The 63,492-nt window shown below is 43.4% G+C and overlaps 3 protein-coding genes across 5 annotated transcripts; 1 reads left to right on the top strand and 2 right to left on the bottom strand.

Moving 5' to 3' along the window:
• Positions 1–17,804: 17,804 nt before the first annotated feature.
• On the bottom strand, positions 17,805–23,989 carry LOC124014158 (ras-related protein Rab-38-like). Its single transcript, XM_046328908.1, has 4 exons — positions 21,074–23,989; positions 18,922–19,052; positions 18,448–18,597; positions 17,805–18,017 (listed from the first exon to the last, which is right to left on the bottom strand). The coding sequence occupies exons 1-4, from the start codon at positions 21,264–21,266 to the stop codon at positions 17,805–17,807; spliced, it is 687 nt and encodes a 228-aa protein (XP_046184864.1). The 5' UTR covers positions 21,267–23,989.
• Positions 21,915–29,128, top strand: LOC124014159 (ras-related protein Rab-39B-like). 3 transcript variants are annotated; one of them, XM_046328912.1, is made up of 5 exons: positions 21,915–22,056; positions 24,452–24,685; positions 25,781–25,961; positions 26,154–26,279; positions 26,589–29,128. In XM_046328912.1, exons 2-5 carry the CDS (start codon positions 24,471–24,473, stop codon positions 26,706–26,708), a joined length of 642 nt encoding a protein of 213 aa, XP_046184868.1. In that variant the 5' UTR covers positions 21,915–22,056; positions 24,452–24,470; the 3' UTR covers positions 26,709–29,128. The 3 variants fall into 3 exon arrangements, with proteins under 3 accessions (XP_046184868.1, XP_046184866.1, XP_046184865.1); XM_046328910.1 differs by lacking the exon at positions 21,915–22,056 and adding an exon at positions 22,375–22,927; XM_046328909.1 differs by lacking the exon at positions 21,915–22,056 and having other exon boundaries at positions 22,974–24,685.
• An 11,085-nt stretch (positions 29,129–40,213) lies between these two features.
• Positions 40,214–60,379, bottom strand: vbp1 (von Hippel-Lindau binding protein 1). The gene is made up of 6 exons (XM_046328631.1): positions 60,218–60,379; positions 59,762–59,886; positions 59,373–59,439; positions 58,487–58,585; positions 41,820–41,958; positions 40,214–41,236 (listed from the first exon to the last, which is right to left on the bottom strand). The coding sequence occupies exons 1-6, from the start codon at positions 60,296–60,298 to the stop codon at positions 41,160–41,162; spliced, it is 588 nt and encodes a 195-aa protein (XP_046184587.1). The 5' UTR covers positions 60,299–60,379; the 3' UTR covers positions 40,214–41,159.
• Positions 60,380–63,492: the final 3,113 nt, after the last annotated feature.

A 63,492-nucleotide genomic window follows, 5' to 3' on the forward strand; every position in this document is an offset into this window, starting at 1 on the left:
GCAAATCACTCTCTGTCCACAAGGAGGCACCCCGCCCCCATAGGTGGCTCATTTCTGGGATGCATTACGGATTCCTGCCTGTAGCTCACTAGTCCCAATGAGGTGCCTAGTGATACAGGTTATGGACTTTATAGGTGATTGGTTGTTGGTCGCAGAGTCAAGGGAACAAGCAGGATTGGAGACGACCATGCTATTATCCCACACACACTTTCTGTGGTTCGTAATGAGCTATCGCTCTCCAGCTCAATGCTTTTGATGCCTGGGAATTGGATTACAATTACAAATCGCCCATCTGTTAAAACAGAAGGGGTCTGTTTTTCAGAGCTGTCTGTCCCATTTCCAGCTAGATACTAAGAAGCTTTGTGGCCAGTACCTATGACTGGTGGGTATGATAACCTACATGATAACGTTTTTTCCCCCCCTGGGTCTATTTATTTATGCGTGCGGGCGGTTACCTGCCGCTTACCTGGACGTATCTTACTGCCAAAACCGAGTAAGGCTTGTGGTAACAAGAGTGCCCCCAAGTGGCACTGCCAATCGGGGTATGTCACTGATTTCCGGAGCCCTTGTACCTAGAGTGAGGCCGGGCTTCAGGCAAAACTTGGCGCATAAACCCCTTGTTTCAACCCCTAGTTTTCACAGTGTTCACAAGTGTCAAAAAGTGTTGTCTCCCACATGTGAGTTCATTGAAAAGAATACCTTCCCCACATTCAGACACACGGTTGTCAAGAGTGGTGGAAATGGAAAGATAAACCATCTCTCCCAGTCCACAAGTTGGCATCCCTCCCTTTCAGATGGCACTTCACAGGAGGCTCGCTGTCTGCAGTGTCACCCTGGATCATGTAACAGTGACATCGGGGTACAAGATACAATTTGTTATGTGTCCCCCACGCTTCAGCAGCATCATCACGTCGACTCTGCCCAAGGCCTCAGCGCCTGTTTTGAAAGAGGAAATATCTTCCCGTCCCCAGAAGCAGGGAATCCGAGTGGTTCCTATGTCGAAGATCCAGGATGGATGATACAGCCGGTATTTCTTGGTTCCGAAAGGGGATGGGACTTTGCGTCCTATTCTAAACCTACCTGCTCTCACCAAGCACCTCAGAGTCTACAAATTCAGAATGCTCACGAACCGCCGGCTATTACAGTCGATTGGCTGGTGGCAGCAGAGTAGAGGGAGCAAGCAGTGTTACACACATCCATGCAACTGTCCCATATTCAGTCTCGAGGCTTCATAGGAAACCAGAGAAAGAGGTGTCTAACTCCATCTCAGCTTATTCCATTTCTGGGGCTCGAGGTAGTCTTGATTCGGGGGTATAGAGGCAACTTGATTCGGGGGTATAGACAGTGGTGCGGAGTGCACTGCATATCATTTACCTGGAGCTCCTAATGGTGTATCTGGCTCTCATACCCTCCTAACCTTGGCTTGCTCCGCATTGCTGGGGAGCAGTGCGCACATGCTCTCGCTTCGGGGTCCTATGTCCCCAATTGCATCAACTCCGGTGCAGATAAATCTATCCAGGGGGGTCCTCTCTCCCAGGAGTGAAGGCTACACCCCTGGGTGGTCTCACTGTGATGGCAAATGTTTTCAGGGCTGACATAGATCTTTATGAATAGCAAGTAAACACACATTATCGTCTGTTTTTTTCAAAGAGGGACCTGAGTGCTCCATTGTGAATGGACACAATGTCACTCCAGTGGCCACAGACCCTCCTTTACACATTTCTCGTGTGGAGTTGATTCAGCCGTTTGGAGAGGGTGCGCGTGGAAAGCTTGCCGTTGATTCTTGTGGCTCCTCTTGGCCCTATGCGCCCTGGTCAAAAGTAATGGAAACCAGAGAAAGAGGTGTCTAACTCTCTGTTTAAGTTTAGAGTGTGTAGTCTTAGAGTGATTATCTTAATTTACCGAGGTTAGCTAGCCAGCTATTTGTCGTCCTTAACGTAGGTGACTCTGCTAGCTAGCCAACAGCTAGCCAACGCTAGCCAACGTCTTCTGTATAGAACTCAACTACCCGGTCGCATTCACAGGTTGTATCACATTTTCACTTCATTCTCATTACAGTACAACGGTTTGATTTGTTTGATCGTAGCTAGCTACTTAGCTAGCTACATAGCCGTCTTTGTATCAAAGATAATTGTGTAGTCTAGAGCGATTTTCTAGGTTCGCTAGCCATCTATTGTCGTTCTTTTAACGCAACGTAACGTAAACAACACTGCTAGCTAGCCTGCTAGCCCCCGAATAGCAACACTGCAGAAACTATTACACTCAACGGAACGACTTGATTAGTGTAGTGTCAACAACGCACCCACTGCCAGCTGGCCTACTTCAGCAGTACTGTATCATTTTAATCATTTTAGTCAATAAGATTCTTGCTACGTAGCTTAACTTTCTGAACATTCGAGACGTGTAGTCCACTTGTCATTCCAATCTCCTTTGCATTAGCGTAGCCTCTTCTGTAGCCTGTCAACTATGTGTCGGTTTATCCCTGTTCTCTCCTCTCTGCACAGACCATACAAACGCTCCTCACCGCGTGGCCGCGGCCACCCTACTCTGGTGGTCCCAGCGCGCACGACCCACGTGGAGTTCCAGGTCTCCGGTAGCCTCTGGAACTGCCGATCTGCGGCCAACAAGGCAGAGTTCATCTCAGCCTATGCCTCCCTCCAGTCCCTCGACTTCTTGGCACTGACAGAAACATGGATCACCACAGATAACACTGCTACTCCTACTGCTCTCTCTTCGTCCGCCCACGTGTTCTCGCACACCCCGAGAGCTTCTGGTCAGCGGGGTGGTGGCATCGGGATCCTTATCTCTCCCAAGTGGTCATTCTCTCTTTCTCCCCTTACCCATCTGTCTATCGCCTCCTTTGAATTTCATGCTGTCACAGTTACCAGCCCTTTCAAGCTTAACATCCTTATCATTTATCGCCCTCCAGGTCCCCTCTGAGAGTTCATCAATGAGCTTGATGCATTGATAAGCTCCTTTCCTGAGGACGGCTCACCTCTCACAGTTCTGGGCGACTTTAACCTCCCCACGTCTACCTTTGACTCATTCCTCTCTGCCTCCTTCTTTCCACTCCTCTCCTCTTTTGACCTCACCCTCTCACCTTCCCCCTACTCACAAGGCAGGAAATACGCTCTACCTCATCTTTACTAGATGCTGTTCTTCCACTAACCTCATTGCAACTCCCCTCCAAGTCTCCGACCACTACCTTGTATCCTTTTCCCTCTCGCTCTCATCCAACACTTCCCACACTGCCCCTACTCGGATGGTATCGCGCCGTCCCAACCTTCGCTCTCTCTCCCCCGCTACTCTCTCCTCTTCCATCCTATCATCTCTTCCCTCCGCTCAAACCTTCTCCCACCTATCTCCTGATTCTGCCTCCTCAACCCTCCTCTCCTCCCTCTCTGCATCCCTTGACTCTCTATGTCCCCTATCCTCCAGGCCGGCTCGGTCCTCCCCTCCCGCTCCGTGGCTCGATGACTCATTGCGAGCTCACAGAACAGGGCTCCGGGCAGCCGAGCGGAAATGGAGGAAAACTCGCCTCCCTGCGGACCTGGCATCCTTTCACTCCCTCCTCTCTACATTTTCCTCCTCTGTCTCTGCTGCTAAAGCCACTTTCTACCACGCTAAATTCCAAGCTTCTGCCTCCAACCCTAGGAAGCTCTTTGCCACCTTCTCCTCCCTCCTGAATCCTCCGCCCCCTCCCCCCTCCTCCCTCTCTGCAGATGACTTCGTCAACCATTTTGAAAAGAAGGTCGACGACATCCGATCCTCGTTTGCTAAGTCAAACGACACCGCTGGTTCTGCTCACACTGCCCTACCCTGTGCTCTGACCTCTTTCTCCCCTCTCTCTCCAGATGAAATCTCGCGTCTTGTGACGGCCGGCCGCCCAACAACCTGCCCGCTTGACCCTATCCCCTCCTCTCTTCTCCAGACCATTTCCGGAGACCTTCTCCCTTACCTCACCTCGCTCATCAACTCATCCCTGACCGTTGGCTACGTCCCTTCCGTCTTCAAGAGAGCGAGAGTTGCACCCCTTCTGAAAAAACCTACACTCGATCCCTCCGATGTCAACAATTACAGACCAGTATCCCTTCTTTCTTTTCTCTCCAAAACTCTTGAACGTGCCGTCCTTGGCCAGCTCTCCCGCTATCTCTCTCTGAATGACCTTCTTGATCCAAATCAGTCAGGTTTCAAGACTAGTCATTCAACTGAGACTGCTCTCCTCTGTATCACGGAGGCGCTCCGCACTGCTAAAGCTAACTCTCTCTCCTCTGCTCTCATCCTTCTAGATCTATCGGCTGCCTTCGATACTGTGAACCATCAGATCCTCCTCTCCACCCTCTCCGAGTTGGGCATCTCCGGCGCGGCCCACGCTTGGATTGCGTCCTACCTGACAGGTCGCTCCTACCAGGTGGCGTGGCGAGAATCTGTCTCCTCACCACGCGCTCTCACCACTGGTGTCCCCCAGGGCTCTGTTCTTGGCCCTCTCCTATTCTCGCTATACACCAAGTCACTTGGCTCTGTCATAACCTCACATGGTCTCTCTTATCATTGCTATGCAGACGACACACAATTAATCTTCTCCTTTCCCCCTTCTGATGACCAGGTGGCGAATCGCATCTCTGCATGTCTGGCAGACATATCAGTGTGGATGACGGATCACCACCTCAAGCTGAACCTCGGCAAGACGGAGCTGCTCTTCCTCCCGGGGAAGGACTGCCCGTTCCATGATCTCGCCATCACGGTTGACAACTCCATTGTGTCCTCCTCCCAGAGCGCCAAGAACCTTGGCGTGATCCTGGACAACACCCTGTCGTTCTCAACTAACATCAAGGCGGTGGCCCGTTCCTGTAGGTTCATGCTCTACAACATCCGCAGAGTACGACCCTGCCTCACACAGGAAGCGGCGCAGGTCCTAATCCAGGCACTTGTCATCTCCCGTCTGGATTACTGCAACTCGCTGTTGGCTGGGCTCCCTGCCTGTGCCATTAAACCCCTTCAACTCATCCAGAACGCCGCAGCCCGTCTGGTGTTCAACCTTCCCAAGTTCTCTCACGTCACCCCGCTCCTCCGTTCTCTCCACTGGCTTCCAGTTGAAGCTCGCATCCGCTACAAGACCATGGTGCTTGCCTACGGAGCTGTGAGGGGAACGGCACCTCAGTACCTCCAGGCTCTGATCAGGCCCTACACCCAAACAAGGGCACTGCGTTCATCCACCTCTGGCCTGCTCGCCTCCCTACCACTGAGGAAGTACAGCTCCCGCTCAGCCCAGTCAAAACTGTTCGCTGCCCTGGCCCCCCAATGGTGGAACAAACTCCCTCACGACGCCAGGACAGCGGAGTCAATCACCACCTTCCGGAGACACCTGAAACCCCACCTCTTTAAGGAATACCTAGGATAGGTTAAGTAATCCCTCTCACCCCACCCCCCCTAAGTTTTAGATGCACTATTGTTAAGTGACTGTCCCACTGGATGTCATAAGGTGATTGCACCAATTTGTAAGTCGCTCTGGATAAGAGCGTCTGCTAAATGACTTAAATGTAAATGTAAATGTAATGGGAACAGGGTACCATTTTGGAATTAAGGGAATAGTGTGCCATCTTGGATGCAGGCAAAGTAGAATAATGCCAAAACAATCAGAAAATGAGTCAACAACATGTATTTATGATTGAACGACTTGTGGTATTATGTACATCCATCCCTGGATTTGCAGATTTGTTTTGTTAATCATACTTTTGAATGCAATATGACTCGTCCATGTGCAGTCGCTGTGTGTGTGTGTTGTAGAATCATTGGAAACATGAATCCCAATTAATTATATTAGTGGAGCTGTGGTTATTTTCACACCTCTATAGTTGTGAGGGTATAGATTATGAGTATTCATTTTTTTATTGTTAATTTCACTTCTGTTTATTACCTATTCCGCTTGCTTTGGCAATGTAAACATGTTCCCCATGCCAATATAAGCCTTTTGAATTGATTTGAATTGAATTGAGTGGAAGGGGAGAAAGGGGGAAGAGAGGGGGAGACGGGGAGTCTGAGTGAGAGGTACAGCGAGGGGAAAGAGGCAGGGTAAGTTGAAGTGAGAGAGTGGAAGAGAAAAAGGAGAAACTAGCACAGCAGGAGTGAGTTTGTAATTGTAAAGAGAGAGAATGTAAGAGAAAGATAGAGGATAAAAGCAGGAGAGAGAAACCAGAAAGAAGCAGACAGAGGAAGAGAGAAAGAGAAAGTAGGGAGAGAGAGGGAGGGAGGGAAGAAGTATAGAAAGAGAGACAAACAATGAGAAAAATAGCAGACGAAGAGAGAGAGATGGTATCATTTACATTTACATTTAAGTCATTTAGCAGACGCTCTTATCCAGAGCGACTTACAAATTGGTGCATTCACCTTATGACATCCAGTGGAACAGCCACTTTACAATAGTGCATCTAAATATTTTAAGGGGGGAGGGGGTGAGAAGGATTACTTTATCCTATCCTAAGTATTCCTTAAAGAGGTGGGGTTTCAGGTGTCTCCGGAAGGTGGTGATTGACTCCGCTGTCCTGGCGTCGTGAGGGAGTTTGTTCCACCATTGGGGAGCCAGAGCAGCGAACAGTTTTGACTGGGCTGAGCGGGAACTGTACTTCCTCAGTGGTAGGGAGACGAGCAGGCCAGAGGTGGATGAACGCAGTGCCCTTATTTGGGTGTAGGGCCTGATCAGAGCCTGGAGGTACTGAGGTGCCGTTCCCCTCACAGCTCCGTAGGCAAGCACCATGGTCTTGTAGCGGATGCGAGCTTCAACTGGAAGCCAGTGGAGAGAGCGGAGGAGCGGGGTGACGTGAGAGAACTTGGGAAGGTTGAACACTAGACGGGCTGCGGCGTTCTGGATGAGTTGTAGGGGTTTAATGGCACAGGCAGGGAGCCCAGCCAACAGCGAGTTGCAGTAATCCAGACGGGAGATGACAAGTGCCTGGATTAGGACCTGCGCCGCTTCCTGTGTGAGGCAGGGTCGTAATCTGCGGATGTTGTAGAGCATGAACCTACAGGAACGGGCCACCGCCTTGATGTTAGTTGAGAACGACAGGGTGTTGTCCAGGATCACGCCAAGGTTCTTAGCGCTCTGGGAGGAGGACACAATGGAGTTGTCAACCGTGATGGCGAGATCATGGAACGGGCAGTCCTTCCCCGGGAGGAAGAGCAGCTCCGTCTTGCCGAAGTTCAGCTTGAGGTGGTGATCAGTCATCCACACTGATATGTCTGCCAGACATGCAGAGATGCGATTCGCCACCTGGTCATCAGAAGGGGGAAAGGAGAAGATTAGTTGTGTGTCGTCTGCATAGCAATGATAGGAGAGACCATGTGAGGTTATGACAGAGCCAAGTGACTTGGTGTATAGCGAGAATAGGAGAGGGCCTAGAACAGAGCCCTGGGGGACACCAGTGGTGAGAGCGCGTGGTGAGGAGACAGATTCTCGCCACGCCACCTGGTAGGAGCGACCTGTCAGGTAGGACGCAATCCAAGCGTGGGCCGCGCCAGAGATGCCCAACTCGGAGAGAGTGGAGAGGAGGATCTGATGGTTCACAGTATCGAAGGCAGCCGATAGGTCTAGAAGGATGAGCGCAGAGGAGAGAGAGTTAGCTTTAGCGGTGCGGAGCGCCTCCGTGATACAGAGAAGAGCAGTCTCAGTTGAATGACTAGTCTTGAAACCTGACTGATTTGGATCAAGAAGGTCATTCTGAGAGAGATAGCGGGAGAGCTGACCAAGGACGGCACGTTCAAGAGTTTTGGAGAGAAAAGAAAGAAGGGATACTGGTCTGTAGTTGTTGACATCGGAGGGATCCTCAATGAAACGATCAATTATACAGACAACAAATTCCAATTGGCTATACTAAAACTCTTTAACATCATACTTAGCTCTGGCATCTTCCCCAATATTTGGAACCAAGGACTGATCACCCCAATCCACAAAAGTGGAGACAAATTTGACCCCAATAACTACCGTGGAATATGTGTCAACAGTAACCTTGGGAAAATCCTCTGCATTATTATTAACAGCAGACTCGTACATTTCCTCAATGAAAACAATGTACTGAGCAAATGTCAAATTGGCTTTTTACCAAATTACCGTACAACAGACCATGTATTCACCCTGCACACCCTAATTGACAACCAAACAAACCAAAACAAAGGCAAAGTCTTCTCATGCTTTGTTGATTTCAAAAAAGCCTTCGACTCAATCTGGCATGAGGGTCTGCTATACAAACTGATGGAAAGTGGTGTTGGGGGTAAAACATACGACATTATAAAATCCATGTACACAAACAACAAGTGTGCGGTTAAAATTGGCAAAAAACACACACATTTCTTCACACAGGGTCGTGGGGTTAGACAGGGATGCAGCTTAAGCCCCACCCTCTTCAACATATATATCAACGAATTGGCGCGGGCACTAGAAAAGTCTGCAGCACCCAGCCTCCCCCTGCTAGAATCCGAAGTCAAATGTCTGCTGTTTGCTGATGATCTGGTGCTTCTGTCACCAACCAAGGAGGGCCTACAGCAGCACCTAGATCTTATGCACAGATTCTGTCAGACCTGGGCCCTGACAGTAAATCTCAGTAAGACCAAAATAATGGTGTTCCAAAAAAGGTCCAGTCACCAGGACCACAAATACAAATTCCATCTAGACACTGTTGCCCTAGAGCACACACAAAACTATACATACCTTGGCCTAAACATCAGCGCCACAGGTAACTTCCACAAAGCTGTGAACGATCTGAGAGACAAGGCAAGAAGGGCATTCTATGCCATCAAAAGAAACATAAATTTCAACATACCAACTAGGATTTGGCTAAAAATACTTGAATCAGTTATAGAGCCCATTGCCCTTTATGGTTGTGAGGTCTGGGGTCCGCTCACCAACCAAGACTTCACAAAATGGGACAAACACCAAATTGAGACTCTGCACGCAGAATTCTGCAAAAATATCCTCCGTGTACAACGTAAAACACCAAATAATGCATGCAGAGCAGAATTAGGCCGATACCCACTAATTATCAAAATCCAGAAAAGAGACGTTAAATTCTACAACCACCTAAAAGGAAGCGATTCACAAACCTTCCATAACAAAGCCATCACCTACAGAGAGATGAACCTGGAGAAGAGTCCCCTAAGCAAGCTCGTCCTGGGGCTCTGTTCACAAACACAAACACACCCTATAGAGCCCCAGGACAACAGCACAATTAGACCCAACCAAATCATGAGAAAACAAAAAGATAATTACTTAACACATTGGAAAGAATTAACAAAAAAACAGAGCAAACTAGAATGCTATTTGGCCCTACACAGAGAGTACACAGCGGCAGAATACCTGACCACTGTGACTGACCCAAAATTAAGGAAAGCTTTGACTATGTACAGACTCAGTGAGCATAGCCTTGCTATTGAGAAAGGCCGCCGTAGGCAGACATGGCTCTCAAGAGAAGACAGGCTATGTGCTCACTGCCCACAAAATGAGGTGGAAACTGAGCTGCACTTCCTAATCTCCTGCCCAATGTATGACCATATTAGAGAGACATATTTCCCCCAGATTACACAGATCCACAAAGAATTTGAAAACAAATCCAATTTTGAAAAACTCCCATATCTTTTGGGTGAAATTCCACAGTGTGCAATCACAGCAGCAAGATTTGTGACCTGTTGCCACGAGAAAAGGGCAACCAGTGAAGAACAAACACCATTGTAAATACAACCCTTATTTATGCTTATTCATTTTATCTTGTGTCCTTTAACTATTTGTACATTGTATATATATATATAATATGACATTTGTAATGTCTTTACTGTTTTTAAACTTCTGTATGTGTAATGTTTACTGTTAATTTTTGTTGTTTTTCACTTTATATATTCACTTTGTATGTTGTCTACCTCACTTGCTTTGGCAATGTTAACACGTTTCCCATGCCAATAAAGCCCTTGAATTGAATTGAATTGAGAGAGAGAGAGAGAGAGAGAGAGAGAGAGAGAGAGAGAGAGAGAGAGAGAGAGAGAGAGAGAGAGAGAGAGAGAGAGAGAGAGAGAGAAAGGGTGAGAGAATGAAAGAAAGAAATAGGGAAAGCAGAGGGAGGACTCGGCACAGCAGGAGAGTGACTACGTGATTAGCCATGTAAATCCCTCAGCCCAACTGGAGCATAAATTAATACCTAAAGAGATGTCAGACCACACACACACACATGATGATGCATATACAAAGAGACACAAAGAGACCGACTCGTTATTACCTAGATAATTAGTGAACACTCAGTGACCAATTTACATGCTAAGCATACTCGTACTGACACACACACACACACACACACACACACACACACACACACACACACACACACACACACACACACACACACACACACACACACACACACACACACACACACACACACACACACACACACACACACACACACACACACACAGACACAAATATAACAGTATACACATACGTGTTAGTCATGTGACAATAAAGAACCCTTACAATACACAACAAAAGCCACTGCACTTGATCTGTACCACACATTCACACACACACTCACACAAGAGCGTACATAATTACACAACTTCACACAGTGGCCAATTTATTAGGTACACCCATCTAGTACCGGGTCTGACCCCCCCCCTTTCCCTCCAGAGCAGCCTGAATTATTTGAGGCATGGAAACGTTGTTCAGTTGGATTCAACGGACCTAACGTGCGTCAGGAAAACATTCCCTGAAACCATTACACCACCGCCACCAGCCTGTACCGTTGACACCAGGAAGGATGGGGCCATGGACACCAAATACTGACTCTACCATCAGCATGTTGCAACGGGAACAGGGATTCGTCAGACGAGGTCATGTTTTTCCACTCCTCATTTGTCCAGTGTTGGTGATGGCGTGCCCACTGGAGCTGCTTCTTCTTGCTTTTAGCTGATAGGAGTGGAGCCCGGTGTGTTCGTCTGCTGCAATAGCCCATCCGAGACAAGGGCAGACAAGTTGTGCTTTCTGCACACCACTGTTGTACTGTGAAGTTATTTGCCTGTTTGTGAACCGCATGTTAGCTTGCACAATTCTTGCCATTCCCCTTCGACCTCTCTCATCAACGAGCTGTTTTCGCCCACTGAACTGCCGCTGACTGGATGTTTTTTGTTTGTCGCACCATTCTTGGTAAAACCTAGACACTGTTGTGCATGATAAGCCCAGGAGGCTGGACGTTTCTGAGATACTGAATCCAGCGTGCCTGGAACCGACGATCATAGCTATCCAGAAGCTGTGTGCCAGAAGAAAAAATAACTTATCCTGGCCATGAAAGCTGCCAGAGCGCATAGGGATATTGCTTAAATCCGCTGTGACAGGGTCATTGTCCACCCTCGCTTCCAAAAGCCTGGAAAGAATGAGAGAGCCAAGCCTATTGGTTCGTAGCTTCAACCCCGCAGCACACACACACACTTACACACACCAACTGATTAATGGACTGCTGAATGTTTTTGTTTTCTCTTGCTTTGTTTGATATTTTCCATGTTATGTCAATCTCTGAGAAGCTACCCAGGAAAGGCCTGAAAATTGCCCATATGTAGCCTTAGAAATAAGGTTAATGAAATCAATAACTTGCTAACATCCGATATCATTCAGATGCAATATTAGACATTTATGAGACTCATGTAGATAATTCCTTTGATGATACAGTAGTAGCAATACAAGGATATAGCATCAATAGAAGAGACAGAAATGCTTATAGGAGAGGTCTTGCTATATGCTGTATATTCAGAGCCATATCCCTGTAATGCTTAGAGAAGATCTCATGTCAAGTGTTATTGAAGTGCTGTGGTTGCAGTTCACCTGCCTCATTTAAAGCCATTTTTGGGGGGTTGTGGCTATAGGCCATCAAGTGCTGACAATCCGTATCTCAATGATGTGTGTGAAATGATTGATAGTATATGTGTTGTAAACAGAGAGGTCTACTTTCTTGGTGACCTGAATATTGACTGGTTTCCTTCAAGCTGTCTGCTGAAGAGGAAGCTTCTCACTGTAACCAGTGCCTATAATCTGGTTCAGGTTATTAATCAAGCTACCATTACCATAAAAAAAATTGTGTTTGACCAAATAGAATGCTATTTCTCTGTAAACTAACTGTCAACAGACTTTCAGCATGCTTATAGAGAAGGGCACTCAACATGTACTGCACAGACACAAATGACTTGGTTGAACTTGGTTGACTTGGTTGAAATAAATAGATAAGAACAAGATTGTGGGAGCTGTACTGTTAGATATTATTGACCATAACCTCTTGTTGAGAAAACATATATTTTATAGCTTTTCAAACTCTGCCATATCATGGATTTATAGCTATCTATCTAATATAAACGTTTTATTTAATGGAAGCTTCTCTATTGTCAAACATGTAGGGTGTGGTGTGCCACAGGGCAGCTTTCTATGCCCTCTACTCTTTTCTATTTCTTTACCATAATCTACCATAATCTGCCACATGTGTGTCCATGTATGCTGATGATTTAACCATATACGTGTCAGCAACTAAAGCTAGTGAAGTCACTGAAACCCTTAACAAGGAGTTGCAGTCAGGTTTGGAAAGGGTGGACAGTAATAAACTGGTCCTGGACATCTCTAAAACTAAGATCATTGTATTTGGGACAAATCATTCCCAAGCTCTAGACCTCAGCTGAATCTGATAATGAATGATGTGGCTGTTGAACAAGTTGAGGAGACTAAATTACTTGGTGTTATCTTAGATTGTAAACAGTCATGGTCAAAACATATACAATGCAATTTGAAAGTATTCAGACCCCTTAAATTTTTCCACATTTTGTTACGTTACAGCCTTATTCTAAAATGTATTAAATATTTTTTCCCCTGTAGTGGAAATTTCCTGTATTTACCAAATCATGAGAGCAAACCACACACAAGTCAAAGTTATCATAAAGTCCATCTTTAATTATATGAGCTCCATCACAATCCTGTGACTCTCAAGATTAATTCAGTGTCTATAAATGAATTCTCTGAGAGTGCTTACACATTGCAACTGAGATCCTTTATAGCAAAGACACACATAGCCAGACAGCATTGGCTATAAATTATCGTTCAGCTTTTTCTCCTAAACTATGTTCTTATTTCGCTCTTGGTACCACTCAGGACCAAAAACTAGCATATATCAAATACACCCCTCCTGGACAAGATCACAGAGACACAGTGACTGGCACACAGACATTGTGGAGCCAAGAGATAATTGGTTCCCCCTCAATCATCCCTTCACATGGTTTAAAAGATATGTTTACATATGAAGACAAGCTTGACCTCTCCCCTCTCTGCGGCCCAAGTAACTGAACCCAGGACAGAGAAAGGATAACTGCAAATGGCCCCCACTATAGTACAACAAGATACATTCTAAATGAGAAGTAACTCACAAGCATATAATGAAAATAAAACATCTTATCTATGTTACCCAACTATTCTGATTAATCCCCAACACCCCTCATCAAGCTATACACAATACCCCATAATGACAGAGCAAAAACAGGTTTTTATTATCTCCTGCTAATTTATTAAAAATAAAAAACGGAAATATCACATTTACATAAGTATTCAGACCCTTTACTCAGTACTTTGTTGAAGCACCTTTGGCAGTGATTACAGCCTTGAGTCTTCTTGGGTATGACGCTACACACCTATATTTGGGGAGTTTCTCTCATTCTTCTCTGCAGAGCCTCTCAAGCTCTGTCAGGTTATTTCTTGGGCTCCTGAGAGGCGCAATGGTCTAAGGCACTGCATCTCGGTGCTAGAGGCATTACTAGAGACACCCTGGTTCGAATCTAGGCTGTATCACAACCAGCCGTGATTGGGAGTCCCACAGGGTGGCGCACAATTGGCCCAGATTCGTCCGGGTTTGGCTGGTTAGGCCGTCATTGTAAATAAGAATATATGCTTAACTGACTTGCCTAGTTAAATAAATGTTACATAAAAATAAATAAATAAAAGGTTGGATGGGGATTGTTGATGCACAGCTATTTTCAGGTCTATCCAAAGATGTTCGATCGGGCTCTGGCTGGGCAACTCAAGGACATTCAGAGACTTGTCCCGAAGCCACTCCTGCATTGTCTTGGCTGTGTGCTTGGGGTCATTGTCCTGTTGGAAGGTGAACCTTCACCCCAGGCTGAGGTCCTGACTGCTCTCGAACAGGCTCTCATCAAAGATCTCGCTGTACTTTGCTCCGTTCATCTTTGCCTCAATCCTGACTAGTCTCTCAGTCCCTGCCAATAAAAATAATCTTCACAGCATGATACTGCCACCACCATGCTTCATCGTAAGGATGGTGCCAGGTTTCTCCAGATGTGATGCTTGGCATTCAGGCAAAAGAGTTCAATCTTGGTTTCATCAGACCAGAGAATCTTGTTTTTCATGGTCTGAGAGTCTTTAGGTGCCTTTAGGCAAACTCCACGGGGGCTGTCATGTTCCTCATGTGCCTTCCGTGTGGCCCCTCTACCATGAAGGCCTGATTGGTGGAGTGCTGCAGAGATGGCTGTCCTTCTGGAAGGTTCTCTCATCTCAATAGAGGAAGTTTAGAGCCTCCTCCTGTGGTCATTTGCAATAAACACCTGCTGCGCCATGCGCTTAAAACCAGCTCTCTGTCTCCCCTCGTGTTCATTACAAATTTATTATTTTTTCTAACCTATCTACAAACATTACCCCATAATGACAAATTGAAAACATATTTTCAGAAATTGCAGCAAATTTATTGAAAATTAAATATATAAATATCTCAATTACATAAGTATTCACACACGAGTCAGTCAATAGAATCACCTTTGGCTACGATTACAAGTATTTCTGGGTAAGTCCCTAAGAGCTTTTCACACCTGGGTTGTACTATATTTGCACATTATCCTTTTAAAAATTCTTCAAGCTCTGTCAAGTTAGTTGTTGATCATTTCTAGACAGCCATTTTCATGTCTTGCCACAGATTTTCAAGCCGAATTTAAGCCAAAGCTCTAACATTCAATGTCATCTTGGTAAGCAACTCCAGTGTATATTTGGCCTTGTGTTTTAGGTTATTGTCCTGCTGAAAGGTTAGAAAAATGGGAAAACAGACTGAACCAGGTTTTCCTCTAGGATTTTGCCTGTGCATAGCTCTATTCCGTTTCTTTTCATCCTTAAAACTCCCTAGTCCTTGCCAATGACAAGCATACCCATAACATGATGCAGCCACCACCATGCTTAAAAATATGAAAAGCTGTACTCAGTGATGAGTTGTGTTGGATTTTCCCAAAACATAATACTTTTTTTAATGTATTCAGGGCATAAAGTGAACATTTTTTGCAGTTTTACTTTAGTGCCTTATCACAAACAGGATGCATGTTTTGTAATTTTTTATTCTGTACAGGCTTCCATCTTTTCACTCTCATTTAGGTTAGTATTGTGGAGTAACTACACTGTTGTTGATCCATCTTCAGTTTTCTCTTATCACAGCCATTCAACACTGTGACTGTTTTAAAGTCACCATTGACCTCATGGTGAAATCCCCGAGTGGTTTCCTTCATCTCCGGCAACAGAGTTAGGAAAGACGCCTGTATCTGTAGTGACTGGGTGTATTGATACACCATCCAAAGTGTAATTAATAACTTCACCATGCTCAAAGGGATATTCAATATCTGCTTTCTTTATTTTTACCCATCAACCAATAGGTGCCCTTCTTTGCGAGGCATTGGAAAACCTTCCTGGTCTTTTTGGTTGAATCTGTGTTTGAAATTCACTGCTCAACTGAGGGACCTTACAAATAATTGTACGTGTGGGGTACAGAGATGAAGTATTCATAAAGAAATCATGTTATTGAACATTATTATTGCACACAGAGCGAGTCCATCAAAATTATTATGTGACTTGTTAAGCACATTTTTACTCCTGAACTTTTCAGGCTTGCCGTAACAAAGGGGTTGAACACTTATTAACATAAGACATTTCAGCTTTTCATGTTTATTAATTGTAAAAAAAAATATATTAAAAAATGTATTCCACTTTGACATTATGGCGTGTTATCCAGTGACACAAAATCTAAATTTGATACATTTTAAATTCAGGCTGTAACAAAATGTGGAAAAAGTCAAGGAGTGTGAATACTTTCTGAAGGCACATGTGCTAACTAAGGTTGTCTCAAATGGCACCCCATTCCCTACATACTGCACTACTGAATAGGGCTGGGAATTGCCAGGGACCTCACAATATGATATTATTGCGATTCTCACTATTCTATATGTATTGCGACTCAATACTGCGATTCTATTGCAATTTGATGTTTTAAACATATGTCTGCTGCAGAGATGCAAGAGAGAGCATACTAACATTTGTTTTGATCAGTCACGGAAGTAAAAGTGCTGAAAACATGGTGTCTCACTATTTAAAAAGAAGATGGAGAACAAATCTATAGAATAAAAATACCGTAATTTTGGTGCAGGTACAGCTGACTAACGTGAGCTAAAGTTAGCTAGTAAAAATAAATAAAATATCCATACTTGGAGCCAATTAAAGTATCGATACAACATTGTCCAAAAAAGTATTGTGATGTGTAACTGTATTTCAAAAAATCCCCATAATTACTACTAAATAGGGTGCAATTTGAGACACAGACTAACTTACACCTTTCAGCCTCCCGGTTTCATTATCACAGACTAAAAGCGTCCACATGCTAGGTTGGTTTGCTCCTAGCAGAACTCAGCCAGGCGAAGAGAACGTCCATGACTAACATACTCCCTTAAAATGATATTTGCTTCAAATTATTACACACATTATTTTGGTATAGAACGACACTGTCTCTTTTTCACTATGGGTGTGTTCATAAATTGCCTCCAGTGTGTCATAGTACGCTCTGGGTCGTTTGTAATTTCAGAGCATTGTCAGATTGTAAAATCAGAGCGTTTTTGCTCTCGGAGTGTTCAGAGCGCAAACTGGACGCTCTGGCCCGTGGACAAGGGTTGATCCGAGTGTTCTGACCCTCGCAACAAGCACCCAAGCACCTAAGCTAAGTGGCTAAAGTTGGCTAGCTCACTAGCTACTTCTAGACACATATGAGAGAACACCTCACTGGCCATTTTACTCACCCTAGCAGGGGCTGTTTTCGTGTTATCTAGAGCATTAGTGACTATAACTGTGCTCCTGGCAACAATTGAATGACGTTTTCTTGCAGACGTTTATTGACACCGGTCTTATTCAGCGGGTGTTGAAATTTTGTAAATTCATCAGTTGTTCTGCACTCTGACACACTCAGATGAGAGTGCTCTGAAATCGGAATAGATGGCCAGAGTGAATTTACAAAAGCAGCCTTCGTGATGAGTGTGTTGCAATAGCAACTCTATTGATAACATCACAGCTGTTTCCTTGCCGATGTGGATGCTTCTGTCCTCCACTGTGATGTGATTAGATCTCTCATGTCATCCAGGCTTAGCTCAGTTCACATGACCCTTTGTAGCAGTCCATCCATATCTAATGCATCATGCTACTATCGCTCTCTCTTTTACACACACTATATTTCCCATCCCCCTCTCTCTCTGTGTGTCTCTCTATCCCCCTACTCCTTCCCATCTCTTCCTTCATCTCTCCCCCTCGGTCCCCCCTTCCATCCTAGCATAGAGAGTTTGTTGGAGTCAAAAGCCACTGTCCTTCTCTCTCCCTCAATCCCCCCTTCAGATATCGTCCATGTCCCTCTGGCCCGGCAAAGTTAACTTATTATACCCATCACAACTAGAAAGCTCGCAATCCTCTCTCCTCCACTCCCCCCATCTCTCATCCCTCAAATATCCCCCATCTCCCTTCGGCCAGGCAGAGGTCGCTTTTTACACCCATCGCACCCAGGCAGTCCATCCATCCCTGTCCTATTGTAGTCAAAGCGTGGTGAGACCAGGACACTAGGGTCTCTAGGATCTCCAGCTGGCGGCCTCTCCTCTTCTACAGCCATGATGCTCTCTACCAAACACATGATGGCCGCGTCGATGTTGATGTTGTCCTGAGAGGGAAAAGAGGGGGAAAGAATTGAAGGGCAAAGAGAGAGAGATGTTTGTGTGAGAGAGAGACACGAGAGCAAGAGAAAGAGAGGGGGTGAGGGACAGATAGAGAGAGCAAGAGAATGGGAAGGAAAAAATACAGTCTTTATATGCACAGACACAATCCCTCACTCAGCTAGCAGTAAGTAGGTATAATGACACTTTTTACATTCCAGAAAGCAACTCATACACACAAAACATTGTCTGCTAACACACACAACGTCTCTTAACATTTCCAAACACAAAGCTTGTATCCCCTGATATACACTACATACAGCAACAATAGAGACCCATCCCTCTCTATGCCGCGACCCCATGTCGTGACCCTTGACCTCTTACCACACCTACGAAACCATGGTCTTGCTCTCTCTCACACACACACACACCCCTCACCTTGGCGGAGGTCTCGTACCACCCTACAAAGCCGTGGTCTCTAGTGAAGTTCTCCAGTTTGGGCAGTTTGGAACAGAGACCCGTACTCAGCTGGTCACATTTATTACCCAATAAGACGGCCGGAACTGGCCTCCCGTTACCCAGAGCAACCTGGGAGGGGTGTGAGGTGAGGGAAAGAGAGGGGGGTTGGAGAGAAAAATGAGGGAGAAGATGTAAGTGCAAGGAAATATAGAGAAAATGGGAGTGAGGGGTGAGATGGATGAGAGGAGAGAAGGATCTTAACAAACGTTTTAATTTAAAAAAAAAAGTCTTTATGAAATGAAAACAACGGTGGAGATGTTTTATTTGAAGGGAGGATAGTACTAGTTGAGCCACTCAGGCTACAGGCCTACCACCTCACTGTATAGTACAACCTGCATGTATACTTCATTATGACTAGTTCTAAGCATGTTAAAGTAATAATGTATCTCTTACCTTGGAGTCGAGGTCTCCCTTCCACTTGAGGACAGCCTGGAAGGTAGAGGCCCGCGTCATGTCATAGATCACCAACGCTCCTACAGCCTCGCGGTAGTAAACCCGCGTCATGTTGCCATAGCGCTCCTGGCCTGGGGAAAAACAACAACAACAATGATATAACAACAACAGCACCAACAACAACATCTACAACTATACCATCTAAATCAACAACATAACAACAATGAATATTTCTCAATAAAGTGAATTAAGAAGCAAAGCGATACTCCAATGTGTTGAGACATTTCAAGTGTGTGTGTGTGTGTGTGTATATATTTATGTGTGTATGTGTGCGTGTGTGTGTTTAAGTGAGTGTTGACATAAAAATGGCATTTCTCCCGGAAGTTAACCTCTCTCACATGACTGTAATATACCAGTGAGTAACCATGATACAGCTGAGAGAGAGAAAGAGAGGGACGGAGAGAAAGAAAGAGAGAGAGAGAGAGAGAGAGAGAGAGAGAGAGAGAGAGAGAGAGAGAGAGAGAGAGAGAGAGAGAGAGAGAGAGAGAGAGAGAGAGAGAGAGAACAGGGTCTTTCTAACATTAACACATAACGTACAGAATACGGTTTGAAATATCACTGGTTGTCACTGCCAATAGCCAGCATGCATTGTGTAAATACCATCACACTGGCTTTACTGCTATGTTCTCCTACAATGTCTATCTCTGTCTTTCCACTGCCTACATGCATTGTCTAAATTAATAAGACTCAATGGATAGGGGTGAACCTGATCCTAGATCAGCAAGAGGCCAGTCTGAGGCCTTTCATTTAACTGTAAAAATGTATTACCTGTTAATGTGCCATGAACACAACCAGTCATGATGTTTTCATCTTATTGTCAAACAAATCACTTCAAAAAGTAGGTTACCGTCGCACATTCATCCAAAATAATCCCAGCATCTGAACAGTGCACAGTGCACCCTTCAACTTTTCCTTCAATTCGCAAGTGGCTGAAACTATCTCACTAGAGAAAATGTTTTCAAGTGAGCGAAACAGCGCCCCTCTGTCTTACTATATACTGTATGTAGCCCATGTATCTGATGCTGTGTCTGGCCAAAAAGAGTATGACATGCCATTCTGTTTTTGGCCAGACAGCATCAGATACATGGGCAAAACATACATATTGTTTCTTTCTTTTTCCTTTCCTGTCCTGCACTGAAAGCGCTTCATTGTTGCAGCTTGATTTCAATGAATGTCATGTTTGCAATCATATCTTGTGAAACAATGCATGGGGACTGTCTCAGGGTGGAATAGTTCATTATTATGAACCAGACAGTAGTTGATTATTGACACTTGTTTATACTATTATGAGAAAAACTTGGATTATATTAATATTGATATGAAATGTATGTTTATGTAAAAACTAAATGATTGATCTATTATGAATTATTATTAGGCTGTACGGATTAATTTGGTCAACATTGTGGTTTCATTAACCTGGGCACACCCCCTCCCTCTCCCTCCCCTAGACATGATGTGATGAGGTCATTATCTACCGTTGAGATGATAAGGAGGAAAAGTCTGCTGACGTTTAGAGATACAGCACCATAGAAGCTCAGACACACCCATAGCGTTTGCTGGCCGAGAGTACTTCCTACCTCTGAACGTACAGTGCCTTGCGAAAGTATTCGCCCCCCTTGAACTTTGCGACCTTTTGCCACATTTCAGGCTTCAAACATAAAGATATAAAACTGTATTTTTTTGTGAAGAATCAACAACAAGTGGGACACAATCATGAAGTGGAACGACATTTATTGGATATTTCAAACTTTTTTAACAAATCAAAAACGGAAAACTTGGGCGTGCAAAATTATTCAGCCCCCTTAAATGAATACCTTGTAGCGCCACCTTTTGCTGCGATTACAGCTGTAAATCGCTTGGGGTATGTCTCTATCAGTTTTGCACATCGAGAGACTGACATTTTTCCCATTCCTCCTTGCAAAACAGCTCGAGCTCAGTGAGGTTGGATGGAGAGCATTTGTGAACAGCAGTTTTCATGTGCGTGACATATTTTTGACATATTTTAAACTTGTGTATCTAATCAAATATAACAGTTATAAAAGTAAAGGTAGGCGAACTGTCGAAGAAGATTACTCGTAATTAGTTTACCAACCTGCGATGTCCCACAGCTGCAGTCGCACGACCGTCTTGTGATCCCAATTGAGGAGTTTGAGGGCGAAGTCGACTCCGACGGTGGCTCTGTAATGTTGGGCGAATATCTGATGGACATAACGCTTTATTATGGACGTCTTCCCGACCCCTAGGTCACCGATGACTAGAACCTTCAGCAAGCGTTCCTGCTGCATGGTTGGGTTATGGCTTGATATAGAAAAATATATAGGCTACAACTTAGTTGTTCACTTAGAATGTAATATTCTACGTGAAAATAATATTACAAAAGTCAGTGTCCTCTTTTTTCAGTTTTCTATTTCATATGGGTCCACTTTTCAGCAGTTCTATTTTCCCGTTACCTGAAGTTGCCTGTATGTCAAAGGTGAATGGTTGTCAAAATCTTAGTAGCAGGAGAAAACCATATTAATGAATTTATGAAGACAGAAAATAAGCGGAACTTCTCCCTCTTTTATTCAAAATGTGCATGCACAAAAATGTTCCGAAATGGTCTTCCTTTCTTGCAATTGTTATATTCCATACATGTCCTTATATCAGAGTCATGCAATGTATACTTTGGGCGACCCTTCTCTCTTACCAAACGTTCATTATTTCTCTCTCGTTCTTTCTCCTACCAACCTTCATTCCATCCAGAGCAAAAAAATGAGAACTTCTAAAAAGAGTAGTCAGCGCATTTCATCCACAAACTGTCAATTTTGGTCAAACAGTCTACGGTGTGTGTGCGCGCACATCTCGCCTGGAAGCCGTTGCCATTAATCTGCGCATGAAGCTTCTGCATCTGACCGTCAGCTGTTTGGAGATTAGGAAACCACAGCCCTTTCGTTTACTGATAAAGTTGTGTACATACAGTAAGTCAATAGTTCACTGTACTTTCTGTCCACCACTTTGCTGCTGGGGGAAAGGAAACGAACTACATATCCAGCGTATTTGATACACTGTATCCGGATCAACGCACAAGCAGCTGTGGTAACCAAACATACAATGTTATGTATCTTTACGCGCATACAATATTGTCAGTTTTACACCCACGATTATAAATCGTTATATCAGTTAAAGTCCAAAATATGTGTCATGTCTGGTACGCAGTATATAGGGTCTAAAACTTGAATATTTAGTGGCAGTGGCCCTATCTATATTTTTGCCTTTTAGCTTACTAATATTGTTGGATAGGCTATAAAATACTATTGGTGAGAGGTTATTTCAATAACCGACCAAAAATGGTAGCCAATAGGTCAAATGAATTACATTTCATAAAACGACTTAAGAACAAGAACATTGATCTACATGTCATTGCTCTAATGGTTTTATTGTTGTTTTTTTTAGATATGCGGATAAAGTGTTTGTGCGCGTCGATATTGATGTTTACGGTAGTAGAGGTGCTGATGCGGGCTGGGCGGTGGAATGAGTCAGGGTCTGTGATGGTGCTGCTCGCGCTGCAATTTCATCAGCGGCAACATTTATTTCGTTTAGCTTCCTTCAAAAACACAAAACGAGATAAGGAGAGGAGTGAAAACAAAATTAACCTTCAGAATTTTTGCCATAGGTCTATCACATTTTACAGTTGTGTGATTTCAAAACAACAGTGTAGACCTAGGCTGTCATTCACAAATGATAGCATTCTGGGGAGTAAAGCGTGCTTTGAATTTTTCTAGGGAGTCATTAATAGACCGTTATAAAGACATCACAACGAAGACCCGTTGGTAGATTTCCGCAGGGCAATTGTAAACTGCTGTTCATGCGTTGCTGTGAGACGTTCTTTCGGGCGTTTGTTCTACGAAAGCTTCTCAATGCAATGGAACCTGCACCAGTCGGGTTCTGAGCCGCGCGACCAAACCACGTAAGATGAAACCATTTCGTTCTCTCTTAGGCAATAGGCCTTTCTAGCAAATGTGAACTATACAAGGCCTTCTTATTTGAGCATAATGATGCGAGAAATAAGAACAGCGACACTACTTGGTCTTGAAAGCCTATTGTGAGAGCGACAGAAGTGATGTTGTCTAACGCACTTCTGCATCAAATAATCGTGTAGATTCTATTTTACTGTTCTCCATTCCATTTACCATTACTGACATATCGGGTGAAATGATGCCTGTAAGACTAAAATAAGCAATGATCCTACCATAAGGCAAAATGGAGGGATCTATTCATTGAATCTGGAATAAATCAGTTGATATTTAATGCAAAAGCACCTGATGTGAAATATCTAACCTACAACCCTCTATTAGTTCTTTACAGTAATGGCTTCTGTACAATAGACTGTCCATGTAATTAAACATATTTGTGTTTATCCAAAAGCACCTGATGTGAAATATCCACAGTAAACAATACAATAGACATTATGATGACTAGTAGTTACCATAGTAGGGTACAATCTAGCCTAGGCTACTGTCCATGTCAATGCTCCAGAGACCCTAGCTGAAGCCTATATCCAGTCTCAGGCAAAGCTATGGGGGTGGATATTCCAGGTATTATTTCGGGGATCTGTTTGTCCACGGTTGTGTTTGCATACCAAGCTCACTGTGTGATTCCCAACCAGCCAGAGTGAGGAAGTAGCGGTGTGTCTAGATGTCACTGGAGGCAGTCTGATGACTGGATAACCAAGGCCTGTGCATAGAATGCAATACCATAATAAATCCGTGCATTGTAGGGTTTTAAATAAGCATAGGTCTATAGAATATGGAATAGAAAATAATAGATTATAGAATAGAGTATGTAAACTGACCTAATTGCCACTGGCTACAAACAGAATGGAATAACTGAATTCTTCCTAAAGGGAAGTTCAATGGGGCTTCATTCATAGCCTAACGTAAAACACAAGCTATCAAAGTTGCCACAATCAAGGGATTTGAATGTTGGCCAATATAGGCTAAAACAGATTTCCAATAGTCACATGCTTGTAAATAAACATGTGGACTATAATAGGCATTGTAACACCGCAGGAGGGCTTAGGCCTAGATCAAAGCCATAGTCAAATCCAGAAGAGACGTGGCTTTTTACTTGTCACCAAAGGGAATTTAGACACAAAACAAGGGCACAAAGAGTAGCGGTGTTGTGCTCTCTCCAAAGGCCTCGTTATCATTCAGGGGCTGCGCTCTGTTGGGAAGCCAAGCTACGGTCCTGTGGAGGAGGGAGGGCAGTAAACCAATTGAAATCTCCGTTATAGCTGCCCCTCTGTCTGCGAGGTCTCTCTCACAGGCTTTCACCAGGGCGCCCGAGGCTATCTATCTTCTGAAAGCACTGTTGTTATGGGTTAACTGACTCAGGCTTTTGCGCTGTGTGAGCGTGTGTCCCTGCATGTGTCTGTGTCTCACGGTGTGCGTGCCTGTGCGTGTGTTCCATCCGACCACGATTCTACGAACAGAAGCTAGACAGCAGTCACCATGGAGGCGATATGGTTGTACCAGTTCAGACTCATCGTCATTGGGGACTCGACGGTGGGGAAATCGTGCCTGATCCGGCGGTTCACGGAGGGAAGGTTTGCCCAGGTGAGTGACCCGACGGTCGGCGTGGATTTCTTCTCTCGCCTGGTGGAGATTGAGCCGGGGAAACGCATCAAGCTGCAGATCTGGGATACCGCGGGACAGGAGCGCTTCAGGTATGGGGGGGGGGGGGGGGGGCGGCTCCATAAGAACTGTCACACAAATGATTATGCATAAACTGTGCTGTCGGTATAATCCATCACGCTTGCTTGCTCGTTTATCAAGGATACTTCTTGTGCAGCTGGCCAAACCATGAAATGTAGACATCATTTTCATTCAGAGCCCTCTATTAGTCAGGCTATCAATCATAATGGTTGATCAAAGTATATACAAGGATATCAAAGGATAGGATAGTCCACAGTTGCCATTTGCACCAAGGTCTAAACTGCCAGATAGTTTTTGTCATACCACTACTGATATTGTTGTTTGACTATTCAAAAGTGCCTTATTGAAACAGTGCATAAGGTACAAAGGTTAGTCTACATCAATATTTACACTTTGGCACATCAGTGACACAGTTAGAATAGGCCTATAAATAGTTTAGTTTCTAAAAAAAAGTGAAAAACAAGTATGCAGGAGTCTCTTTTCATAGATAAACATTTATTTTACATATTGAAAGAGTTAACAGCTTTTAAACACACACACACACCCTTGCTTGGTCAGCGTTCCATAATAATTCCTCATCATACCCTGCTCTTTTGTCTGTGATTCATTTAAACTGGTTATTTATTTCTTTTGAATATGTATTTTACCACTGTCCTCCTATCTTCATCCTCTCTTTCTAATGTCTTCCTCTTCTTCCGTTCTTTCATTGCACCTCCCTCCCTCATCACCCACACTTCGCATCCCTCCTCTCACTTCTTCCCTCCTCTCACTTCTTCCCCCCTTCATGTTCTTCCTCTTTCCTTCTCTCACATTCTCTCCCTCTTTTCTGCCAAACTTCTTCTCTCCCTCACTACACACTCTCCTCCCCCTTTCTCACTTTCACATCTGTTGCTTGCTACTTGTCTCGCCTCCCAACACATATCTATTTTTATTTCTCCCTCCGTCCCTACAATATTCTAACACTGTATGTCTCCCCTCTCCTTCTAACACTCAATTCTCTCTCCTCTCATTCCTCTACTTCCTGTCTATCTCTCCTTCTCTCCCTATTCCCTTTCTCATCTCCTAACATAAACACCCTCTCATCCCTTTCTCCTCCCCTCTTCCAGGTCCATCACCAGAGCCTACTATCGTAACTCGGTGGGCGGGCTCCTCCTGTTTGACATCACAAACCGCCGTTCCTTCCAGAATGTTCATGATTGGCTAGAGGAGGCCCGGAGCCACGTACAACCACACAGCATTGTGTTCCTATTGGTCGGCCACAAGTGTGACCTGGAACCTCAGCGCCAGGTAGCCTATCAGATTGCAGTAGTTTACGTGTATGTGTGGAGGGGGGTAGGTGGGATGTGTGTGTGTGTGTGTGTTTGATTGAGCATTGAAATAAATACATTTTTTCCCCCTACCTTTACTAATGATATTATAAGTAATGCACAACACATTTCCATATAAACAGACAATACTATCGCATGTTTACCTCTCCAGGTAACTCGTCAGGAGGCTGAGAAACTCGCCGGCGCCTACGGGATGCGTTACGTAGAAACTTCGGCCCGCGACGCCATAAACGTGGAGCACGCCTTCACGGAGCTGACCAGGGACATCTTTCAGCTGGTGAGGAGCTCCAGGTTGAAGATACAAAGTTTGAGTCAAGAATTAAAATTGAGTCCTGTACAACCTTTGGCTAGCTACGCAATGGCAACAGCTGGTCCGATGAATTGTTTATTATCAAAATGTTCTGCATGTCAATATTCTGGTCCCAGATCTGTTTGTGCTATCATGTCAACTCCTTGCCATGGCAAACATGACATTTGGCATGACAATGAGTGACAAGGAGTTGATATGATTGCACAAACAGATCTGGGACCAGGCTAGCATGTGAATACAACATTGTCCCTTCTAACCTTGGTATCTTCACCCTAGGTGAGGAGCGGTGACATCACTATCCAGGAGGGCTGGGAGGGGGTGAAGAGCGGCTTCGTTCCCAACGTGGTCCACTCCTCCGAGGAGGTCACCAAGAGCGACCGACGCTGCCTCTGCTGATCTAGAGGGATCTACTAGATCCAACTAGATCCCTGACTCGAGTCTGGTTTCCCTTAGGTCCTCCTGAACTTCCACCCAGATCAATTTCAGCTATCTCGTCTAGCCATTTGCCTCTACTGATCTGCATCTGGATGGAGGGATCCTACTCGCAACTAGATCCCTGCCTGGTTTTCATTTGATCCTCCTTGGTCCTCAAAAGGTGTCCACTTTTCAGAGTGATCTGCTATCTGGATGGATGATGGATCCCTTCCCTACAAATACCTGGTTAATACCTGGTTTCCCTTTAGGTCAGGGATGGGGGATCTTGGATAGGGGTGGGGGACACAAAAAATCTGAACTCATCATGAGGGGCCGCAGTGGCTCACGGGTCTGTGTACCCACATCCATACCCACACCTGTCACTGATTTGTACAATCAATCTATTTGTGCAGTTAAACTACTTAACTCTTAACTAAATGCATTATACCAGTAGCTAGGGCCATCCCTAGCCTTTTGGTGGCGTTAAGCGAGATTTGGTTGGCATCCCCCTACCTCACAGGTAAAACATTTTACTGGCCCTCGTCTTGACGGTGGAGAGAAAAAAGTACATTTCCTGCAATTCTACACATTTTGCCATGGTGCGGAGGGAAAATGTGTGCCATTTTATAACAAATTTCAAGCAATTCTACTCATTTTGCCATGGAGTGGAGATACATTTTTGCAGTTTTAAAAATAATTTCCTGCAAATCTACACATTTTTGCCATGACTTATGCCATGTTAATATGATATATGAGTGAGAGTGATTAACAAAATCAATTGGTCCCCCCTGGAGGTCAAGGCCCCTGGGCATGTGCTCTGCATGTCTGGTCAGTATTCGGCCATGATTACTACAAATAAAACATTTTATAAAATAATTATTAGCTGACATAGCTAATTGAGTGAGTGACTTAAGAGAAAACCTGCTGATGCACAACCACATTTCAAAACTGCACCTTGTGAATTCTACTATTCTATTCCAACAGTAAGTTGAGACCCTGACTGAGTTGCTTAACATGGCCCATCCCTGCTTTAGGTAATTTTCTTGAATTGCACCCAGATCTATTTCAGCTCTCTAGTCACCGGCTACCCCGATCTCTTCTCTTCCACTATGCAATCCGATAACACAATTGATACCTCCAGAAGGCATGACACGTCCCCTTAGAAGGCCATATTGACCCAACGAACTTATCTGATTCAGTTGTTCAAAGGAGACTGAGGAGGAGGGTCTCAGAGTCTCTTACTTTCCCCTTTTGGGAAATTAAGTATGGTCCCAAACGCAAACTCTGTGGTTCTATACGTACTTCTCCCATCATCTAACTAACACTCCAATCCTCACCCTTCTCCATTAACCATCGCCATATTGGACACTTTGGAAAGGGACTGAATGTAAGGGGACAACTGTTTGACTCTCTATCTGACTGGACAAGTGGACAAAGGGACTCCAGGGTCGTATTCACTAGACACCAAGCGGAAGAAAATGCACTAAAATGGAGAGGGAGAATCTGATTTTTTTTTTTATTGTTTCAAAACGTTTTGCTATGGTGTGCACTAATGAATACGACCCAGTAAAGGCGGACGATGAGATATTGGGCACACCGGAGGCCGACACTACCTGTACATTTAACTGTCCCCTTTGAGACTAGCCTATGAGTGATTCCAGAATCTAGCTGAGGAAACCATGGTAACAGTGGACAGACAGGAAGCTGGGAGAAACACACCCTAAAAACACTACATTACCTATAAGTCCACATCTGCAAGCATCTAAATTACACATATTAATGACACAGTACAACAAGTATGGCAACAGACATGTGCATTCAATATCTCAATCTCAATCAGTCTAGAAATAAGGATATTCATTCCATAAATAATCACATTATCATTCGATAACGTTATCATGAATGACCATGCTGTTGTGTTGAAAGTCATATTTTAGTTTGGCGCACTGGATGTAACAACGTTTCTGGTTAGGTAACTGAGAAATGAAATGCTTTGGCACAATAGGTGGTGGAGGGACAAAACTTGCTGTTTTGAAACAAAAGATGTCCTACCTATTTTCTGTTCAAGATGTTTTGTAGCCACTGTGTTCAAGGTCAATCTCTTTGTCATCAGCGCTACAAGCTACTTCTTGCTATCAGATAATCAGAATCCAAAACTTTGATTCTTTCTTCTCTACGCTGAGTAATAATAACTGCAAGGATGAACTGCTATCATCCACTTTATCCAAAGAGAGTTTTGGTAGCACCATTTAATGTGAATGTAACATTCTAGGGAAAGGGGGAGTTGACAGTGTGCAAATGCACTTTCATCTAAAAATGTATCGCTGACAAGGACAGGATGGGAAATGTTCTCAATCATTTATTACAATAAAGGGGACATCTTGCAGGGCCTTGACAAGTGATATCCCATTAAGTGTGACTTTTCATTACTTTTTCGGCATAGATTAAGAATGGGCATCTTTGGATTCCGTTGCATCTTCCACTTGCTTGGACATTCTGGTTCTAGAATGGAATCTTGGACATCATGATAACTGACATGCTGATAACTGATCTCCTTCTGTAACTATGGTCCAGCCATAACCGGTGCTCATAATTGAACGACAGTGGCTTCACCAATCTCACCAAATCAGAGGGTTTCAGGAGTTTGGATCAGTTGGTCCTCATCAAGTAAGATACTCTCTAGGTAGAAGTTTCCCCCAACCACAGATCTAGGATCAGATAACCCAGAGCACTAACCTTTACCAGTAGGCTAATGACAAATATCCGGTCCTGTGTCAGTGGTTAGAGGAAGCGTCTATCTAGTCTGTAACAAACAACCAGACCTTCATGTAGGCGTACAGCATGTACAGCACCTAGGCCATTTCAGAACATAGGAGTTTGCAGCAAGTGCTTAGCCTGGTAAAACCAGACTGAATTAAGTGAAACAACAGTGATACCAAGCTAGCAGTTGCTCATCATATTAATAACACACAAAAATATGTTAATCAATGTACAGCACTACCAGGGTCGTGTTCACTAGACACCAAAATGAAGAATACAGACTGAAAACAGAGACTAGCTGACTACCTAATTTCCGCTGGAAAATGTTTTGCTATGTTGTGCTCTACTGAATACGACCCTGGATGACTCTTCTTCATTCTACATCATATTTGACAAAGTCTCTATCTCCAAGCTGTACAATGCCATGTAACTACAGTTCCTTCAATTCAACAATGGCTATGGGATTTTCTGTGCCACTACTCATCTATCAAAATAACTTGAAATGTACAAAAAAAATCAAATAAAATGTGACTGGTAAAACAACCCTGTTCTGCTTTGTGTCTAAAGATGTAGCATCTTGTTGTTTGGGTAAAACGATGTCGGCTAGTCTTGGGGAGAATCTCAATCTCACCTGCTTTTGAAAAATGTCAGAGGTAATTGAGGAGCGGATGCGAGGAAAGGAAATGTTGAAACAAATGCGCTTGTTTGATATTAGACTCTCCTCCACTCGTCATTAGGCAAATTACCTTTACAGGGGTTGTAACCCCAAAAATAAATGTGTAAAGTGATACAAATTTAGCTAGTTGTGGAAGACATGTTATTAATAAAAGTATAAGAAGCTCAGTTGGTAGAGCATTGCGCTTGTAATGCCAGGTTAGTAGGTTTGATTCCCGTGACCATCCATAGGTAAAATGTATGCACGCATGACTTTAAAACTGTCTGCTAATGGCATATGTTATGTAAGCGTATCGTCTTTAAATGTGAACATGAATTTCTCTGATTAAACAACAGCTGATTCAAAGGGTGTGGGGCAGATTTCCAAATTCTTCCATGGAAGATGCACTTCAGTATTCTTCGGGAGAGCAGGCTATAGATGTGAGGAGGACACTCCTCGGCTCGCCTACTAACGAACTGACTCTCCTCAACCACTCTACCCACTTTTCGGTTTCCATGAAATGGAGAGGAAGACGGGAGAGTTGAGGAGAGGACAGAATTTTCCATCTTTAAACCCATTTTCACGAGAGATAAAAAAAAATCATATTCGTGACCCATAAACGGTGACTCCGGACATGCCGAATTTGCGACATTCTGGATAGGACCAAAACAATATTTAAGAATCTCTTGGTTGTTAGTTGCAGTGCCAGAAACCAACCACAAGATGGCCACTGACAGTGTCAACCAGCCTGTATCTGTGGAGCATCAGTAAGTACCACTTAGAGTGATTAAATCATTAGACACTGGATACATTCATTATTAGAAACATGTATAAACTAGGTAATTGAGGGTTCTAATGTTAAGAGCTAGATCAGACCAAACTCTTTTAAAGCTGCATTTGTAGAGTGCTGGAGGGTTTAAGGACATAATCAATCCCTGTCTGCTTTCCTCACTTGCTTCATGTTCACCATTGTTCCTGTACCTAAGAAGGCAAAGGTAACTAAGTGAACTAAATTACTATTGCCCCGTAGCACTCACTTCTGTCATCATGAAGTGCTTTGAGAGACTAGTTAAGGATCAGATCACCTTTACCTTACCCGACACCCTAGAACCACTTCAATTTGCTTACTGCCCCAATAGATCCACAGAAGATGCAATTGCCATCACTCTGCACACTGCCCTATCCCATCTGGACAAGAAGAATACCTATGTAAGAATGCTCTTCATTGACTATGGCTCAGCATTCAACACTAGTACCCTCCAGGCTCATCATTGAGCTCGGGCCCTGGGTTTGAACCCCGCCCTGTGAAACTGGTTCCTGACGGGCCGCCCCCAGGTGGTGAAGGTAGGAAACAACACCTCCACTTTGCTGATCCTCAACACAGGGGCCCCAGAAGGGTGCATGCCCCAGCCCCCTCCCGTACTCCCTGTTCACCCATGACTGCGTGACCACGCACATCTCCAACTCAATCATCAAGTTTGCCAATGACACAAAAGTATTAGGCCTGATTACCAACGATGATGAGACAGCCTACAGGAAGGAGATGAGGGCCCTACGAGAGTGGTGCCAGAAAAATAACCTCTCACTCAACTTCAACAAAACAAAAGGAGTATCGTGGACTTCAGGAAACAGCAGAGGGAGCACGCCCCTAACAACATTGACGGGACCGCAGTGAAGGAGGAAAGATTCATGTTCCTCGGCGTACACATCACTGACGATCTGAAATGCTCCACCCACACAGGCAGCGTGGTGAAGAAGGTGCAACAGCGCCTCTTCAACCTCAGGAGGCTGAAGAAATTTGGCTTGGCCCCTAAAACCCTCACAAACTTTTACATATGCACAATTGAGAGCATCCTGTCGGGCTGTATCACCGCCTGGTCGGCAACTGCACCGTCCGCAACCGCAGGGCTCTCCAGAGGGTGGTATATGGTCTGCCCAACCCAACGAAACTACCTGCCCTCCAGGACACCTACAGTACCAGTCAAAAGTTTGGACACACCTACTCAAAGGTTTTTCTTTATTTTTACTATTTTCTACATTGTAAAATAATAGTGGCGACATAAAAACTATGAAATAACACATATGGAATCATGTAGTAACCAAAAAAGTGTTAAACAAATCCAAATATTTTATATTTGAGATTCTTCAGGGTAGCCACCATTTGCCTTGACAAAGATGCTAGTTCTCAGTACAACCATCAATATTAATTGTCAGATCCAACTGAAGATCTCTTTGTTTCTTGAGACCTAGAACGAGCATCTTTGTTTTGAGTTTAAAAGTAACACATTTTCTGCCATCCACTTCCTTATGACTAAAACACAGGCTTCTAGGTAGGGCAATATTGGGGCTTCACCATGTTTCATCGATATGTACAGCTGTGTATCGTCCACATAGCAGTGAAAGTTAACATTGTGTTTCCGAATGACATCAGCAAGGGGTAAAATATATAGTGAAAACAATAGTGGTCCTAAAACGGAACCTTGAGGAACACCAAAATTTACAGTTGATTTGTCAAAGGACAAACCATCCACAGGGACAAACTTATCTTCCGACAAATAAAATCTAAACCAGGCCAGAACTTGTCCATGTAGACTAATTTGAGTTTCTAATCTCTACAAAAGAATGTGGTGATCAATGGTATCAAAAGCAGTACTAAGGTCTAGGAGCACAAGGACAGATGGGGAGCCTTGGTCTGATGCCATTAAAAAGGTAATTTACCACCTTCACAAGTGCAGTCTCAGTGCTATGGGGTCTAAAACCAGACTGAAGCATTTCGTATACATTGTCTTTAATATGGTAGCGCAACAGCTTTTTCTATAAAACTTTGAGAGGAATGGGAGATTTGATATAGGAGGGTAGTTTTTTAAATATTTATGGTTTGTCTTTTTCAAGAGAGGCTTTATTACTACCTATTTTAGTGAGTTTGGTGCACATCCGGTGGAGGCATTTACTATGTTCAACATAGGATGGCCAAGCACAGGAAGCATCTTTTTTAGTAGTTTAGATGGAACAGGGTCCAGTATGCAGCTTGAAGGTTTAGAGGTCATGACTATTTTCATGAATGTGTCAAGAGATCTAGGATTTTAAAAACTTGTGTCTCCCTTGGTCCTAGGTCCTGGCAGTGTTGTGCAGACTCAGGACAACTGAGCTTTGGAGAAATACAGTAAATTCATCAGGCTTAAGCCATGTTTCAGTCCGTCCAATCACATCAAGATTATGATCAGTGATTAGTTAATTGAATATGGCTGCCTTGGAAGTGAGGGACCTAACATTAAGTAGCCCTATTTTGAGATGTGAGATATCACAATCTCTTTCAATAATGACAGGAACGGAGGTTTTTATTCCAGTAGGATAGCTAGAGTGAACACGCCCATGTTTTGTTTTTCCCAACCTAGATCAAGGCACAGACACAGTCTCAAAAGGGATAGCTGAGCTGACTAAACTAGTGGCAGACTCCACTAATCTGAAAGGCTGGCTAACAGCCTGCACCCTCTCTCATGGTGGAGCTAGAGCCCTGTCTATGTTCATAGATAAGATGAGAGCACCCCTCCAGCTAGGATGGAGTATGTCACTCCTCAGCAGGCCAGGCTTGGTCCTGTTTGTGGGTGAGTCCCAGAAAGAGGGCCAATTATATATTTTGCGAGGGGCAGAATTTTTTTTCAACCAGCGATTGAGTTGTGAGACTCTGCTGTAGAGCTCATCACTCCCCATAACTGGGAGGGGGTCAGAGACAATTACTCGATGCCGACACATTTTTCTAGCTGATTTACACGCTGAAGCTATGTTGCGCTTGGTGACCTCTGACTGTTTTATCCTAACATCATTGGTGCCAATGTGGATAACAATATCCCTATACTCTCTACACTCACCAGTTTTAGCCTTATCCAGCACCATCTTCAGATTAGCCTTAACGTCAGTAGCCTTGCCGATGGTGAACAGTTTATGATCGCTGGATGATTCTTTTTAAGTCTAATACTGCAGGTAATGGAGTCACCAATGACTAGTGTTTTCAATTTGTCAGAGCTAATGGTGGGGGGCTTTGGCGTCTCAGGCGCCGTAATGGTTAGAGGACAGACCAAAGGAGGCTCGGCCTCTGACTCGTTGCTTCATGGGGACAACCGGTTGAAAGTTTGATGGCTGAATGAGCGACACCGGTTGAGCATTCCTACAGCATTGTCCAGAAGCCATGAGAAAAGTATGGCGATCCTCAACACAAGGCGATCGTCCTTCTGTATATTATGAGTACAGAGGGCATAATGTTAATGTTACTACTTAGCTTCGACTGGTGGAGGTTGTGCAGAATCATGTCCAGATAAAGCATCCGGGGTGAAAAAGTTGAATAAAAAGTCAAGTGAGGGAAAAAATATAAAATGGTAATTACAAAGTAAAAACCATAAAGTTGGCAACGACCCGCACAGCAGCACGTAAGTCCACAAGTTGTGACCGGAAATTTCAGAGTTCAATTGGAGTTGAAATGTTGCATTTTAACACTGCTGTATCAAAAACTATGGTTGATTATTTTGCCAAATAAGTGATAACAAGATGTGGGAATGGACTGAGCCCAGGTGTAGGGCAAATCCACGATATCAGAGTGATGCGGACACTCAGATTTTACACTTTAAAATGTGTCAAACAAAAACCAGTGATTTCAAAGTAAAACAAACCATACAACTCTATGCACAATGACTACTTTTAACAATGTGCAATCATTGGTTGCACACACATTTTAAAGTGATAAATCTGACTCTCAGCATCACTCCAAAACCGCGAAATTGCCCTGTACCAATCCACGGCACTTGTCAGTCAGCTTGGCTCAGTATTGAACAGCATGCCATCAACTCAAGCCCAATCCACCTCGTGAAGAGCTATCCTCCTATAGGTTCACTTCATCTCTTACCTACTCTACTCATATTGTTTAGCAATGATTATCACATACATTCAGTACAGAACCATCTTTCTAACCAATAATAGAAGCTCTGGTTAAACCACATAGCTAGCTCACATTAGCTAGTTAGCTTCCCAGCTAGCTGATGTTCACCTAGCTTGCCTCATCAATAGCCTGTTTTAATAACACAAGACCAAATAACTACCTACCTTCAATATTGAAATCATAGTTGTTCAACCCTAGTCTGAAGGATATTGAGTTACACTCCCCAATGTGTTGAAGACAGTGAAGCTACATATTTTCATTCGGCTCTTATACTCCAACATTTTAGATTTGAGATAAACTGTTTTGCACGAGTGTCAACTTTTACCTGGAGGGTATTTTTTTACATATGTTTTACCGTTTTAGAAATGAAAGCACTTTATGTATCTAGTCCCCCCATTTGAAGATGCCATATGTATTTGGTCAAATTCACATACAGTATGTATTACATTTAGTCAAAAGTAAAGTATTTGGTCCCATATTCCTAGCGCACAATGACTACATCCAGCTTGTGACGACATACTTGTTGGATCAAATAAATGTTATTTGTCATGTGCCGAATACAACAGGTAGACCTTACAGTGAAATGCTTACTTACAAGCCCCTAACCAACAACACAGTTAAGAAAAATAGAAGAATATGTAAAAGTAAAAAGATAAGTAAAAACTAAAAGTAACAAATAATTAAAGAGCAGCAGTAAAATAACAATAGCGAGGCTATATACAGGAGGTACCGGTACAGAGTCAATGTGCGGGGGCCCCGGTTAGTCTAAATGTTTGAGGTAATATGTAGATGTAGGTAGAGTTATCAAAGTGACTATGCATAGATAATTAACAGAGAGTAGCAATGCAAATAGTCTGGGTATAATAGTCTGGGGCAATGCAAATCGTCTGGGTAGCCATTTTAATAGCTGTTCAGGAGTCTTATGGCTTGGGGTAGAAGCTGTTTAGAAGCCTCTTGGACCTAGACTTGGTGCTCTGGTACCACCTTCCGTGCAGTAGCAGAGAGAACAGTCTGGACTAGGGTGGCTGGAGTCTTTTGACAATTCTTAGGACCTTCCTCTGGTAGAGGTCCTGGATGGCAAGAAGCTTGGCCCCAGTGATGTACTGGGCCGTACACACTACCCTCTGTAGTACCTTGCAGTTGGAGACCGAGCAGCTGCCATAACAGGCAGTGATGCAACGAGTCAGGATGCTCTCGATGGTGCAGCTGTATAACATTTTGAGGATCTGAGGACCCATGCCAAATCTTTCCAGTCTCCTGTGCGGGAAAAGGCTTTGTTGTGCCCTCTTCACAACTGTCTTGCTGTGTTTGGACCATGATAGTTTGTTGGTGATGTGGACACCAAGGAACTTGAAGCTCTCAACCTGCTCCACTACAACCCCGTCGATGAGAATGGGGGCGTACTCTGTCCTTTTCCTGTAGTCCACAAACATCTCCTTTGTCTTGATCCCGTTGAGGGAAAAGTTGTTGGTCTGGCACCGCACGGCCAGATCTCTGACCTCCTCCCTATAGGCTGTCTCATCGTTATCGGTGATCAGGCCTACCTCTGTTGTGTCATCGGTAAACTTAATGGTGTTGGAGTCATGCCTGGCCGTGCAGTCATGAGTGAACAGGGAGTACAGGAGGGGACTGAGCACGCACCCCTGAGGTGCCCCTACCCTTACCACCTGGGGGCGGCCCATCAGGAAGTCCAGGATCCAGTTGCAGAGTGAGGTGTTTAGTCCCAGGGTCCTTAGCTTAGTGATGAACTTAGTGGGGACTACAGTGTTGAACGAGGAGCTGTAGTCAATGAATAGCATTCTCACATGGGTGTTCCTTTTGTCCATTTGGGAACGGGCAGTGTGGAGTGCAATAGAGATTGCATCATCTATGGATCTGTTGGGGCAGTATGCAAATTAGAGTGGGTCTAGTGTTTCTTGGATAATGGTAATGTGAGCCATGACCAGCCTTTCAAAGAACTTCATGGCTACAGAGGTGAGTGCTGCGAGTTGGTAGCCATTTAGGGAGGTTACCTTCATGTTCTTGGGACAGGGACTACGGTGGTCTGCTTGAAACATGTTGGTATTACAGACACAGTCAGGGACAGGTTGAAAATGTCAGTGAAGACACTTGCCAGTTGGTCAGCACATGCTCGGAGTACACGTCCTAGTAATCGTCTGGCCCTGCAGCCTTGTGAACGTTGACCTGTTTAAAGGTCTTACTAACATTGGCTACGGAGAAAGTGATCACAGTCATCCAGAACAGCTGATGTTTTCATGCATGTTTCAGTGTTACTTGCCTCGAAGTGAGCATAGAAATAATTTAGCTTGTCTGGTAGGCTCGTGTCACTGGGCAGCTCGTGGCTGTGCTTCCCTTTGTAATAATTTGCAAGCCCTACCACATCCGACGAGCATCAGAGCCAGTGTAGTACAATTCAATCTTAGTCCTGTATTGACGCTTTTCCTGTTTGATGGTTCGTTGGAGGGCATAGCAGGATTTCTTTAAGCTTCCTGGTTAGAGTCCCACTCCTTGAAAGAGGCAGCTCCCCCTTTTAGCTCAGTGCGGATGTTACTTGTAATCCATAGCTTCTGGTTGGGGTATGTACAGTCACTGTAGGGACGACGTCGTCGATGCACTTATTGAAGCCAGTGACTGATGCGGCGTACTCCTCAATGTCATTGGAAAAATCCTGGAACATATTCCAGTCTGTGCTAGCAAAACAGTCCTGTAGCTTAGCATCTGCATCATCTGACCACTTTCTTTATTGACCGAGTCACTGGTGCTTCCTGCTTTAGTTTTTGCTTGTAGGCAGGAATCAGGAGGATATAATTATGGTCTAGTTTTTTCCCCTCTGGTTGCACATTTAATATGCTGGTAGAAATTATGTAAAAAGGATTTAAGTTTCCCTGCATTAAAATCCCCGGCCACCAGGAGCGCCGCTTTTGGATCAACGTTTTCCTCTTTGCTTATGACTGTATACAGCTCACTGAGTGCGGTCTTAGTGCCAGCATCGGTTTGTGGTGGTAAATAGACAGCTATGAAGAATATAGATGATAACTCTTGGTAAATAGTGTGGTCTACAACTTATGAGATACTCTACGTCAGGCGAACAAAACCTCAAGACTTCCTTAGACTTCGTGCACCAGCTGTTGTTTACAAATATACATAGACAGCCACCCTTGTCTTACCAGAGGCCGCTATTCTATCCTGCTGAAAATGCACAAAACCCGCCAGCTGTATGTTATTCATGTCGTCGTTCAGCCACAAATCGGTGGTGACAGTACAGTTTTTATTACATGTCCCGTTGGTTGGATATACGTGCTCGTAGTTCATCCATTTTATTATCCAATGGTTGTACGTTGGCTAATAGGACCGATGGTAAAGGCAGATTACCCACTCGCCCTTGGATCCTTACAAGGCACCCAGACCTACGTCCCCGATATCTCAGTCTCTTACTACTGCGAATGATGGGGATCAGGGCCTTGTCGGGTGTCTTTAGTAAATCCTTGACGTCCGACTCGTCAAAGAAAAAATCTTCCAGTACGGGTGAGTAATCGCTGTCCAGATATCTAGGTCTTTTCAGTGACAATGGCAGAAGCATTATGTAGAAAATAAGTTACAAATAACGTGAAAAAAAGCACACAATAGCACAATTGGTTAAGGGGCCGTATAATGGCAGCCATCTCATATAATGACAGCATTTGCAATTAGTTTTGGTTGTTTTAGATTGTGTTGTGCCCAATAGAAATTGTAAATAACTTAAGTCATTTTGTAGTACATTTTATTGTGAAGAATATATGTTTACTACATACTTCTACATTAATGTGGATGCTTCCATGATTACATAGTGCCTAAGCAAAGTATTCAGACCCCTTGGCTTTTTCCACCTTATTTTAAAATCGATTAAATAGAACAATTTCCTCAGCAATCTACACACAATACCCCATAATGACAAAGTGAAACGTTTTATAAATGTTTTCAAATCGATTAAAAACAACAAAAAAACGTATTTACATAAGTATTCAGACCTTTTGCTATGAGACTCAATTTAGCTCAGGTGCTTCCTGTTTCCATTGATCATCCTTGAGATGTTTCTACAACTTGATTGGAATCCACCTGTGGTAAATTCAATTGGTTGGACATGATTTGGAAAGGCACACACCACAAACCAAGCCATGAGGTCAAAGGAATTGTCCGTAGAGCTCTGAGACAGGATTGTGTCGAGGCACAGATCTGGGGAAGGGTACTAAAACTTTTCTGCAGCATTGAAGGTCCACAAGAACAGTGGCCTCCATTCTTAAATGCTATAAGTTTGGAACCACCAAGACTTGCCCCCTGGCAAGCTTTAGGAACTGAGCAATCGGTGGAGAAGGGCCTTGGCCACTTCGACAGAGCTCCAGAGTTCCTCTGTGGAGATGGGAGAACCTTCCAGAAGGACAATGATCTCCACAGCACTCCACCAATTAGGCCTTTATGGTAGAGTGGACAGATGGAAGCCATACCTCAGAGAAAGATGTACATGATATTTATTGTGTAGGTGTTCCCAAAATGCACCTAAAGACTCAAGACCATGAGAAACAAGATTCTCTGACCTGATGAAACCAAAATTGAACTATTTGGCCTGAATGCCAAGCGTCACGTCTGGAGGAAACCTGGCACCATCCCTACGGTGAAGCATGGTGGTGGCAGCATCGTGCTGTGGGGATGTTTCTCAGAGGTAGGGACTGGGAGACTTGTCAGGATGCAGGCAAAGATGAAAGGAGCACAGTACAGAGATCATTGATGACAACTTGCTCCAGAGTGCCCAGGACCTCTGGGACAAAGATCCACTTTCCAACAAGACAACGCAGGAGTGGCTTTGGGATAAGTCTCTGCATGTCCTTGAGTGGCCCAGCCAGAGCCCGGACTTGAACCCGATCGAATATCTCTGGAGAGACCTGAAAATAGCTGTGCAGCGACACTGCAGTGACGATATGAGGTGAGATTCTGTAGTCTCCTCATATCAAACATTTCATATCAAATCTAAAACACTGGAATATACAGCCAAATTAAGTTGTAGCTTTAGCCAGACTACCACCCGGCCTGTGAGAGGTGAAGTGAGTGTAAAATGTCTGCGCACACCCACTCTAACATGTTTCATGTCACCCACACAGGACCACCATGTAAAGTTTATTTTTTGTAATTTATTTTTGTCACTCAAGTGTCTTAATGGATACAACGTGACAAATAAATACATTGAGGAAGTGGAAAGAGGAGCAAACTAGACAGGAGGAAGATAAAATAAACAAAACAGGCAGGTGGTAGCAGAAAAGCGACAAGAAAGCTGAGAAGTTGTCTAAAATGGCACCCTATATATAGTGCACTACTATTGACCAAGGCCCGTAGGCTTTTGGTAAAAAGTATTGCACCATATAGAGAATAGGGCACCATTTCAGACTCATGCAGGGAGTAAGGGACAGAACAGAGGAGAGGAAAGAGGGGGCATGGAACAACAGTCTGAACATTCTGAATCCAGAGTGCACCATTTTGACATCACACACTCATGAAATCACATCAGAGGAAGGTTTCCGCTTTGACTGGTGAGCTGTTTCTCCTCTGTTTCTCCTCCTCGCTCCCATTTCCTGCTCAGCGAGGATTATGTGTAAGCGAGGATTATGTGTAGTAGCGCAGGGTGTTCCAAAAGCAAACCAAGTTCCCAAACTAGTACACAGTGAAGATCATTGTCAAAAACAGATTGAAAAATCAAAGAAAAAGACAAAAAAAGAGTGAGGAGGAGAAAGGGGAGGACAGTGAAAGCCTAGAGTCGCAGGCGGTCAAAAAATATGAGTGCTTAATAATAGTAGTAACATCATACAAAAAAAACTGCTGTAGTAACTTCTGTTTTGTCTTTTTTTACTTGAAAAAATAATTTTAAAGTAACAAATCAATAGAATAAAGCTTGGCCTAAGTCCCAAATGACATCCTATCCCGATCCAGTGCACTACTTTTGATGTTAAAAGTTGTGCACTATATAGGGAACAGGATGCAGATTTGTACTGTAGAGACTAGAGATGTGAACAAAGACATGGAGTTTGGGTGAGTTGCAGGAGCGGGAGGACATCCCTATTTCTTAAGACTTCTCAAGCGATTTGAGGAGGTTATCCTTGCTCCTTCTCTTTACGTCCCAGTTGTAGACTCGTGCCATGTCTGAGAGGGGCAATGGGTTAAGGATGACACATCAGTCTATGAAAGTTATCTAGTACTTTCATAAGGAGAGTGCCATGCGGTATCTCTAATTTAGTTGTTAAAGCACCCAACACTATCTTTAACAGTCTATCAAAAGAACAGTACTTACCCCAACAGTCTGAACAAGATCAAATTGCCAATGTTAAGTATGTACCTCAGTTTCAATGTGTTGTTTCCCCCTGGTTCGTGCCTACTGAACACAGACTTGCATTCCATGCTTTGACACAACCGTCTGCCACAGCTATCACCTGTCAAACGCCTGCAGCAATTACCTCAGCCCTACAAGACCATAAAACTGTCCTAATGAGAAAACAAGCAGACATTTCAGCTCCCAAAAACCTGGGCCTATAACCCTATAGTCTATACGATTAGAAGTGTTGATCTAGGATCAGTTTTGACTGGGGGGGGGGGGGCACCTGACACTTTTATGTATCAATGTCCAGAGTTACAATTCCCTAATTCAAACATTGTATCACAGATTTTTCTCCAGACAACAGGCCTGTTAAATGCTAGTCCCTGGGCCTATATTTAAGCAGAAGGATACTGACTTCGGTGGTGGTAAACTGGTCTCGCAGGAAGTCCAGGTCTTCTTCCAGGGAGTCCAGGTTGCGTGATGCGGTCGCCAGATTCTTCTCCAGCAGAGACTGGGCTTCGTCGATGTCGTACTCCAACATCACATTGGCCTGGTAGAGGAGAGGGGATGGAGGGAAGCGAGGAAAAGTGAGTGAGCAACATAAACAGTAAACTTCAATAGTGCTTGCTTTTATTCTATGCCGTCCTCCAACTTCACATTGTAATGGTGTATGTGTGTGTGTCCCCAGCACACACAGCAGATTAAACTATAGTGAACAAAACATTTAAATGCAACAGTTTCAAAGATTTTACTGAGTTACAGTTCATAACTAAATCTGTCAATTGAAATACATTTTCCATGGTTAGTTAAGCCCTGGAATTTGGGGATTTTTGCTTAAATTCATAAAAAAGTGCTTATAACAGTTAACCTTTTTTTGTGGGATACACAAGGAAATTCTAGGTCTTGTGGCATATTTTGGTTAAACTATCCCCAATTCAATGGAATTGCAACACCGTACTACAAAGTCTGAGCCAACATGCTTTCTGGTAAGTTTTGATTACAATACTGGGTGGGGTGAATATATTTTATATGACATACATGATTTTTTGTTAACTAGTAAATAGTAGCCTCCACAATGTGTGTTTAAAATCATTTCTAACTTAACAATTTCTGCTAGTTAGTTTTTGCTACCATGTGGGTTTCCGCTTGCTTGAGCCTGCTAACTGAGAGTTAATTCACTTGTTTCCATACATGTTTCATTTAAAAACATTTCTTACAAAATGAGTTGTTTAATCTAACTGCTTAATTATTTATCAGTACATGGAATTGTATGGTTCTTTTTTTTACAAATTGTTTTCTAATCTTTACAGGAAAATGCCACGGCACTATCTGATGTGTGGAGACATTTCACTGCAACTAATGTAGAAGGAAAAGCTGTATACATTTGCAAATACTGTGCCAAATCATATGTGAAGAATGCAACAAAGACACCGAATCATCTGGCCAAGTGCATAAAGTCCCCTCAGCACTCACAACAAGCAACCTCTGACAAAAGACTATTTATATTCGAGGTGAAAATTATGAATCCGACACCTTTTCGATAGCAACAAATTATGGTCCTCCTGGAATCAGAAGTTTTTTGACTCAATGGAGGAACGTAGTCAGAGAAATGCTGATGAATGTATTGCTAGAGCTGTGTATGCAACTGGTTCACCTCTGATGCTCACAGGCAATGTGTCTTGGAAGAGATTTCTGAATGTTCTTCCCCTAGCATACACCCCTCCAACCAAACATGCTTTATCTACTCATTTGCTGGATGCAGTGTTCAACAGAGTTCAAGTGAAGGTCAAGCAAATCATAGAGAAAGCAGAATGTATTGCAATCATCTCTGATGTGTGGTCGAACGTCCGTGGGCAAGGAATATTTAACTACATCTCCACCGCTCAACCAGTATTCTACAAGAACATAGACACAAGGGACAACAGACACGCCTGTCTCTACATTGCAGATGAGCTGAAGGCAGTCATCAAGAAGGTATTTGCACTGGTGACAGACAATGCTGCAAACATGAAGGCTGCTTGGTCTAAAGTGGAGGAGTTCTACCCTCACATCACACCCATTGGCTGTGCTGCTCATGCATTGAATCTGCTCCTCAAGGACATCAGGGCACTGAAAACTATGGATACACTCTACAAGAGAGCCAAGGAAATGGTTAGGTATGTGAAGGGTCATCAAGTTATAGCAGCAATCTACCTCACCAAGCAAAGTGAGAAGAATAATAGCACCACATTGAAGCTGCCCAGCAACACATTTACATTTACATTTAAGTCATTTAGCAGACGCTCTTATCCAGAGCGACTTACAAATTGGTGCATTCACCTTATGACATCTAGTGGAACAGCCACTTTACAATAGTGCATCTAAATATTTTAAGGGGGGGGGGTGAGAAGGATTACTTTATCCTATCCTAAGTATTCCTTAAAGAGGTGGGGTTTCAGGTGTCTCCGGAAGGTGGTGATTGACTCCGCTGTCCTGGCGTCGTGAGGGAGTTTGTTCCACCATTGGGGAGCCAGAGCAGCGAACAGTTTTGACTGGGCTGAGCGGGAACTGTACTTCCTCAGTGGTAGGGAGACAAGCAGGCCAGCGGTGGATGAACGCAGTGCCCTTATTTGGGTGTAGGGCCTGATCAGAGCCTGGAGGTACTGAGGTGCCGTTCCCCTCACAGCTCCGTAGGCAAGCACCATGGTCTTGTAGCGGATGCGAGCTTCAACTGGAAGCCAGTGGAGAGAGCGGAGGAGCGGGGTGACGTGAGAGAACTTGGGAAGGTTGAACACTAGACGGGCTGCGGCGTTCTGGATGAGTTGTAGGGGTTTAATGGCACAGGCAGGGAGCCCAGCCAACAGCGAGTTGCAGTAATCCAGACGGGAGATGACAAGTGCCTGGATTAGGACCTGCGCCGCTTCCTGTGTGAGGCAGGGTCGTACTCTGCGGATGTTGTAGAGCATGAACCTACAGGAACGTGCCACCGTCTTGATGTTAGTTGAGAACGACAGGGTGTTGTCCAGGATCACGCCAAGGTTCTTAGCGCTCTGGGAGGAGGACACAATGGAGTTGTCAACCGTGATGGCGAGATCATGGAACGGGCAGTCCTTCCCCGGGAGGAAGAGCAGCTCCGTCTTGCCGAAGTTCAGCTTGAGGTGGTGATCCGTCATCCACACTGATATGTCTGCCAGACATGCAGAGATGCGATTCGCCACCTGGTCATCAGAAGGGGGAAAGGAGAAGATTAATTGGGGTGGTGTTGTCATCATGTTTGACAGTCTCCTGAAGGGAAAGGAGTCTCTCCAAGAAATGGCCATATCACAGTCTGCCGATATGGACAGCCCAATCAAGAGGATCCTCCTGGGTGATGCATTTTGGGAGAGAGTGGTAAAGCAGCCTGAAACCTATATCAGTAGCAATTGCATTGATTGAGGGAGACAATGCCATCCTGTCTGATGTTCAGACTCTGCTTGCAGATGTAAGAGAATAAATCTGTACTGCCCTGCCCACTTCACTGTTGCTCCAAGCAGAGGAAACTGCAGTTCTGAAACACATCAAAAAGCATGAAGACCTCTGCCTGAAGCCCATACACACCGCAGTGTACATGTTGGACCCCAAGTATGCTGGCAAGAGCATCCTATCTGCTGCAGAGTTCAACAAGGCCTATGGTGTCATCACTACCGTGTCTCGCCACCTTGGCCTGGTGGAGGGCAAGGTTCTTGGCTGTCTGGTGAAGTACACATCCAAGCAAGGCTTTGGGATGGAGATGCAATAGGGCAGCCGTGCCAACATATCTCATCAGCCACCTGGTGGAAGGGACTTTGTGGATCTGAGACTCTTTCCCCTGTTGCCTCCATCATCCTCCAAATCCCATCAGCCTCCTCAGAGCACAACTGATCCCTGAATTGGGAACACACACACCAAAGCACGCAACAGGCTGATCAATACAAGGATTGAAAAATTGGTGGCATCTGGACAAATTTTAGGCTTTTTCAACAGGGTTGGAAAGTGACAGTGGAGATGAGGCCTCAGAGTCTGATGTTCAAGACGTGGACATTGAGATGGTCCAGGGAGGAAGACAACCTAAGCATTAGTTTCTAGACTATTATTTTACAGATGTATGTTGAAAACATTTTTGGGAGATGCAATAGATCACTGGGGATCATTCCATGTTCCCTTTCTTTTGTTGTTCAGTGAAATCATCCCATGTGAAAAGTCAATTCATTTAATTACAGTTAAATTTGTAACTAAATCTTTTTTTAAATTCTATTGGAAGGATTTCATTTGCCATGTCTACTTATGTTAAGGTAAAAGGTTTTTGTTTCTGTATCCATATGATACGGTAAATATATCCAATGCAAAAACATTACATTTAAATGGTATTAATATTAATTTCAATATATTCCCATTAATTCACACAGAAAGTTTCTACCTCTGAATATTCCCCAAAATGTGCAACCCTAGTAATGATCATGAAGTTTAATCAACTCCACCTGTCAGGTGGATGGATTACCTTAGCAAAGGAGAAATGCTCACTAACAGGGATGTAAACATGTGTGCACAAAATGTGAGCAAAATAACCCCTTTCTGCATATGTAACATTTCTGGGATCTTTTATTTCAGCTCATGAAACATGGGACCTAGGGCTGTCCCCTTCTAAAAATATATATACATCTTGGTCGACCGAAAGTAGTCGGTTCTTTCGACCAATCAATTGGTCAACATATATAGATTATTTGTATTTTACCGCCTTTTTGCGTTGTCTCATCGCTGCAACTCCCCAACGGGCTCGGGAGGCAAGGGTCGAGCCATGCATCCTCTGAAACATGACACGCCAAACTGCACTTCTTAACACCCACCAGCTCAACCCAGAAGCCAGCGGCACCAATGTGTCGTTAACTGACTACCGCAGTCAGCCCTGCAGGCGCCCGGGTTGCCACAAGGAGTCAATAAAGCGCGATGAGCCAAGTAAAGCACACCCTGCCAAACCCTCCCCTAATCTGGACGACCCTGGGCCAATTGTGCACCACCCTATTGGACTCAAGATCCCGCTGCGCTGCTCGGAAGGCCATGGTCGACATTTTTAAACATGTATTTTCTGATATATACACACAACCCATGTGTTTTAATGAAATCTACTATATGCATTCAGCTTGTCTTATGCTTTAAGCTTACTGTTTGATGAAATAACACACAATAACTCAAGAGGGAGCCAGAGATCTAGATAAACAGAATAAAAAACCTTAACATGACCCAATCATTCTCCTTCCACTCCTGCTGGCTTTCACAGATTCTGACATTACTCTCCTGAAGTTGCCGGTAATAGGCTACACGAGGAGTCATGTGGAATGCCAAGTTAACTTACCAATCTGTGTGCCAGGTATGATTTTCATATGCACATTTTAGTGGAACAGTATCCATTTAAATTTAAAATGTCTTCATATAGCAAAATCATTGTCACGTCGTTAAGCAAAATTATATCCAAATCTAAATGAAAATAAACCATTGTCAACTACGGAAAAATAGCCTACATTAAGACAACAACTAAAAACATTGCAGACTGCAGGTAGAAAATATCCGGACAAAATAAATATCCTATAAATCACTTTGGCTTGTGTTGTTTTTCTTCTTTGGTTTAGATTTTAGAAATTCCCTTCTTGGTTTTTGAGATATTTTCATCACTGCAGCATTTAGAGCTTTGTCCTTGTAGCCTAAACCAAAGAAGAAAAACAGAGTTTTGCACGAAGTACACTACGTACACAGTGTTCAGAGAAAATGAAAGCAACCCTGAAACAGCACTGGCTTACTCTGCAATCAGACCAAAACACTGCACACCTCTTCAAGGAACCCCCACTGGTGGTCTATAAGCGTGGTCACAATATTGGGGATAGCTTAGTGAGATCTGACCTGCCCCCTGAGCACATTCAGACATTTGACACCCATTCCAAATGGGAACTACAAATATAGCTCATGAGCAATAGCAAAAAAACATTGTTCTTCAGACACCCACATACAGGTCGAAAAACCCGTTGAGGGTATCATCTCAAACAAGACAAAGGGAGTAATCTCTCTCATCACCTGCACATGTGGGAAAGCCTACATAGGTCAAACGAAAAGACAGTTGAAACACATAGCTGAACACCTCAGCTCAACCAGGTGAGAACACTGACTATCCAGTAGCAACACACTTTGTTGAAGCTAATCATCCTTTCTCCTCCCTAAAATACAGGCATTGAGCATGATACTCTACCAAGGAGAGGATGTAACATTGAGTTCCTACTAGGGCTGGGCAATGTACCGTATTTTACTATATACACACAAAGTTCACCCAAGTGTTTTGATCTAAACGCAATTGCAACATTTGGTTAAAATAAGGCCTAGTATTTTTGCCCATATGGTATCAGTGTGGAAATTATCTCAAATGAGCCCAGGAAATGCAGAAATTCATGGAAATGCAGGAAATTTTAGGTTGAAGTTGAATTGAACAGTATTAAACCATTCGAATGGAGAAAGACCCATTGAAATGACACACACATATATATATGTGTTTCCACCATAAAATAAAATACAGGCCAAAGTGATTCATTCCACCACAGGGTGATTACTAATAGTAATCAAAAACATAAAATACAGTCAAAAATAACATATGATATTTTGGCCATATCACCCAGCCCTTGATCCTACTACTAGAGGGAAGCCTACTGGATATTGTTTTTAAAAACATTGACCCCTTTGACCCCTAGTGGTCTGAATATTGACTTTGATCTCAGGCCCTACTTATGACCAATTATATTTTCGGTGAACAGGTCTCGTAAATGAATGTATTCATCCTACAGCGTACACCCAATATGTTTCCACCTGTTGATGATGCTTATTATGCATTATGGTTGAACCAAAGGACTCCATGTAACAAATATTTTGAATTCAATTTAAAATATTTAAATATATGCAGTACCAGTCAAAAGTTGACACCTACTCATTCAAGTGTTTTTCTTTATTTTCTACATTGTATAATAAACTATGAAATAACACATATGGAATCATGTGGAAACCAAAAAAAAAAGTTAAATAAAAATATATGTGAGATTTGAGATTCTTCAAAGTAGCCAAGCCTTTGCCTTGATGACAGCTTTGCATGCTCTTGGCATTCCCTCAACCAGCTTCATGAGGTTATCACCTGGAATGCATTTCAATTAACAGGTGTGCCTTGTTAAAAGTTAATTTGTGGAATGTATTTCCTTCTTAATGCATTTGAGCCAATCAGTTGTGTTGTGACAAGGTAGGGGTGGTATACAGAAGATAGCCCTATTTGGTAAAAGACCAAGTCCATATTATGAGAAGAACAGCTCAAATAAGCAAAGAGAAACAAAAGTTCATCATTCCTAAAAGACATGAAGGTCAGTCAACCCAGAAAATGTCAATTACTTTGAAAGTTTCTTCAAGTGCAGTCGCAAAAACCATCAAGCGCTATGATGAAACTGGCTCTCATTAGGACCGCCACAGGAAAGGAATAACCAAAGTTACCTCTGCTACAAAGGGTACGTTCATTAGAGTTACCAGCACCCGAAATTGGAGCCCAAATAAATGCTTCAGAGTTCAAGTAACAGACACATCTCAACTAGAGGTCGACCGAATATGATTTTTCAACGCCGATACCGATATTGATTATTGGAGGACCAAAAAAGCCGATACCGATTAAGTCGGCAGATTTAAAAAATAAATAAAAATAACATGTATTTGTAATAATGACAATTACAACAATAATGAATTAACACTAATTTTAACTTAATATAATACATCAATAAAATCAATTTAGCCTCAAGTAGATAATGAAACATGTTCAATTTGGTTTAAATAATGCAAAAACACAGTGTTGGAGAATAAAGTGAAGGTGCAATATGTGCTATGTAAGAAAGCTAACATTTCAGTTCCTTGCTCAGAACATGAGAACATATGAAAGCTGGTGGTTCCTTTTAACATGAGTCTTCAATATTCCCAGGTAAGAAGTTTTAGGTTGTAGTTATAATAGGACTATTTCCCTCTATACCCTTTGTATTTCATTAACCTTTGAATATTGGATGTTCTTATAGGCAATTCAGTATTGCCAGTGTAACAGTATATAGCTTCCGTCCCTCTCCTCGCTCCTGCCTGGGCTCGAACCAGCAACACAACGACAACAGCCACTACATCGAAACAGAATTACCCATGCAGAGCAAAGAAACAACCACCCCAAGGCTCAGAGCGAGTGAAGTTTGAAACGCTAATAGCGTGCGCTAACTAGCCAGCCATTTCACTTCGGTCACACCAGCCTCATCTCGGGAGTTGATAGGTTTGAAGTCAAACAGCGCAATGCTTGACGCACAAGGAAGAGCTGCTGGCAAAACGCACAAAAGTGCTGTTTGAATGAATGTTTACGCGCCTGCTTCTGCCTACCACCGCTCAGTCAGATACTTAGATACTTGTATGCTCAGTCAAATTATATGCAACACAGGACACGCTAGATAATATCTAGTAATATCATCAACCATGTCTACTTAACTAGTGATTATGATTGATGATTTTTTATAAGAAAAGTTTCATGCTAGCTAGAAACTTACCATGGCTTACTGCATTTGCGTAACAGGCAGTCTCCATGTGGCGTGCAACGAGAGAAAGGCAGGTCGTTATTGCGTTGGACTAGTTACCTGTAAGGTTGCAAGGTGAAAATCTGTCGTTCTGCCCCTAAACGAGGCAGTTAACCCACCATTCCTATGCCGTCATAGAAAATAAGAATGTGTTCTTAACTGACTTGCCTCGTTAAATAAAGGTGTAAAAAAAATATTCATCGGTCGACCTCTAATCTCAACATCAACAGTTCAGAGGAGACTGCGTGAATCAGGCCTTCATGGTCAAATTGCTGCAAAGAAACAACTACTAAAGGACACCAATAAGAAGAAGAGACTTGCTTGGGCCAAGAAACACGAACAATGGACATTAGACTGGTGGAAATCTGTCCTTTGATCTGATGACTCCAAATTTGAGATTCTTGGTTTCAACCATCGTGTCTTTGTGAGACGCAGAGTAGGTGAACGGATGATCTCCGCATGTGTGGTTCCCACCGTGAAGCATGGAGGAGGTTGTGTGATGGTGCTTTGCTGGTGACACTGATTTATTTAGAAATCAAAGCACACTTAACAAGCATGGCTACCACAACATTCTGCAGCGATACGCCATCCCATCTGGTTTGCGCTTAGTGGGATTACAATGTTTTTCAACAGGACAATGACCCAACACACCTCCAGGCTGTGTAAGGGCTATTTTTACAAAAAAGGAGAGTGATGGAGTGCTGCATCAGATGACCTGGCCTCCAATCACCCGGCCTCAACCCAATTGAGATGGTTTGGGATGAGTTGGACCGCAGAGTGATGGAAAAGCAGCCAACAAGAGCTCAGCATGTGTGAACTCCTTCAAGACGGTTGGAAAATGATTCCAGGTGAAGCTGGTTGAGAGAATGACAAGCGTGCGCAAAGTTGTCATCAAGGCAAAGGGTGGCTACTTTGAAAAAGGTCAAATATAAAATATTTTGATTTGTTTCACACTTTCTTGTTACTACATGATTCCATGTGTTATTTCATAGTTTTGATGTCTTCACTATTCTTCTACAATGTAGAAAAGAGTAAAAATAAAGAAAAACCATTGAATGAGTAGGTGTCCAAACTTATGACTGGTACTGCATATAAATATATGCAGTGTAATTGCATGCTAAACTGAAGATGTTGATTATTGGAGTCAGGGGTGTTAGCTGGGGCGGGGGAAAAAGTTTGACTGTAGTTGCCCATCCATGCTCTTGGGCAATTCAAAAGGCTGATTGAGGATCTTTTTACAGAAGAATGTGTTTGTTTTCCATGATTGTGTATTAATGTTTATACAGTAGTGGTCAGCTGTTTGTCCATCCGCAACTGTTAATAACTAGTGATGCACCGATATTACATTTTTGTCCGATACTGATATTTTCCTTGCCCCAAAAAACGATACAGATAACCGATATTAAACATTTTAGTGGCCTTTTAAGCATTGTAGTGCAGTTAAATAGTGATCACACACACGGACGCATCGGTCTAAGGCACTGCATCTCAGTGCAAGAGGCGTCGCTACAGTCCCTGGTTCGAATCCAGGCTGTATCACAAGCGCACAATTGGCCCAGCGTCGTCCGGATTTGGCCGTCATTGTAAATAATAATTTGTTCCTGACTGACTTCCCTAGTTAAATAAAAGGTTAAACACACACCACACTGACCAAAAAGTTATTTTGTTGGCATTTACATATGTCGCCATTACCTGTAAAGCATAATCAAAACCTATTTATTTCACTTACTTACTGTGTTGTTTAGTTGTTTCATTCTCAACCAGGATTTCAATGGAATGGCGTTTGTGTCTTCGTGTGTCAAAAATATACTATTTAACACTATTTGACGTGTCAAATAACCCATTTTGAAGTGTCAGATAAGCTTGTTGACCAGTCAGAACCTGAATATGACTGCACCGTCACAATAATTTAACGCGTTCATACATTTTTTTACGTAGTTATTACACATTGATTAGACCATCACTCGTATTTCATACGTCACAACGACTCATCGATACATATTGCTATTGTACAGTTATCTTAGCTAGTTGAATTGCTAGCAGAATTGTTTACTTGTTGCTAAGCAGTTGCTAGGGACTCTCCTGTAAGAAGCTAGCTAGCTTACAAAGAATAACAACAAAAAATATCTAGTTAACAGAAGAAAGGAAGACAAAATAAGGATAAAAGAAGGACAGAAGAAAAAGGAAAAGAAAGAGGACAACAAAGTGAAACAGTCAGCACTTCTATTGCAACTTCGTATTTCGTCGTCCTAACGTAGTCTACACTGCTATCTGCCCAGCAGCTAGCCAGCTAGCAAACGTCCACCGTCTACCGAATCGCAGCACTGTAGAAACTATTACACTCAACTGAACGACTTGATTAGTGTAGTGTTAGCTAGCTACATAGTTGTCTTTGCTGTCTTCGTATCCAAGATAATTGTGTAGTTTAGAGCGTGTAGTCTTAGAGTGATTATCTTAATTTACCGAGGTTAGCTAGCCAGCTATTTGTCGTCCTTAACGTAGGAGACTCTGCTAGCTAGCCTACAAAGTCAACAACGCAGCCACTGCCAGCTAGCCTACTTCAGCAGTACTGTATCATTTTAATCATTTTAGTCAATAAGATTCTTGCTACGTAAGCTTAACTTTCTGAACATTCGAGACGTGTAGTCCACTTGTTATTCCAATCTCCTTGCATTAGCGTAGCCTCTTCTGTAGCCTGTCAACTATGTGTCTGTCTATCCCTGTTCTCTCCTCTCTGCACAGACCATACAAACGCTCCACACCGCGTGGCCGCTGCCACCCTAATCTGGTGGTCCCAGCGCGCACGACCCACGTGGAGTTCCAGGTCTCCGGTAGCCTCTGGAACTGCCGATCTGCGGCCAACAAGGCAGAGTTCATCTCAGCCTATGCCTCCCTCCAGTCCCTCGACTTCTTGGCACTGACAGAAACATGGATCACCACAGATAACACTGCTACTCCTACTGCTCTCTCTTCGTCCGCCCACGTGTTCTCGCACACCCCGAGAGCTTCTGGTCAGCGGGGTGGTGGCATCGGGATCCTTATCTCTCCCAAGTGGTTATTCTCTCTTTCTCCCCTTACCCATCTGTCTATCGCCTCCTTTGAATTTCATGCTGTCACAGTTACCAGCCCTTTCAAGCTTAACATCCTTATCATTTATCGCCCTCCAGGTCCCCTCGGAGAGTTCATCAATGAGCTTGATGCATTGATAAGCTCCTTTCCTGAGGACGGCTCACCTCTCACAGTTCTGGGCGACTTTAACCTCCCCACGTCTACCTTTGACTCATTCCTCTCTGCCTCCTTCTTTCCACTCCTCTCCTCTTTTGACCTCACCCTCTCACCTTCCCCCCTACTCACAAGGCAGGCAATACGCTCGACCTCATCTTTACTAGATGCTGTTCTTCCACTAACCTCATTGCAACTCCCCTCCAAGTCTCCGACCACTACCTTGTATCCTTTTCCCTCTCGCTCTCATCCAACACTTCCCACACTGCCCCTACTCGGATGGTATCGCGCCGTCCCAACCTTCGCTCTCTCTCCCCCGCTACTCTCTCCTCTTCCATCCTATCATCTCTTCCCTCTGCTCAAACCTTCTCCAACCTATCTCCTGATTCTGCCTCCTCAACCCTCCTCTCCTCCCTTTCTGCATCCTTTGACTCTCTATGTCCCCTATCTTCCAGGCCGGCTCGGTCCTCCCCTCCCGCTCCGTGGCTTGACGACTCATTGCGAGCTCACAGAACAGGGCTCCGGGCAGCCGAGCGGAAATGGAGGAAAACTCGCCTCCCTGCGGACCTGGCATCCTTTCGCTCCCTCCTCTCTACATTTTCCTCCTCTGTCTCTGCTGCTAAAACCACTTTCTACCACTCTAAATTTCAAGCATCTGCCTCTAACCCTAGGAAGCTCTTTGCCACCTTCTCCTCCCTCCTGAATCCTCCTCCCCCTCCCTCCTCCCTCTCTGCAGATGACTTCGTCAACCATTTTGAAAAGAAGGTCGACGACATCCGATCCTCGTTTGCTAAGTCAAACGACACTGCTGGTTCTGCTCACACTGCCCTACCCTGTGCTCTGACCTCTTTCTCCCCTCTCTCTCCAGATGAAATCTCGCGTCTTGTGACGGCCGGCCGCCCAACAACCTGCCCGCTCGACCCTATCCCCTCCTCTCTTCTCCAGACCATTTCCGGAGATCTTCTCCCTTACCTCACCTCGCTCATCAACTTATCCCTGACCGCTGGCTACGTCCCTTCCGTCTTCAAGAGAGCGAGAGTTGCACCCCTTCTGAAAAAACCTACACTCGATCCCTCCGATGTTAACAACTACAGACCAGTATCCCTTCTTTCTTTTCTCTCCAAAACTCTTGAACGTGCCGTCCTTGGTCAGCTCTCCCGCTATCTCTCTCAGAATGACCTTCTTGATCCAAATCGGTCAGGTTTCAAGACTAGTCATTCAACTGAGACTGCTCTTCTCTGTATCACGGAGGCGCTCCGCACCGCTAAAGCTAACTCTCTCTCCTCTGCGCTCATCCTTCTAGACCTATCGGCTGCCTTCGATACTGTGAACCATCAGATCCTCCTCTCCACCCTCTCCGAGTTGGGCATCTCTGGCGCGACCCACGCTTGGATTGCGTCCTACCTGACAGGTCGCTCCTACCAGGTGGCGTGGCGAGAATCTGTCTCCTCACCACGCGCTCTCACCACTGGTGTCCCCCAGGGCTCTGTTCTAGGCCCTCTCCTATTATCGCTATACACCAAGTCACTTGGCTCTGTCATAACCTCACATGGTCTCTCCTATCATTGCTATGCAGACGACACACAATTAATCTTCTCCTTTCCCCCTTCTGATGACCAGGTGGCGAATCGCATCTCTGCATGTCTGACAGACATATCAGTGTGGATGACGGATCACCACCTCAAGCTGAACTTTGGCAAGACGGAGCTGCTCTTCCTCCCGGGGAAGGACTGCCCGTTCCATGATCTCGCCATCACGGTTGACAACTCCATTGTGTCCTCCTCCCAGAGCGCTAAGAACCTTGGCGTGATCCTGGACAACACCCTGTCGTTCTCAACTAACATCAAGGCGGTGGCCCGTTCCTGTAGGTTCATGCTCTACAACATCCGCAGATTACGACCCTGCCTCACACAGGAAGCGGCGCAGGTCCTAATCCAGGCACTTGTCATCTCCCGTCTGGATTACTGCAACTCGCTGTTGGCTGGGCTCCCTGCCTGTGCCATTAAACCCCTACAACTCATCCAGAACGCCGCAGCCCGTCTAGTGTTCAACCTTCCCAAGTTCTCTCACGTCACCCCGCTCCTCCGCTCTCTCCACTGGCTTCCAGTTGAAGCTCGCATCCGCTACAAGACCATGGTGCTTGCCTACGGAGCTGTGAGGGGAACAGCACCTCAGTACCTCCAGGCTCTGATCAGGCCCTACACCCAAATAAGGGCACTGCGTTCATCCACCTCTGGCCTGCTCGTCTCCCTACCACTGAGGAAGTACAGTTCCCGCTCAGCCCAGTCAAAACTGTTCGCTGCTCTGGCTCCCCAATGGTGGAACAAACTCCCTCACGACGCCAGGACAGCGGAGTCAATCACCACCTTCCGGAGACACCTGAAACCCCACCTCTTTAAGGAATACTTAGGATAGGATAAAGTAATCCTTCTCACCCCCTCCCCCCTTAAAATATTTAGATGCACTATTGTAAAGTGGCTGTTCCACTGGATGTCATAAGGTGAATGCACCAATTTGTAAGTCGCTCTGGATAAGAGCGTCTGCTAAATGACTTAAATGTAAATGTAAATGTTGGTAAAGTTGTCTCGCGCACCTACAGTGCTGGTCATAAACAAAAGCTAGCTAGCTCAATGTTCTTCCCCCAAAACGACAATCTGTTTCAGTAGCTATATAGTTAGCTAGCTAAAAATTCAGCTAAGTGTCATCTAAAATAACCCTAAAAATGTAAATGTAAATAAGACAGTTCTTATTTCATTAATGGTGGTCAGACCATCTATGTGAAGCTAGCCACAATAAGGATTCGCCACATCAGTGGACTTGCGGTTAGCCTTCAAAATAAAAGTATGGCATGATTCTACTATTTGTATTCATTTGCATCAGTCAATGGCAAACTTTTATTTTGAAGGCAACCCGCAAATTCCACTATTGTACCTAATCGTATTGTGCCTAGCTTCACAACATATAACCCGGTCCGGTCGAGCCTCACTAGCCAGATGACGCTATAACTGGCTGCTTATGACGCTAGCTTTGGGAAACAGGGTTAAGTAGCTGGCTAGCTATTTATTTTCACGAACTGAAGTTCAATTTCAATAGGCGAACAAGAGGCAACCTAGCTAATACTTACTCACAAGGATTCCTAAATCATTGCTAAGAACAATTAAAACGACTGCAGTTTCTACAGGTCATTGTTTTCAGGCTGGTTGTACTGGTGCTAGGCTAGGTACCAATCTAAAGCTAGCTACCCCAGAAGTGGCGGTCGATCAAATGATGCTTTATTACCAACACGGTATTGTAAACACATTGCTTGTTTGCAGACTTTTTTGTACAGCTTTGACAGTGCTACTGTATCTTTGACACACAAAGACCCAAACGGCTTACCATAGTATGCATGTCGTGAAGCTAATGGCAGTGACGCTATTACTGTGTAACTCCGGTAGGGCAACACTGGAAAAATAGCGCACTTGGTAGTGTTAACAGGTGCTTGACCAGTCCCAGTCGGCGAAGGCAGACATCACCCACAACAGAGAACTGTTGATTGACAAGGGCAATTAAATCCATTATCTAGACTAATGGATTTCGCCCGAGTTGTCTCGCTAAAATGTTGTTACTATTTCAAATGACTGCTCGACTTGTTGACTGCTCGATCCGCACAGCAGGATCAGGAAAGCTGTGGTGCACGTATTGCGCAAAATTTTACGTGGCGCCATTACATCATGTACTTACGTTATATAGGTATGCACGTCAGCTTTGACATCGGTTTTGCCCATCACCGTTAAACTAGACATTGGCTGATACAGATGTTGGCATTTTTAGCTAATATTGGCCAATTCCGATATATCATGCATCCCTACTAATAACCTATCTGAAACTGCCCGTCTATTTGTGATAAGTGAAAATATGGAGGCCCACACCTGACCCCGCTAATATAGAAAATAAGCTGTCGGACTTTTTCGCACCAATTTTGTGATATCCAATTGGTACTTACAGTCTTGTCCGTACGGCAGTTGCAGCGATGGGACTTGGGAGAGGCGAAGGTCGAGAGCCATGCGCCGTTCTAAACACGACCCTGTTCGCTTAACCTTGAAACCAATGTGTCGGAGGAAACACATTACAACTGCCGACCGAAGTCAACGTGCCAGCGCCCGGCTTGCCACGAGGAATCGTGCGATGGGACAAAGACGTCAATCTAGATTGACCTTAGTAATGTTTTCTTAGGGACTGGGGAGAAAATGCAATAACGAATAAAATGGGAAATAATTTTTGTGCATCATTTCCAAATTATACTGAACAAAAATATAAACACAACATGTAAAGTGTCAGTTCCATGTTTCATGAGCTGAAATTGTGCATACATTTGTTTAAATCCCCGTTAGTGAGCATTTCTCCTTTACCAAGATAATTCATCAACCTGACAGGTGTGGCATATCAAGAAGCTGATTAAACAGCATGATCATTACACAGGCCCACCTTGTGCTGGGGACAATAAAAAGCAACTCTGCAGTTGTCACAACACAATGCCACAGATATCTGCTAGTCAACGCACTCCACCCCCTGCCCCGGATAAAACAAAAAAATAGAGACGATACAATCTTATATCAACGATGTTTGGACAGGTTGATGGGACGATGTGTCATTTCAGACGTCGCCCAATCCTATTATCGCCTCACAACCATCACACATAACATAGCCGGTAATGCCATGATCCTCTTCTACAACGTCACCAAATCTTTTGGCTTACGCACTAATGCCAGATAGCCAAAAATAATTTAAGAAAAACCTCAATGTAGCCTGTAGATACACAGATAGAGTATACCAAACATAGTTTACCCCCCCCCCCCCCCCCCTTTTAGCCCTCAGAACAGCCTCAATTCATCAATCAAAACCAAACATGGAGTCCATGTTTTCATCACTTTGCACGTACACAAGTTCTTGTTTCACACCCGTTTGTCTAGCTAATCAGCCTCGCAACATGGGTACCATGCTACAGCAGACGGGAAATGGAGGAAATGTATTGGCGCAAAGCCAGAAGAAAGCATTGACTGTAAGCAGGTACTGTCATTTTACCATGACTTAACTCACACGATGTCTCTATGGAATGGCCTTAGACCTAGACTCATTAAGTAATAATCAGAGGTCTAATATTGGGCTAACCTCATGGATAAGGAGTGGGCTCCATAAATAGGGAGCAAGTGATCAGATAATTCCAAACAATGTTACTTAGGAACACGACATGTATTAATTAGTACTCACCCCTAACCACAGGCAAACTTTGTCGGTGGGCGGGACTGAAGCCTTGCAGTAAACGTTGTCAGCCAATAGGAAGTGTGTCTCCATAGGGTCTGTGGTTTCCTATAGGATGAGGGATTTGGAAAGCAAACAAAGCAACTCAACACCACATACGTTGCACTCCACTGATATTTAATGCAGTTAGTGATCAACAGCTTACAGTGATCAAATTGTCCTGCAAGGATGTAATCACTGTAATACCCATTCCAGACAGAAGATGTAGTATATTACCTATAAGAATATAAGGCAATGTTTATATGACCCCCTTTCAAACAGCAACTTATTTACCACTCTTATTTACCACATATTAGTGGGTAACTGGCAAATTAAGAGGGGTAAAGGGTGTTAAACCATGGGGGGTGTTTGCATTACAAATTAGGGAGGTATCAAACAACGGAAATGTATTTACCTGCAAAAACTCTGAGAACCATTTACAGACCTGATACCGGTAATATTTTTGAAACCTTAATCTAACGAGGCAAGTCAGTTAAGAACAGATCCTTATTTTCAATGACGGCCTAGGAACAGTGCCTTGTTCAGGGGCAGAACGACAGATTTTTACCTTGTCAGCTCGGGGATTCGATCTGGCAACCTTTCGGTTACTCGTCCAACGCTCTAACCACCAGGCTACCTGCCTCCCCTATTTTGGTTACAGTGTCTGTGAAAATGCAGGAATCATGACTAGGTCTTTAGGTGGCTTTTAATTGGCCATGTTTATTTACCCCCTACCCCACTCAGATATACCAAAAAGTAGGTAAAAGGGAAGCAGACATGGTAAACTTGTGGGACGTTTGTCTGTCTATGAAAAGGGTATAAGAGGAGTGCACTGGCTGCACTGTATGCTGTTTACCTTCTTCTTCTGCATGTGTCGTAGGATTTCTAAAGTCTGCTTGATCTGTGGGATCTGGCTTTTCAACCTGGGTAGAGCAGAGAGAAACACAATAGAAGCATAACTATAACACTATCACCTATTTATCCATCAAAAACTCAGGGTCATCCTATCAGCTAAATAAAGCTAATGATATCACCTCAGAAGACAACACAATAGCACACTAGTTTGTAGCTTGGCATATTCCTCTCTTCTGGGAATAATAGTAGCTAAACTTGATACAATGGAACGAGTGGAATAGTCCAACACGTGCAATCCCACAATAACATGCCATGCAAACCAAATCAAGCATTTTGCTGTTTTGACATTTTACTAGTTACCGTTAATAACTTATGCTGTATATTAGTTACCTTTGTTTCTTTTGGGCCAGGTTGAGCTCCATATATTTATATTTCTGGTATTGCTCATCCAGTTTTCTCAAGACGGCGTCTGCAGTGTCGTTCCCTGGTTGCTTCATAAACGACTCGACATCCTCCTACAAAGGTTGACATAAAGTTAACTAGCTAGGTTACGCGTTAACTTTCAAGCGAGTCATTCACACAGCACAGTAAACGTATTGTGAGCACACAAGATTGCTGAAGAAAGGCCGTTTCATTGCATTTGGATGACAATATACATCCGATAGATAGTTAGCTAGGCCTAATAGGCTTTCTAGGCGTCATTTCCCTAAAAGGATGTGAATGAACATAGCTAGCGAACATTCGTGACAGGCTAGCCTAGAGGCTGGACAGCGTCAATTACACATTCGAGAGTGTTATTTCATATAGTATAATGGCCATAATGTATATAATTCACATTTTACACACCACAAATATTGCTTCGGGGATTCCGAGATGTTTTTTCTTTGTCGCCTGAACGGCATTGCAGCTGTCTATGGTCGTCGCCATCTTGGAAAAGACTCAACACCCTCCTTCGTTACGTAGAAGTTGGGCGTTACCGAATTTAGGACTTGCTGGTCTTGAAAGCTTGAGACAAGTCCTTGTCGGTGCAAGAGTGATCATAAAATGGGAAAGAAATGCGGCCAAATCTGAACATTTGAGAGAGAGCCAGAGTCTAACTCGGACAAAACTGGTAGGCCTGAACTCTGTGCAATTGCCAGGTGAAAAGCAGCCTTTTATTGTAAAGATTTTTATTCAAACACTTGAATGAGAAAAGGCTGACATGAAACTGGTCTTTAACACTAACTATGGGGGAATAACCGCTTATTGTAAGGTCTACACAATGTCTCCCCCTTGTGGGAGTAAGAATCATTTGTTAACTTTATGACCAAACGGTTTAATGCAGGCTTTTACATTCTACAAGAGACTCATGCTTGTTCTTCCGTTCTATCTTTCTGGAAAAATCAACGGGGTAACGATATCTGGTTATCATATGGCAACAACCACTCTGCATGTCAAGCATTTTCAAGATGTCCATTTAAAAGGGAAGGTCATCAGTAGTAAGACTCACCACTCTGGACGTTGGTTAATTTTAACAGTGAATTTCAACAGTGAAATGTCTTTATTAGGGAATATTTGTGCATCCAACAACAAACAAAACAACATGATATTATTTCAAGAATTTGAAGAAGAGATTAATAGAGTGATATGGAGGTGTATTTCAGGATATCAAAATGATCTTAGGGTGGAGATTTTAATTGTGTATCTAATGTGATGATTGATAGATATCCCCTCCTAACAGATCCAGCATTGTTAATACTGAGTTTAATAATCTATGTCTTGGTTTAGTTGATATTTGGAGATTGAAATATCCTGATAAAAAGGACTACACTTGGAGTAACAAGGACATGTCCAGACAGTCAAGAATTGACTTCTGGTTGATTTCTAATTCATTAGATAACACTGTAGTAACGGTATCCATTGAACCATCAATTCTTACTGATCATAAAGTTATATTCTTATCTTTAAATATTAATGGATCTGAAGTTAATAAACCGAATCAGTTATTGGAAACTCAATAGTAGACTGTTGGAAGATGATAATTTCAAGATGGATGCCAAAGATATTATACAAGAAAAATATTTGGACCTTCCTCCAGAAAATATTGGGAATTAATAAGGTATGAAATAAGACAAACAGTCATGAAGAGAGGTAAAGAAATCGCTGAACTTGATTGATTGAGATTGAGGGAAAATAAACTTAAGGAAATACTTTCCCTAATCTCTATGGAAAACCTTGATGAAGAAGGAAAGGGTCAGTTATTCTCTTTACAACTAGAAATGTACTGACTGTATGAAGAGGGCAAAAGGGGCATTTGTAAGATCAAGAAGGAGATGGTTGGAGGAGGGTGAAAAAAACACATCATACTTTTACAATTTAGAGAGAAAAACATCTGAATTTACCTCTGTTCATAAGCTTAATATAGATTGCAAAGAAAATGAAAACCCCAATGATGTTTCAAAATATGTTTCAGAATTTTGTGGTTTCTAGACTCTGTCAAGGACTATGCTAAATTCATAGATTAATTTATTTCTATGAATTAAATAAAAAACATTATCGGCAAGGTAAAAGAGAACACTTCTACAGGGAATGATGGCCTTATTAGTGAATTCTATAAATATTTTCAGGAGGATGTTTTTAAGGAGGCAATTGACTTAGGGGTCCTGCCTGTTTCTATGATTCAAGGCCTAATTTCTGTAATACCCAAACCAAACAAAGATCCTATGATGTTAGAAAATTGGAGACCAATCACATTAATGAAGAATTATGGAAAGCTACTTGCATCAATCTTTGCAACAAGACTTAAAAAAGGTATTGACCGGCAGACATACACTACCGTTCAAAAGTCTGGGGTCACTTAGAAATGTCCTTGTTTTTTAAAGAAAAGGTCATTTTTTGTCCATTAAAATAACATCAAATTGATCAAAAATACAGTGTAGACATTGTTAATGTTGTAAATTACTATTGTAGCAGGAAACGGCTGATTAAAAAATATATATGATTTTCTACATATGCAAACATAGGCCCATTACCAGCAACCATCACTCCTGTGTTAGCTAATCCAAGTTTATCATTTTAAAAGGCTAATTGATCATTAGAAAACCATTTTGCAATTATGCTAGCACAGCTGAAAACTGTTGTGCTGATTTAAAAAAGCAATAAAACTGGCCTTCTTTAGACTAGTTGAGTATCTGGAGCATCAGCATTTGTGGGTTCAATTACAGGCTCAAAATGGCCCGAAACAAATAACTTTCTTCTGAAACTCGTCAGTCTATTCTTGTTCTGATAAATGAAGGCTATTCCATGCAAGAAATTGCCAAGTAACTGAAGATCTCGTACAACGCTGTGTACTACTGACCTTCACAGAACAGCGCAAACTGGCCCTAACCAGAATAGAAAGAGTGTGAGGCCCAACTGAGCAAGAGGACATATTAGAGTGTCTAGTTTGAGAAACCGACGCCTCACAAGTCCTCAACTGGCAGCTTCATTAAATAGTACCTGTAAAACACCAGTCTCAACGTCAACAGTGAGGAGGTGACTCCGGGATACTTGCATTTATAGTTTAAAATGTAAATTCCTTTTAGCTGTATTGAGCCTACAAAATCTTCAACAGTTGCACTTAGAGTATTGCTATATTCTCCTAAAAGAAAAGTTTCTGGTTGTGATCCAGAAACTCTTCACCATTTATTTTGGGACTGTTCTTATGTCAGAACATTTTGGAGTGAGTTAGATTTTATTTGAAAAGAAACCGCTATTGATGTTGATCTGAGAGACTCTGATATTATGTTTCATTTTGATCCAACTTATATGGACCCTGATTTAACTTCCATTGTTAATTTTTCATGGACGGTTCTTTACCAAAAAATTAAGAACAACAAACCCCTCTTCACGTTATTTATGATAGTTTAAATATTATTTTGAAATTATCAGTAAATGTAAAAACAAAATAGCAATACTCACCATCAAACTTTTTGACAAATTGAAATTGTATCTTGATATGTAATACACATATCTGTTAGGTTGATGTACTCTTGTATATTGTATATTTCTGTTTTTGTATTTGTTTTGTTCATAATAAAAAATACAAATAAAAGTCCTTGGGTGCGGCATTACCGCCACCTACTTGACTGGAGTATAACTCC

The sequence above is a fragment of the Oncorhynchus gorbuscha genome, linkage group LG25, assembly GCF_021184085.1.
Source record: "Oncorhynchus gorbuscha isolate QuinsamMale2020 ecotype Even-year linkage group LG25, OgorEven_v1.0, whole genome shotgun sequence".
NCBI classification, from domain to species: Eukaryota; Metazoa; Chordata; class Actinopteri; order Salmoniformes; family Salmonidae; genus Oncorhynchus; species Oncorhynchus gorbuscha.

Coding starts and splice junctions, on each gene's coding strand:
- LOC124014159 (XM_046328912.1), top strand. CDS start 24,471: ATGGAGGCGATATGGTTGTACCAGTTCAGACTCATCGTCATTGGGGAC. Junction 25,962..26,153: donor ACCTGGAACCTCAGCGCCAG/GTAGCCTATCAG, acceptor TTACCTCTCCAG/GTAACTCGTCAGGAGGCTGA. Junction 26,280..26,588: donor CCAGGGACATCTTTCAGCTG/GTGAGGAGCTCC, acceptor TCTTCACCCTAG/GTGAGGAGCGGTGACATCAC.
- LOC124014158 (XM_046328908.1), bottom strand. CDS start 21,266: ATGCAGCAGGAACGCTTGCTGAAGGTTCTAGTCATCGGTGACCTAGGG. Junction 18,598..18,921: donor AGGGAGACCTCGACTCCAAG/GTAAGAGATACA, acceptor CACCCCTCCCAG/GTTGCTCTGGGTAACGGGAG. Junction 18,018..18,447: donor GGTACGAGACCTCCGCCAAG/GTGAGGGGTGTG, acceptor TTTCCCTCTCAG/GACAACATCAACATCGACGC.
- vbp1 (XM_046328631.1), bottom strand. CDS start 60,298: ATGGCGACGACCATAGACAGCTGCAATGCCGTTCAGGCGACAAAGAAA. Junction 59,887..60,217: donor TCCCCGAAGCAATATTTGTG/GTGTGTAAAATG, acceptor CAACCTTTGTAG/GAGGATGTCGAGTCGTTTAT. Junction 41,959..58,486: donor AAGTTTGCCTGTGGTTAGGG/GTGAGTACTAAT, acceptor CTCCTCTACCAG/GCCAATGTGATGTTGGAGTA.